The sequence below is a fragment of the Alexandromys fortis genome, unplaced genomic scaffold (genome assembly GCF_014885135.2).
Source record: "Alexandromys fortis isolate MF-2015 unplaced genomic scaffold, M_Fortis_MF-2015_v1.1 scaffold_24, whole genome shotgun sequence".
Classification (NCBI taxonomy): Eukaryota; Metazoa; Chordata; class Mammalia; order Rodentia; family Cricetidae; genus Alexandromys; species Alexandromys fortis.
Window position 1 is genome coordinate 1,669,211 of NW_026067906.1, and position 69,100 is coordinate 1,738,310.

General features: G+C 38.1%; 2 protein-coding genes across 2 annotated transcripts; one reads left to right on the forward strand and one right to left on the reverse strand.

The window, feature by feature from the left end:
- Positions 1-23,460: 23,460 nt before the first annotated feature.
- Positions 23,461-31,907, reverse strand: LOC126497491 (endogenous retrovirus group K member 19 Env polyprotein). Its single transcript, XM_050135544.1, has 3 exons — positions 31,124-31,907; positions 25,540-26,093; positions 23,461-24,166 (listed from the first exon to the last, which is right to left on the reverse strand). The coding sequence occupies exons 2-3, from the start codon at positions 26,090-26,092 to the stop codon at positions 24,132-24,134; spliced, it is 588 nt and encodes a 195-aa protein (XP_049991501.1). The 5' UTR covers position 26,093; positions 31,124-31,907; the 3' UTR covers positions 23,461-24,131.
- Positions 31,908-35,457: 3,550 nt separating this feature from the next.
- Positions 35,458-35,940, forward strand: LOC126497494 (10 kDa heat shock protein, mitochondrial-like). Its single transcript, XM_050135547.1, has one exon. The coding sequence runs from the start codon at positions 35,517-35,519 to the stop codon at positions 35,823-35,825; it is 309 nt and encodes a 102-aa protein (XP_049991504.1). The 5' UTR covers positions 35,458-35,516; the 3' UTR covers positions 35,826-35,940.
- Positions 35,941-69,100: the final 33,160 nt, after the last annotated feature.

Sequence of the window (69,100 nt, forward strand, 5' to 3'; positions counted from 1 at the left end):
AGGTGAGCATCCAAACTGCCTAGGCTCCCAAAAAACCAATAGGTGCAGTAGTATCAAAAACCCATTGCCATTGTTCTTGAGGTCTCAGTAGTCCTCATTGTCCACTATGTTCAGCGAGACCAGTTTTAACCCGGGCTTTTTCAGACCCAGGCCAGCTGGCCTTGGTGAGTTCCCGATAGAACATCCCCATAGAATTCGGGTTCTTAGAGAAGCTAAATAAGAAGGAGAACCCAAAGAAAAACATATAGGCATCCTCCTGAACATTAACCTTCATCAGGCGATGAAAGGAGACAAGAGACAGAGACCCACAGTGGAGCACCAGACTGAAATCTCAAGGTCCAAATCAGGAGCAGAAGGAGAGAGAGCACGAGCAAGAACTCAGGGTTCCATATTTTTTACCATAAGATGTGACCCCTTGGCATGTGTGGGTGGAAGTGAGGGGTATTTATAAGCCTTCCTTAGTCCTTGAACAGGACCATACAAGGAAAGAATCCCTTTCCTTCTAACTCAGCAATTCAAAATTTCCTCATGTGAGAGGTGCCCTCTGCACACAAAGAGGGGCCAGAAACACAATGCCGAGAAGAATCCTAACAAACAGACTTTGTTAGTAAACCCTTGCTTGCCCATCTATTACTAAGAGATCAAACTCCTTTGGCTATCCATCCCTGGGCTGTCCACACTCCATCAAGCTATGGAGCAAAAGTCCATAGATTCCATTGCTTATTTGTCTTGTTTTGTGTCTATTGGGGTGTGTGTGGTTGTTTGTTTTATTGTGGGGTATTTTGAGCCTTCGTTTCTGTGTTACTCATTTAAAAAAAATACGTGTTAAAATCATCATACAAATTTATGTTAAAATTATTTGTTTCCTTGTTTTTGTTTGTTTTAAGGAATATCTGCCATGAGCCAAGGAATCTAGCACTAGTAAGGAGAGTTACTTTTTGAACATTACAAAGAGCTTATGTGTCACTTTTATTTTCTGCACGGTTTGCCCACAAGTCTTAGTTTCCACATGTATTTATATTACTGAATAATAAACCCCTTTCTGTCATTTTTACTGGAGTGCAAAAGACCAAATGCATAAAACGTGGGGCTGTGTTATTGCAAGGTTAAAGACATGGCCATTGTGTGCCTGCTGTGGAGACAGGTGCCAATTTCAAGCCGAATTAAAATCGGACTCTGGTTATTGCTGTTTCCCTCGGTCTCATGTTCCAACAAGATTTATAGATTCATTGCTCATATGAGCTGCAAGAAACCCCATGAAACACTCTGGCCCAGATCCATTGTGTCTGCTTGCAGATACTTAAACCATTCCAGGCAGATGCTTGTCTAGTGGCTGGACTTTGAGTCTTTCCCAAGTTCTCTGTGTTCCATTCAGTGCTCTATTGCTACACAGTTGGGCAGGATGCTTTATTTTTCTTGACTTGTAGTACAATAAAAAATTTAAGTATCTTTTTCCTTCTATTTGCCATCTATTCTTTATGAAAAGAATGTGAGTGTGTTGTTATGATTTGATTGATACTATTAGAAATAATATAATCTCATCTTTTTCAATAAATATCATTTTTTAGAAAATCCCTTTGAATTTAAAACGGCACTGAACAAAGCCCTTGATTGTGGTGGGTAATCAGGGAGCATCAAGGACATTCACAGGGTAATAGAGAGTAAGGAAGAAAGAATTCTTTCCCACGTTAAATGAGTCTAATCTTGTGGATTTTTAGTTTCAAACTGAATCCAACTAAGTTTGGAATTTGTTACTTTCCCGCAATTGATATCCCACTTTCTCTATGAAAAAAAAAAAAAAAACAAGCTTACCACAGTCCTAATACAATCTCAGAAACATTTTAGGGGTGGTTACAATTTACTAAATAAAAATGAAACACATTTATGAGTTAAAGAGTCATAATTAGAGAGAAAGATGTTAAATTGTACATGCAAAATATGAACTTTATAAAAGGATTGCAAATTTACACTCTCACAAAACTGAGTGACATCCGGAAATGATCACTATACAGACACACTTTATAATACATTAAATTCCCAGTTTTCCATACTTATTAAAATATCCAACAAGTATAAAAAATAACCTTTTCCTAGAATTAAATGATAAACTCTATGAAGATAATGGCATATCTGTTTACATACCAATCTGTGTGAGGGATTAGCTCCAAACTTCTACTCTTCTGGGACCTCATTGCCTTTCTCTCTACTCATAAAGAATATGGATTAACATCTCTATAATATAGCATTTATTTTAATATTCACCCACAAAAGGATGAAGATGAATCCTTACCTCCTGAAAAAAGCAAAAATTAACTTAAAAATTTCAAACTCTCCAAAGTATGACCTGAAGGAATGAACCTGCCTGAAGAAAATGTAAATATGTACCTCTCTAATATTAACTAGGGCAAATGATTCTTCATAATGATATTTCATTAAAACTAAAGACTTTTATGTTCCAATCAATATTACTAAGAATGTCAAAATGAAATCACATGTATAAATACATCAAAGTTGGTAAATTATGAGTCATGTAAACCACATTAAGGCTCTATAGACCAGTTTAGAAAATTAAATAAAGTTTTATCGACATTAAATACTTTAAGATATTACTGAAAGAGTAGAGATTCTATAAAAGCATCAAAAAATATATTATGTGCCTGGATTGGAAATGTAGATTCAGTGAACCTTCAAGATAAACTTTAAAAAGTATTCCTGGTGTATTTGTTTTTATAGAAATTGGCAAACTAATTCTAAATTTCATGTGGCTCTACTGAGAAGGTGAAGCAGCAAGCACAACATTGGACAAAAGAGATATTGAAGGGGTAAAATGACCTACTTGCTATAAAGTTATGGTAATCAGGGCAGTGTCATAGCTGTATAAAGACAGAAAACATATTTCCTGACAGAAAAGAATCCAGGAATATACTCATACACTTACTGTAGAAAAAACTATAGAATATATTTATGAAGAAATTGTTGCCTTTTTAGATATGCTCAAAGAAATCAATACCAGACCTAAGAAAAATAAGAGAAGTAATTCATACAGTGTATGCTATATAAAAATTAAGCTAAATTGACAATAGATAATGATTTAAATGCATAATTAAAGGTTAGTTGTGAAAAGATAATAATGGAAATGAAATCATGCATGAAGTTGTTGATTTTGATTGTCAACTTCATGGAACTTAGAGTCATCATGATGTTGGGTCTCTGGGCAGATCTGTGGGATCTTCAGATTAGGTTAATTGAGATGGTACTACTCCACAGGCTTGGGTCCTTGAGAGAATAAGACATAGAAAGGGCCCTGAGTAAGAATATTAATCACTTACTGTTTTCTGACTGTGGACACAATGTTACCAGCTGTCTTGACCTTTACTGCTATGACTTCCGAGTAGTGATACACTTTATCCCTTGGGGCTTAATGCTGAAAAGAGGCATCATCCCTTAACATGCTTCTACTCATGAATTTTGCCATAGCAACAATGACATTAACTGATACAGTAAGTATGATTCACAAAAGGAAAAAGAACAATAGCTTGTTAAATCAGATTTTATCAACTCATAAAAGCTGTTCTTTGAAAGAGAGAGTAAAAGAATTAGAAATAACATAAGCGATGCATATGCTCAATATACATTGAGAAGTTAACATGTGAAATAATAAAATGGAACAAAATGTTATTAAGAGGCATATAATCATGAAATGGTTTCCAATGCCATTAGTTATAAGGGTAATGTGATTTAAGGCATTGGGCATATATGACCACGTACCTACTGAGGTAACCAAAATGCCAAGGATTGGAGAAAATATAGAGCAACTAAAGCTCATCACTGCTGGAGAGAGAGCAAACAGTATTTGTGGATATATCAGTATGAGAATGCATAAACAAATGGCTATACCTTTATTAAATAGAGAGCCATGCAGAAAATCAAGTAATTAGATACAAAATGAAATAATACATACAGTGGTTTGAATAACTCTCATAAGAGCATTAGTGAAAAGCAGTGTTGTAAAACAGCTTGGACCTTCACACATAGAAGATATGGTGATGACAAGGGAAGCCGAGCAAGGGACAAAATGAATGGGTTAGGAGGTAAGTATTTATTTTGTTGCCATGGAAGCAGTTGAAACTGATGGGAAGGAAGATATCATCATAAAAATGAAGCTTATGTAAGCAAAGTAGCACTAGCATAAGTTATTATCATAAGAACTTAAGAGGGCTGGAGAGAAGGTGCAGTGATTAAGGGTGCTTGCTGTACCATCATGAAGATGAATAGTTCTGATCTCATTACTCCTGGAACAAGCTGGGGCACCCCACAGAGCCTGTACCTCCAACTCCAGGGGACCCATCGCCCTTGTCCTGCTTCCATGTACTTATGTGTACACCCACACACACATAGCAAATACATGTCAGTTTTAAAAGAGGAAAAGATTTAAAAAAAAAAACTCAGTATCTAGCCAGAAGTTATGAGCTACACACAGAATCCAGCTACTCACAGGCCGAAGCAGGAGTTACATGAGCTCAACAGCAACTTTGGGAAAACCTGCATCAAAGTAAAACTAAACAAAAGAGCAGCTAATGCAGGCTCGTTGGCAAAGTCCTTGCTTAGCCTGTGCAAAGGGATGCAGTTCCTTGCATTACATCTCTACATGAAGCAAACTCTTGGGGAGAAAGCAGAAATAACCTGGAGCTGCTGAAAAGTATGTAGTCATATAGCAAGCTTATTCCACACTTCTTGCATGTTTTCTTTGCAAGAAAGGAAATAAGACAATTCTACTCAGTATTTACTCAGGGAAAATAAAATATACCGATAAGGCTTTGAATTAAAGTTGAGGTGAAGTTTTATCTTAAATAGTCAAAAGGCAGAAGAAACATAAATGTCTAGCACTAAATGGAATGTTTTTTTTTAAAAAAAAAATAGCTGTGGTCTACATATACATTGGTCAGACATCTATCAACTAGTATCAATTTAACACAGAAAGCAACCTGGATGGATAAGTTTAAATAGTCACTGGAAACAGCCACGTATAAAATGTAGACTTTCCTATGACTTCTTTCAGATGACAGTCTGAAGATAACTCACGGTGACAGGATGCATTTCAGTGATTGTACAGTGAGGAGGATGGGGGGGGGGGATTGATTGCCAAGTGACCACGGGGAAATTTCTTATGTGATGGGAACGTTGTGTGCATCTTGATCTCAGTTGTGATCACCATGCATTACACATTTGTCAAAACTAATCTTACACCAAAAATAAACACCTCGTACCAAAAGCATTTCAGATTTTGCCTCCCTAAAATTAACTAATGAAGAGGAATAGACACCTGTGCACCTCACAGTTTTCTAAGCTTGAGAATAAAGACCAGGTTTGTGTTATCTTTATAAAGCTACTATCACGAGAAAGCAGCAACACTTCCTTCCTCAGAGACTATGGAAAGGCAAGTGAGGCATGAATAGGTTGTCCAGTTCTACAAGTAATTTTCAGGTGCCTTCAATCGCCCTGGATCCCGTCAGAGAAAATGAGACATAAAGATACAAAGAACACGGTGGTCTACTGAACACAGATCTGTCAAGGGCTAACGCTCTAACATTGTGGGAGCAGTGAAACCAAAGTCATAGTTCACACAGGTGAAAATGAGGCATTCTAATTCATATTTCATAATCATATGATAAGGATACAATTGAAGGAAGAATACAGATGAACTGTAATTACAAAAGGAGCATGCTCAGTAAACTGCAATCTCAAAAACCAATAAGGCTGTAAAAGTAAATGAAGTCTGTATGGAAAAAGAAAAAAAGATATTTTTGTATTCCTCAGTGTTGGAACAAGATGAAAATAATGAGAGATGATATATAACAAGAAACACTGATTTAGAAAGACTGGAATTTCCCAGAGACTGCCAAAGAATAGGTTATCTTTGTGCTTATCACTGGACATACAGAGCTTCCCTTGGTAGATCTCGTGGGGATGCAGACACCTCACCTCAGCACCTCTTGCTTCTCTGTCCCAGTGATATCAGGAGATTGTGTTTTTGGCTCACTTACAGTATTCACTATTTGTGCTTCTAAGAACACTAAAATGCAATTGAGAAAGCTTACAAAAAGTCTATAGCCTACATTCAAGTATAAATCTGGATTTTCTTATAAATGATGACCAAGTTAATTCGAATATTAAAGCTATACATCATGATAAGCAAAGTTTATTCCAGGAATGTTGAGGACAGTTCAATGTTATGAAAGCCATTGATGCTTTTCTTGACATTAATAATTTAATGAAGAAAGAATATTTATAATAATCTTTAAGGATTCTAAAACAGCATATAATAAAATTCAAATATCATTTTTAATTTTTAAGAGCTCTTGTTGAATTAGATATTGATGTTTACATAATAATATTGCTTACAGAGTTATAACTTTATGCTGAGAAAAACTAAATTAGCTGACAAAATTCAAGAATAATAAACACTGCAGCGTCTAAGTATCTAATAAATACTCAAGTATACATATTTTCATGTATGAGAATCATTAGCTATCCTTGTACTAGCCATTACTTTTCAGAAAAATCAATTGATAGACTGCAAAGACATGTGAGCTAAGCACATATCTATTAAAAATTATATAAAACCTATATGAAAAAATAGAAAAATATGAGACACGTAAAAGATAAAGAAACAATAAAATCATTTTTTTGTCTTGAGTATTTTTCAAATGAATTAGTTTTTTTTTGAATTCTTCTGCTTAATCAGGTTTGCCTTGCTAGTTCTCAACATCATTTTTAAACCATGTTTTCTGGCTTTCCTCAAGAAAGCATTGAGAATAAGTTTCACCCCTTCTAAGACTTTTATTAAAGCACCAATTCCTATATTCTGACTCCTCCCACTTCACCAGACATCTCAGTGTGTTAATTGTTGATAAAATTGTTTTACACACCTAATACAGTCTGTTGGCATAGACTACTAAACCTAGTGCATAGTAGGTATATGCAATTAGTCAATATTTATTTCTTCATTATTGAATTTAGCACTTGATTGCACTTAAGGCTATCTGGATCATAGTAACACCTTTAATTTCTTCTGGAAATATTGAAAGTACCAAATAAATTTATGTTCCACATAGTTAAAAGAAAAATTAAATGTTTAACATTGAGTGTGTATATTTAAAAATATTATCCTATGCATGCTCGTGAGTGTGCTATGAAAATGTGTATTGGGGGGGAACTTACATACTATGATCCCTGTGGAGGTCAGAAGACAGCCTCAAGATTTCGTCCTTCACTGCCATCTTAATTGAGACAAGGTCTCTATTTTTGTTGCAGGACAGTATGCCACAGGAGTTCAAAGATTATAGATCACTGCTACTCTTCCAGGAGATTTAAGGTCCTCAAATTTGTATGGCATACTACCTCCCCAGGCTTAAATATGTAGATTTCCTAAAAAGAACATTGCAAACTTATTATCCTGTCCAAAATATACTTATCTCATCTGCATGCGGTGCCTGGATATGCATTCTGAGGTCTTCCCACCTTTTCTTGTAAATCTAAATATAAAGCCTGCTGCCACATTTAAACTTGGTTATCAATAAACTTGTATTCTTGTGTTAGTTTGAAAACTGTGAGTGATTATTTGGGGACTAGATGCAATTCAAATTCATCAGCACCAGAAGCACAATGTAGCTTCTAAGTCAACAAATAGTTAATTCTGGAGAAGCCATAACAGCGTTTAGAACCTTTTTTACTTAAAGTAGGAAGCAATGCTCTCCACTTTAATTTCATGATTCTAGTAAATAAAATTTAAAACCATTTTCCTTCTATGTGGAAGTAATAGTTGGGAAAGTCTGCTTTTTTTCCTACAATATTTTGGACTTGAGAAAAGGCTTCCATATGAGTTTTTCTCCATTATCTTGGGAAGGAGTTAAAAAAAAAAAAAACACTGTATTAAACAATCTGCTGACCATCTAAGCAGAAAAGAGGAAAAGGTGTTACCATTCCTCGTGTGTGCCTTTCCTACTTTTGTGCCTTCCTGAACGCACTCAAGGTGGGCTCATCCAAACCTGTCTGATGCCAAGGGTTCTGATCCAAGGCCACAGATAAGTCAGTGTTAGCTGGAAAATCAAAAGCTATTTCCACAGAAAAGAGGGAAATTAGCACTTTTCATTATCTTTGAACTCAGAATTTTAAAGATCAATGCCCTTGTGTTTGGACAAAATCTGTTCTTGCTGCCCCGTGCAGAATCATCCAATATGTTTGCCAATGTTGTGCTGAGGAACAAGCTATTTTCATTTGGGAGCTTACTAATGACTTCTGAAATGGGTTTGAACTAATATACATAATTTTAAAGCTACATAATTTGTATCGCCGAGGTTTCAGAGAATCAAAAAAAGAAAATTATCTCAAGCTGAAAGCTTAACTACTATGTTTCAACGAGGAGGTTCTTTTTAATCAGAAACTCTAATGGATCTTTGACAATAATGTGAAGAACAAAGTTCGTGTAACACAGGAGGGTACCAGCTGAATGAAAGAGAATGCAGCTAATTGCACAGTAATTGCTGTATATACAATACCTGAAGCGTGGTATTAGTCTTTATCGATGGTGACAGATGGGTCATGATGCCTTTGCTCACTTTAACTCTGCAACTGGCAAGCAAGATTCAATTAATTTTCACATTTCCATATGAATGCTCCCATCAATAGCATTTCATAAGCCTTTCCTTTTTTTTTTTTTTTTTGCCTTATGCTACATGTTGTTTACCTTCTGCAAATGATATATTAGTGAGCTGGAGTAACGATGAGAAAACAAAGTTTCAGCAATATTCTGGAGAATATTGTGTACTCAGGTGAATGGACAAGAAGATCATCCTGGATCAACTCCTTAAATTTCTAAGTGTCTCATGATGATCCGGTCTATTAGAAAGGATGGTTCATATCTTTTCGTTAAAATAGTTCCTACTGTTGAGCTTCGGAACCCCAGCCAAGCAGTAAACCCTTCCTAGTGAGATATTTCTACAAAAGTCAAAGAATACTGTGCTAGGTTGGACTTCATGCTCAAGTTTGTGGTGTTGCTTTCTTGTAGAACCAAAGTACAATAAGAGATAGAACATAAATAATAAATTCATGAAAATGGCTTTTTATTAGAAAGGCACTTGAATGGTTCAAAAGGTGAGTCCTCAAATATATTCCTCACAGCAACAATGAGGCCAATAAGGGAAAGAGCACCATGGTCATGTTTTCTATTTCTTTCTGACTCAGTTTTGGTATCTTGTATTTTTTTTAGAGCTTTATCCCCTTCTTCTACCCTACCCCATTTGTTAGCATACAACTGTTACTTTCTTCCCTCATATTTCTTGGAAACTTCAACATGAGTTACAATGTTTTTTTTTTATCATTTCTCACAACAGGTATTTGAATCCACTCTTTGTTGTAATTTAACTAAGACTTTCTCAGTTTTTTTGGTGCTTCCAGTAACCCCACTGAACTCTTAGATTTTTCTGTTTCTGTATGTTGTACCTAGTCACTGAAATGGTCACTATATTATTATTATTTTATTTTATATCCCAACTGCTGTTTTCCTTCTCTCTTATCCTCCCATTCCCTCTGCCCCCCCCCCCAATCCACTCCTCCTCTGTTTCTGTTCAGAAGAGGACAGTCCTCCCATGGGTATCAACAAAACAGGCATATCAAGTTGCAGGAAGACTAAAAACCTCCCTTTTTTATTAAGGCTGGGCAAGGCAATCCAGTATGAGGAATACGTTCCCAAGAGCCAGTAAGAGCATTAAGTACAGACCCGATCCTGTTTCAAGTTATACAACTGTCACATGTATGTATAGGGCTTAGGTCAGTCTCATTCAAGCTCCTTGGTTATTGGTTGAGACTTTGTGAGCTCCTATGAATCAGGTTAATTGTTTCTATAGGTTTTCTGGCTCCTTCCTTCCTTCCTTCCTTCCTTCCTTCCTTCCTTCCTTCCTTCCTTCCTTCCTTCTTTCCTTTCTTCATCAGGATTCCCTGAATTCAGTCTAATGTCTGGCTGTGGGTCTCTGTATTTGTTTCCATCAGTCACTGGATACCATTTTCTGATCCTCCTGTAAGTACAATGTAAGCCTTTGCTCATGAATTTATGTAGGATATATTTTACTATATAATAATTATTATTAAATCTTACATAAAAGATAAGGTCTTAATCTTCACAATAATACAAGTCATTTTTTTCTTATCCTAATTGTTGAAATAGGAGCGGCAGGGCTGCGTCCCCGGCACCAGGCCGCCTGCATGGCTAGCTTATGCCCGAAATAATTACACGGAAACTGTATTCTATTAAACACTGCCTGGCCCGGCTAGTTCCAGCTTCTTATTGGCTAGCTCTTACATATTGTTCTAACCCATTTCTAATATTCTGTGTAGCCCACAAGCTGGCTTACCAGGGAGGATCTTAACCTGCGTCTGTTTGGAGCGGAAGAATCATGGCAACTCCTTATTAAGTTTCTTTTTCCCAGCGTCCTGTTCTGTTTTCTCTGTCTACCTAAGGGTTGGCCTATCAAGGGGCCTAGGCAGTTTCTTTATTAATATTAAATCACTCCCACATCACCTAATGGCCATTAGAATGCTGAAGAAGAGATTTTGCAACAAAAACCACTTTGGACAATAAATATGTTTTGGAAAGCTGATTAATGACAACAGATTATTCAGTAATTTGAAGTAAAGTCACATGCTTAAGTAGCTAGCACTCCATACTAAGAAGCCAATAAGTGAAAACAATGGGAAATATAAAAGTGAAATAGTTGAAAGAAATGGCTCTGTAATGAAGAAACTTATGTCCAGGAATGATTTACTGTCTTAGTGGAAAACTTCAAAGGGAAGAGAATATTAAAAAAATAAATGCTATTCAGAGAATTTGAATTCTTAAGTCTTGATTCTATAATTGTGAATCAGACAACTAGAGAGAGCAAAACATTTTCATCTGACAATACAGCTTCTAAAAAGAAAAAGATCAACTAAATTGAGCAAATATCCTTGCATAGGGAAATCAAACCCACTGAGATGAGATGGCTGAAATGCCTGACAAGAGGATGGCTGAGGTGCCTAAAAAAAGGAGGAGGAAGAGGAGGAGGAGAATGAAGAGGAGGAGGAGGAGGAGGGGGAGGAGGAGGAGGAGGAGGAGGAGGAGGAGAAGGAGAAGGAACAAGGAGAAGAAAACAGTAGCAAATGTATTAACTGCTTTAGTCCTGGTAGAAGTATCTAGGTCTAACACCCTCTTAGAGTCCTGATAATCAACTACTACAAGGTGTCCTTTTATAATAAATAAAATTACCTAGGCCCAGATATGAGTTCCTCAAATTTAGAAATTATTTTCAAAGTTATAAATAGTATCAAATCTCCAAATTCTACTCTAGCAATTTGGAGACCTAGAAAGGGAAAGTCTCCTAAACCTACTGGAGGAGGTTTTAACAGCATATTAAGATCAGTTTAGAGATGCAGACATGACTGTTTCATCTGCTGGGATAAAATCACCAAATCTGGAGTCTTGTGGCATAAAGTTGACAGAAAGAATGAGGACCAATGTGGGTCTCTGTCTCTATCTCCATCCATCTCCAGATGAAGGTTCTATGGTGATATGCAAGATATTAATCAGTATGGCTATAGGATAGGGTCATTTCAGGTTCTCTGTCCTCAGCTGCCCCAGGAACTAACTGGGGACATCGCCCTGGGCACCTGGGAGCACCAAATCTCTTGCCAACCCTAAGATGGCTCCCTTAATTAAGATGTGTGCTTCCCTGCTCCCCTATCCGACCTTCCTTTATCCCAAACATCCCGTTTCCCAAGTTCCCCCCAACCTCCCCTTCTCACTTTTCTCTCCCCATCTCCCCTTGCCTCCCTCCCTCCCTCCCCCAAGATCCCATTTTTTGCCCGGCAATCTTGTCTACTTCCCATAATCAGGAGGATAGCTATATGTTTTTCTTTGGGATCACCTTCTTATTTAGCTTCTTTAGGAGATCAAATTATAGACTCACTGACCTTTATTTATCTCTAGAAACCAATTATGAGTGAGTACATCCCAAGTTCATCTTTTTGGGTCTGGGTTACCTCACTCAGGATAGTGTGTTCTATTTCCATCCATTTGCATGCAAAATTCGAGAAGTCATTGTTTTTTACCGCTGAGTAGTATTCTAATGTGTATATATTCCACACTTTCTTCATCCATTCTTCCATTGAAGGACATCTAGGTTGTTTCCAGGTTCTGGCTATTACAAATAATGCTGCTATGAACATAGTTGAACAAATGCCCCTGTCATATGATCGGGCCTCTCTTGGGTATATTCCCAAGAGTGGTATTGCTGGGTCCAGGGGTAGGTTGATCCCGAATTTCCTGAGAAACCGCCACACTGCTTTCCAAAGTGGTTGCACAAGTTTGCATTCTGTCTCCACAGTAACCTTTGAAGGTGATGCCCAGAAGAAAATAAGGGCAGAAATAAGTAAGAAATAAAATGTATGTGTGTGTGAGTGTGAGTGTGTGTGTGTGTGTGTGGAGAGAGAGAAAGAGAGAGAGAGAGAGAGAGAGAGAGAGAGAGAGAGGGAGATGCCTCTGTAAAACCTACTATGTAACTGTACCCTTCCATTACTCCATGTACCTTTATTATGCCCCCGTGAAAATGACTTTCTTAGTCTAATATTCTTCCTAATTTATATACTCACCCTCCCAAAAGTTAAGTTTTTTGTTGTTGTTGTTTAAGTTTCTTTTAAATGACATGTAAATTTCCTGGTGAGTCTAGCAATGAGTTAGTTAGATGCAGTATTTTTTAATAACATGAGCTGATGATAAATTGCTAAGTATATACCCCATATGCAGTCTGTCAACTCATATCTTTCGAAATTTTGCTACTGTGCCGTCTAGACACACTTATTATATAAGTGAAAGGATAAGAATTATGTTTTATGGTCCTTTGTGCAAATATAAGCTGTATGCAGCAAGCAAATATAAGGGAAGGGAGGGATTTTTTTTAATCAAATTATCTCTCTAGGGTTGGAAAGATGACTCAATGATTTAGAGCTACTGTTTCTCTTACAGAGCATCTGGGTTCAACACCAACAACTGGAAATTTACAACCACCAATAACTCCAGTACTAAGGAATGTGATGTACTCTTCTGATGGCTGTGTGTGCCCTGTGCACAGATGTCGCACAGACACGCATGAGGCAAGATACCCATACACATAAAATAATAAATTAATTTAAAAAATAAATAAATAAGGTCTCTCACAGGAGTCTTAGAGGCTTGCCTTTCAGTCATTTCATATCTGATAAAATTAGTAGCCATTAGGGAGCCTGAATTAAACCTGTGGGGCCATTGTGCTCCATTCGTATGCTTTTTTAGAGTTTGAGATCATTTCTGCCTGTAAATAAAACACTCTGGTTCTGCTAGCCTGGTTTATTTGCAATTTCCAGGGATCTTCTTGTTTGCACCTCCCCAACACTGGTACCCTCAACTGCACCTGAGTTTTTACATGAGTAACAGGGATCAAACTCGACATAGTCATCATCTTACTGACAACCACCTTGCCAGATCTAATCATTTTATTATTGTTTAAATTACAAATCTATATTTGAAAAATATCTTACTGTAATGACTACCTGATGTGGGAGTGTCATATACCAATCTGTTGATTTCATTGGCTGAGCAATAAAAGAAACTGCTTGGCTGGCCCTGATAGGTTAGAACATAGATGGGAGGAGTAAACAGAATAGAATGCTGGGCGGAAGAGGAAGTGAGGTCAGACTCTGCACTGCTTCCAGAGGGACCGGACAGCCGCCATGCTCTGCTCTCCCAGGCAGCTGCAACCCACGATGGACTTAGGCTAGAATCTTCCCGGTAAGCGCACCTTGGGGTGCTTACACACATCATTAGAAATGGGCTAGTCCAGGTGCGAGAATTAGCCTGTAAGGGCTAGAGTTCACGGGCCAAGCAGTTCTTTAAATGAATACAGTTTGTGTGCTGTTATTTCGGGCATGAGCTAGCCAAGCGGCCGGGGTGTTGGGGACGCAGCCCCGCCGCCGCTCCTATTTCAACAACTACCAATCATAACTCTAAGTTATTATGATTGGTAGTAACAAACCAAATGTACAGCCTTACAGATTGCTTTTATCTCACTCTTTTTTTTCTCAAAATGAACTATGAGGTCATAATCTAAACTACTTGGCATCAAGTCTCCATTTTACTGAAAATACTCAGACTCAACTAGGCTTTTACAAATAGAGTTGGCAGATATTGGCTTACAATTTAGATTCAAAATTCCATTGATTCTCAATCCACTACTTCTCGTAAATTTTCCATTCTGGATATTTTTACAACTCTTTGCATTTGCATTGATAAACAGTTTTCCTATACATCTCTATTTTAGTAACCCACAACCTTCAACAGAGAGCAAGAGAGATCAGTTCAGTTGACAATCTCCATAATTCTATTCACTCATTTAAACAAGTAAGAAACACTCTTAATGTCTTGCATGTAAAAGCAGTTTGTACACATTTATTATAATTTAACAACTTGTTTCATAATTATGGTTGGCCTTGGTATTTTTTGCTTGATCTCCAGTGAGCCTGAATGACACTTTTGACAAGTTCTAACTTTTCTCCTCATGCTTAAAATAGTATATGATGTATCCCTATCTTCCAAATAGTCCCTCAGAACCTTAGATGAATAACTGAAAACAAAACCCAAAATCATCAGACAAAAAGAAGCTAAGTGGGGCTGGAGAGATGTCTCAGAGATTAAGAGCATTGACTGTTCTTCCAAAGGTCCTGAGTTCAACTCCCAGCATCCACATGGTGGCTTACAACCATCTGTAATAGGGTCTGGTGCCCCTCTTCTGGCCTGCAGGCATACACACAGACAGAATATTATATACATAATAAAAAAATAAAGAAAGAAGCTAAGTACCATAACAATAACTGATAAAACTGAAGTTAAAAGAAGAATACTAAAAAAGAAATGGAAAAGGTGGTTTATAAACAATTAAATATCACTGGCAATCTCTTAGCCAAGTTGATGAATAAAACTGAGTGGAAAACTAAATTAATAAAATTGGAGACAAAAAAAGAAAGAGACATGATAAAATGTTCAATGAAATCCAAAGGATCAATGGGGAAGAATTCTTTAAAAGCCTATATTTCAAAAATATGGAAAATTTATTTATATATATATTTACATATATATATCCTAAATTAAACCAAGAAGATATAAAACAGTTTATAAGATTTTACTGAGTAATGAGGTTGATGCAGTAATAGTCTCATACAAAAATCCTAGGTATGACTGGAAACATTTCTTACCAAATTCTTTCAGTTTTTCAAAAAGAAATAACACAATTGTTTCTTAAAACATTCTATAAAGCACAAAGGAATGGTCACTATCTTACTATTTTATGAAGCCAATATTGCTCTGTTACCAAAACCAGACAAGATACAACAATTCAAAAGACTCTTCAAAAATAGTCCAGTTTTAGTGATGAAAATTGATACAAAAATTCTCAATAAGACTAAGTGTAACAACATGCAAAAAGAGTATACACCATCATCAATGAGATTTCATTACAAGGAAACAAGGAAGTTCCAACATGTGCAAAGCAAGAAGTGACTCAACACATAAACAGGATCAAAAACAGAAATCACATGATTGCCAAACATAAAAGTCTTGAACAATGTTAACATTCCTTCTCTTAAGAAGACAGTTATAGAAGAAACATGATTAACATAATAAATGCTGCATATGACAAATCTACATCTGGAAAGCTATGACATTATTAGAATTTTAGGCATTATACATACTAAAGGTCACATATATCTCCCAGGAAACAAGTTCCTTATTCCATCACATTCTCTTAATATCTCAGCTCCAGAGATCTTATTACATATTAGTCAGATCCAAAATGCCGAGAGTGAAGTAACAGAATACATTGTTACTTTGAGGATAATATGAAATTATATCTGGTATGAAACCAACACTTTACAAATAAGTGTAAGTTATTATTGTTACGTCTTCAGACCAGGAAATTCCAGACAAACACAGAGCTGACAAAACTGAGAGATAACACAGAGCAAACTACTCTAGTTATAGCTCTGTAACTGAGATGGAATGTGGAGAGCACTACATCACTCCTCATCAAACCCCAGGACCAAAACAAAACATCAAAGCCAAGCAAGCCACATGACCACAAACCAAGTCCAGAAGCAAAGGCATTAGCTCTGAAAAGATGCTGTAAAAATAAGGTCAAGTCTTAATGGGAACCTAGACCCCAAACAAGCCATCGCTGAAGATGAGAGTAGAAAAAGTAATTCGGCAAACTTGGTGTTTGGAGTTTATTTTGAGTGTGTATGACTTCACACAGCATTCCTGCATGCCAAAATGTGGCTATAAGGAATTGTGAACATTTAATGACTTTCAAATTCAGTTTCACACTCTAGACAAAGCATAACATCTATTTTGTTAAGCTGGCATGTTTTCAATTACTATCTATCACTACTTAAAAGAAACCCCTAGTGTTGCAAAGAGGGCCCACTTGTTTGTCCCAGCTGCCTGGCTAACTTAGCCCTGAAATAACCACACAGAAATTGTATTAATTAAACCACTTCTTGGCCCATTAGCTCTAACTTCTTGTTGGCTAACTCTTACATATTAATTTAACCCATTTCTGTTGACCTGTATATCGCCATGTGGCAGTGGCTTACCAGGAAAGATTCAGCATGTTGTCTCTGGTGGCTCCATGGCATTCCTCTCCCTGACTCTGCCTCCTTTCTCCCAGCATGCCATTTAGTTTTCCCTGCCTACTTAAGTCCTGCCCTATCAACAGGCCCAGAGCAGTTTCTTTATTAACCAATGAAAGCCGCACAAAGACAGAATGACCTCCTACACCACCCTAGCACTTCTCTTCTTCCTGCGCCCATGTGTATGCACCTACTCTTCTCTCAAGTAGAGGTTTAACCACGGAAAGTTCTTTGCAGTCTGGAGTCCTTCTCAAATGCATCAAGCTGCTTGTACATGAATGGTCTTGTAGGGTATTTATCTTAAAGAGAAATAATTCTGATGCCAATTTCATGTAATTTTTCAACTGTACCCTGACCTGTATTGCAGTATCTTACTGATGAAATGTAAATGACCACCTGGAATATAATCAACTAAATTGACAACCACAGTATGCCCTAGCTGTCATGTTATTCTATCAGGGTTTAGACAGGTCAGTACATCTATCCAGTGGTTTCATTTAGTGGGTAGATTTCTGTCTATCTATGTTTATTATTTTCTCTACTGTGTGGTCACGTAGCTGTACTGACTCTCAAAATGTCTCCCTTATAAAGTAGATAAAACCTGCAGTGTTGGAAATGAATGTGCTCCTGGGAGATGTAATAAGTTGCCAGATTGGTCTGCTATCTCCCAAATTCAGAAGACAATAACAAGGAAAAGCTTAATATGATATCCACAGGTGAAACTGTAAATGAAGGCTAACTACAAAATCCAACCAAACCACCCAATGTAGTAACTATAGAACAAGAAAAGAATCCAAGTGAATGAAAAGGTTTAGAGTGAAGGTGTCATTGATGATTTCAACTGTTAATTGACTAACTGGAAAGATGTCCAGAGAGGTAGCAAAGCATTTCACCTATGTTCCTATGAGGAAGGCTCCAGATGAGATTGCATCAGTTAACTCATCTGGAATCAGTTAACTCATCAGTTACCTGATCAAGGACATGAGAAGCTCAATCAGCTAGGACTCAGATGATTAGAAAAAGCAGACAGATAATCCCACCTCCCACCTCTCCTCATCATTTTTAGTTACTGACTTTGATCATCACACGAAGGGTCTTCAGTATTTGTACTCAGGGACTTGTAAAAGTGACCCTCTGGCAGATCTTATGTATTAGGCCTCAAAATAAGGAACATACAAACTCACTCTTTCAGAGGTTATAATTCTGTGCCTTGAACCAGACTGTAGTTGTTATGGGCTCTCCAGCTTGAAGAACACCATTGTAGGATGGTTTTTTCATCTCTTTAATGATCACGAGTCTTATCATATTTATAATTACACATGCACACAAATAATCATGCCCATCCATATATTACATATATTGAAAAGTGTGTAGAGAATAAAATAAAGTTAGCAAGGAAGTTCACTGGGAGATAGGGTGTTAGCTTTAACAATAGTAGTCTTAAAAGCAAGCTGGAGATATTATGGAAAGTTAAAAGAGAGAGAAAAGGACAGAGACAGAATTGAGATTCCGTTGGTTTAGTTTGTCTAGTGAAACCTCAGAACCTTAATATAGATAGGAGGGCTAAACTTCCAAAATTTCCTGGATCTTTAAGTATGATATCTGAGGACACATCTATTGAAGTTTTAAAGTTGCTCTGAAATCCATTATGGAGCTGACATCCAGAAAGATAACAAGCAATACATTTCTTAAACTTTCTAACTTGACAAAAGCCAACCCTCTGCTTCGCTGAGAAGAAACCTGCAACTCACTTTCAGTAGGTGTTTGATAGCTCTGTAAAGTAATGGAAACCCATTCAAATCAAACAGCAATTATTATGTGCATTTCGTATGGTGTATCTTAATGAAATCAGTGTTGCACATCCCTGTACCAATGTATGAGCTTGAGGAGAAGGAGGATGCTTCTGCTAGAATTGTGTCATTCAGCACATTTTGCAAACTGCAGTTGAATCATCCAGAAAGATCAAGAAAGCACTTTAAAAAAATAACGTGATTTCTAAATGTGTTACATATCTTATTAGGAAAAAACTACTCATATTCTAAGGTAAGTTTTAAAATTATTCGAGACTTAAGACTTAAATCTTCTCTATTCAAAATAGTCCTTTTATATCACTACATATAATAATTCTGTATATTTTAAAAAGCAATGAATGGAAATTGGCTTATTTATTACACATGTATATATGTGCAAATGCACACAAACATATTTAGGGGGATACTTTTGGGAAAACAGCAAGGGTTGCGTATGGCAAAGCTGAGTTAGTTCATGTGGAAAGATGTTGTTTTACACTGTTTGAATGGCCTTTAATCAATCTCTTTTTTCCTGAGACAATACATGACCTCTCCTTCATACAATGTGCTTCTGCCATGTGGCCGTCATGTTGGGATATAACCAGAAAGCCATCACCAGGAGTAGAGAAGAGGAGCTGCTGGATCTTGGATTTTCAACATGTACAACTGTGATCTCAATAAGCACATACAAGTCTTTTTTTACAAACCACCATGTAGAATAAATTAATATAGTGATATAGAAAATTACATGCACTTGTGATTACATTTTGCTATAAAGTTGTATATTATACATTGTTTTGCACACACACATACACACAAATTTTAGAATTGGTGAAATCTTAGAAGTTATCAGTATGAACTATCAGCCACTTCCAGAATATTCTGTAGTGTTTAGGTCCATGTTCAGTACACAAAATACTTAGGCTTTTCTGATTTTTTCTTTCATTCTTCCTCCCATCAATATTCTCTAATTGTTTCAGCTATGCCTTATAATAACTATTTATCTACCCTTGAAAGTCACACAAGTATGTGCACCCCATCAAACCTGCTTTAATGAACAGAGATGAAGATCTGAATCCTTTATGTTTCTAGCCATTCTGGGCTTTTGCTTTTATTTTATTTTCTTAAGTAAAACTCTCAAGTCTAAAACCTTCTGTCTTTTAATAAATTAAAATCTGACTCATGATTTTTTCCCCTCTACAGGTTGATACTTGTGTGGCTTTGCCATCTGCAGAATGAACGGATAAAGCATATTTCATCTGAATTCATCGCCTTAAGGTGATTCAGAGCATGGAAGAAACTTTATTAACTCAAATGCATTTCACCTACTTCTAAAATAACTATTTTGTAAGAAGCAATCCAACTGTACTTTTGACGATCAGATCACACTGTTCCATAAACTTGGGCAGCTATGGTCACCAGTCTACACAGAGTTCCTCAGTGTGAATCGTCCTGATACCATCCATGAAAACTGATTTAGGCAGCAGAGAGCTGTCTGGCTTGAGATTACCAAACATTCCAAGAGCTTCACCAACATTAATAGCGTTTGTATGAAGCCTTACCATAATATGATTTCTTAAAAGCAAGGAATTATTATTGTACTTGGCTTGTACAAAATTAGAATGTGCACTATGCATGGTGTGGTGTGATGGGTGAGTGTTGTGTATTTCTTCGTGTGTAAACACAAATGAGTAGATATATGTGGAGGGGAGAGACTGACATAGGATATATTCTCTGCTATCCCATCACCTCATGAACTGAGACAGGATCTCTTCTTGAAGCCAGAATTTGCTGATTCAGATCATTTAGCTAGCCAGCTTCAGTCAGGGATCTTCTGCCTCCACATCTTAAGAACTAGGATTAAAGGTGGCAAGGAACAACTTCTCAGCATTTACATGGGTTCTGGGAATCAAATCTCTAATTTTCAAGCTTAGTCAGAAAAAAAATTAAGAATTAGATACCTCTCCAACCACTCAAATGATTCTTCATAAAGTCTAAGTGAAAGAGGCTGTTGCCGTTTACTACAAATATTTAAATTGTGCTAACAGAGTAGAAGAAGTAGAAAGGATTTTTTCCCAGCTCTCTGCTTGATGTTTATTATTGAGTACAGAATAAATAGGCAATGCATGGCTCTTAATTGGAGGCCCCTTTTCACTGAAAGCTAGTGTTAAATTGTACATCATATATTTAAGAAAAACTTGACCTAAAGAATGCTCTTTACCTGGATAGGTTATTCTGAAAAGCAGCATTTTGCCAGCACTTCCTGTTGCTATCTATCTGGATCACATACCTGTCTAGAGCATTCATTGCTTGATGACTTATTTTGATCTTCATCATTTTTTTAAAGCGTCTGTGTTATATACCATATCATTGGCTAATTTTAAGCATGCCATTCTATTATAGTAAATTTACAGGCACATAGCTGTCATCACCATCTAATCGTAGAACGGTTTTATGTCTCCGCAAGGAAACCTTATGCCATTTTCTGGCATTCTCAGGTCCCACCCTCAGCTCTGGAATATTAACTGCTCGTGTCTCTAGGGAACTTGCTTTTTTTCTACAGAATTCACATGAAGAAGTGAGGCAGCATGTGGTGATTTTTATCTGGCTCTTGAGTACTTTAACCAGCAACTTTCAAATGACAGTAAAAAGCACTAATTGAGAATGACTCATGTGTCCTCTCAGTTTTTAGTTCCGCCCATTTGATTAATACACACAAAGAGCCAAATGAAGATAAAAGCATGCTTTTAGCCTAAGGATTTTATTTAGGACTCCAAAATAGATCCAGTTCTTTTTGGTTTTATTTTTATTTTTTTTTCAGCGTTACAGAATGGATTTGCTCCTCACGCCCACCCTCACCACCAGAAATGGATGTTGACCCTTTGGAGCCTCAAAGTTAAAGAATAAAAGTCTGCATCTTTCACACACCTCACTTTCCCCAAGAATAGTGTTAACTACAGCCTAAGTTCCGTGTAGTGAGCTGGTTCCATTGAGTGGAATTTTGGCTGTACAAACAATTATCTAGACCAGAGAGTTTTACTTTACTTAGATAAAGTAAAACTGTGGTCTCACCATCTATGACCGAGTCCAATGGGGATACATAGGTAACGCAAGACAAGGCAAAGATCTAAAGAAATAAAAAAAAAATTCTATTTCAGCCATATGTTTATAATATGGTGTGGTTTGAATCAGATTTGAAAGATCAGTTTGTGATACTGTCTCCAATACTCATAGCAAGGAGCCACGTTGTATGTATACCCATATACATAAATGTTTCAGATGGTAACATTCCGTCTTTATGTATTATAGATAACTCTATGGTGGTATCTTCAATCGTCAGAACTTATATGAGGTGTCTCTTTTGCCTTGCCTGAACCTCATACATGCAGAATATTGTTTAAAACTTCACTTTTGAGTCTCACATTGCTAGTCCCCAAGATGAAAGAACACTGAGCTCTGTAGAAGGGAGGTGCGGTATGAATATAACAAGACAAGCTAATCAAAAGCAAATTTTGAATGCCTTAAATTCTATTGTGTTCTGCATCTCTACCACCATTATCCTTACAAGTTGCTACAAGTTTTAGACCATGCACACAATTATGGCCACAGAGTTTCCTTCCAAAGTACTCTGAGGGAGGGCAATCGAAGTCAACAGATATAGGAGTCAGCAGGATGTAGCCTTCCTAAATTGATTAACGTAGATGTCTGTTATACAGAACTCTAAGTCCTACTTTTACGTTGATATTTGTTTTACTCTGTTTTGTGTTATTGTTAACACAATACCAAAGGTTGGACACCTTATTAACAAGAAAGATGGATTTGGATGACAATTTTGCAGGGTCAGAAATTCAGAGGAAAGGACTACTCAGCTGTAAGAGTCTTCCTGCTGTGTCATGGAAGGATTGCAAAGGGCAAAAGTGAATGCAAGAGATAGAAACCACAAGAGAAAAGGCTCGCTAACTTTAAAAAAAAGTTGCACAAGACAGATGCTAATTTTAATCCATTTGGGGAGGCTGCACTCTTGAGAGCCAATCACTTCTTACTAGATCCTAATTTCCAATGCTGTCACATCAGGGATTAAGTTTCCATTACCTAAATTTGGGGACATCCCTAAACCACAATGCACTAATAGAATCTACATATAGTGAGATCAATGAAACCTCCTGAATGCTTTGCTCTTAACACTTTACCTTCCTCAATCCTTATTTCTCTTGCATTTGAGTAGCTACCATTGTCTTTTTGTCAACCCCAAATCTCATTTCTGCATTATACCACTTACTTCCATCCAATTTTATAACTAGGATACAGCTTGATTGACAGAAATAAACTAAACACATAGGCATACTAACTATTTCTCCCTACAATTAAAGGTCCCAAAATTCATCTAGATAATTTTTAGAGAAATGAATTTCCTAGTCCAGATTAACTTTTCTAAGAGACCTCTAAAATCAAGACAGACGTCTCTATTTCTCTGAGCCTTAAACCAGATCTCATTCATTATACTGCCCTGCCCAAATCTTTCTTAACCCTTAAAAAGAATCTTCTTGATAGCACACCCTGGACTTATATCTGATTCATCCACTGTATTCTTTGAGTCTGGCTTTTAAAATCTACACATACACATTAAATCCTGCACCAGTTCTCTAAAGCCGTTATATCTAAACAGTCTTCATTTTCCCATGAGTATGAGAATTCATACTGTATTCTAGTCTAAATGATAGTCCATGTGGTGAACCATCATGTACTACGTTGGGAATCACTAACTATTCATTCATTTTTCTGCCTCAGTGGCTAATCAGCTAAAGAATTCAAATGACCACATGCCGCGGACCGTCCCTCTCGGAGACCACTATCCACGGGAGAACAGGGTGAAGGATAGGATAGCCAGGATACGACGCAAGGGAATGACAGACAGACACACTGGTAGTGAAAATCTGCTGCAATTTTACTTCTGCAAAGCTTCAGTTTATGTACAAAACAGATCAAAGAACTTGGCAGGCTCACTGCATCACCCCATTCAGGGTTCCAGACATAAATCAAGGCTAAGCATAATCAAAATAGAACTCCTTCTACGTGCTCAAGGTGTTGGCAAGGACTTTTAGTTTTGTCTCTTAGAATTCTGTCTCACACCACTAACCATATTCTACCGTGGGGGACTAGTTCTCAGAGTCCTGGGTCTAGCTTTTGTCTATATAGTCTTTTATTCTTCTGTTTTATTATTAATAAAGTTTCTAAGGCTCATGTGGCGTGGGGCATGCTTCAGTTCCTCAAGGACTGCTTAAAGAACGGTGGGGCCGAGCCAAGGACATACTTTGATTTCTTGGTGAGCGGTCAGCTGAAAACAGGAAAGATAAGAAATACAGAGAAAGATCATGCAGGGTGCCAGGAGGGCTCGCTCTCAAGGCCATTTCCAGATACGAGATCTGCCTAAGGCATCAGGTCCTATCTTGACCACTGATTGCCAGGGGACCACCTGGGGCTTCGCTCCAGGAAGCTCTAACCCCAATCCTTCAGCAGGCGAAAGCCAGCGCAGAGGCATTTTGTCACTACACGGCAGTCACTGCTGTGGACGTGGCAGGTCTCCCTTTTTTATTTTTAAAATGAAGCTCGAACACCTCCTGTTTCACTGCCTGTAATGAAGAAAATAAGCACTTTAAGAGACAGGGGAATAAAAAGATGACCAATACTATCAAGAGTATAATTACTCCAATGAATACAAAGTACTGCACCCAATCTAAGGGATTAAGGCTCTTAAGTCCACGTTCCAATTGCGAAGCCAAATCTTGCAGTCCCCCTAATTGTAAATGAGATTGACTCATAGCAGAAATATCCTTTTGTAATGCGGCTAGATCATGAGTAATATCGTTATCCCGCCACAATCCCTGTAGGTGAGCCTTAACTTTATCCCATGGCTGTGAAGTGTTATAAGGTAGTGGTGTGACACAGATTGATTTAAAATCATCGTGACAACGTGTTGATAGAGTTGTTTTTAAATTAGCAATGTCCTGACCAAGAACGAGCACTACTTCCTCTAGCACATTTAATTTTGCTTCCAACTTCTTATCTATAGCTTCTTGTTCTAATAATGCTGAAGTAATATTTTTATTCAAAGCATTCACATAATGGGCAGTATGAATTTCCTGCACCAGGGCTGTAGTAGCCACAGCAAAGGTGGTTAATATAGAAATTAATGTTGTAATTCCCAAAATTAATACTGCTACAAATCGCTTTGGCCTAATCAACTCATTTAGAGTGTTTAAAACCTGCATAGCAGAATTATCATACCAGGGATCATTCCCCAAATCTACAGGCAACATCACAAAAGGAGGGCGTCTAACAATGATCATAGTACCTAACTCTTTTTGTTCTGCCGATGTTATACAATTGGTCAATTTACAGGAATGACAAACTATTTTATACGACTTCCCTTCCTGAGAAATATTCACAAAAGTTGCCTGAGCTAACAGCAATGCATTAGGATATGCTATACAGGCTTTCAGTCCGACAGGTTCAGATTTTGTATGATTGGGCTTCTTTTCCAGAAACATATTGGCTGCAGCAACCAGTCTAAAAAGATCAGTATGTTTCCTTGTCTTATTTTCATGTTTTGCAAACCAGTAGGGTTCTACAAATCCTGGAGAAAACCATCGCCTAAGTGGCTCTCCTAATCCAGTCCACGCATAATTGTGGTACTTGTCTTTATGGGTATCAATGTAATCTTCATAAAGTCCTTTGCCATTGCTCCTTTTAACCCCTGAATTAGAATTTGAATAGTCCCATATCTCATAATCATAATCAACAGGCCTAACCCACATCGCAGAATCCGAAAAGCCACAAGCTAGCCATGTAGGAAACTTAGACAAAGAAGAGTCCCAAAATTGATTCTTGTCTCTATATTTTCCTATACAGGGATCTATAGGTAGATCATGAACTTTCGTAAAGTTGTCATGATAATTAGGATTTCCCAAGGTCTGCATCTGAATCTCCCACATCCATCTCCTACCTGCATTCTCTTTGTCTGGCCCGTCAGTGAGAAAAGTACTGTAGCGTGTACTCAGGCAACCCGAAGGCACTCTCCCTTGAAGCGAAATGCAGATCGGAAGCGAGTCTGCCCTTCCCTCAAAGGTTATAAGAGAGGACAAACCAGTTCGTGCGTCAGAATCCTGAGCACCACCCATTCTCACTGAATCATTGGTTAACACTTTCAAAGGCTCAGGATCTAACCACCCCACGGGTTGCAAGATAGGGGGATTCGGGACATACGCCCAGTAGGAAACTCCCTCCACCCTTTGGGGAGCAGAGATAATGGCCAAAAAGGCGAGGAAATACATAGACGCTGTCAGGGATTTTCCTTGTTCAGTGAGCAGCTGTTTCGCTTCTCGTGTCAGATGACGAATCTTCGTCCATGTTATTTCTGCCGTGGGCCGGCTTAGTTTCATTTTCTTCATTTGCTGCTGGAGCTGCTTTTTCTGCTTCCGCCACCGTCTTTTCCTTCTTCTGCTTTGCAACAGCAGGTCGGATGAGGCGATCTGGGATCCAGATGGGGGAGTCGGCATTCTGTGGAAACACACAAGCATACCCTCGTCCCGAGGTGATTAGAACATCCGGCCCCTTCCAGAGGCCGGAAAGGAGATCTTTCCACATTACTAGTGGCAATGGAGATTGTCTTCTATCCTTGTTCCAGTGCCTTATTGCAGCACTATTTTGTTGATCATTTATATTTAAATGATTTAATGTAAATAAACTGTGTGACAACACATGATGAGGAGTATAATACTTGTTGGCTTGCTGTAGCCTCTGTATTTGCATCTTCAAGGTTTGATGGGCCCTTTCAATAATCCCTTGTCCTTGTGGATTGTAAGGGATTCCTGTGACATGTTGAATATGCCACTGCATACAAAACTGCTCAAATGCTTTGGCAGTATATGCTGGCCCATTATCTGTCTTGATCTGTGAGGGAATACCCATTACTTGAAAACTCTGAATAAGATGCTGAATCACATCTTTTACAGCTTCCCCTGTTCGGGCTGAAGCATGTATGAAATGAGAATAAGTGTCTATGACCACATGGACATAACACAATTTTCCAAAGGATGGAACATGAGTCACATCCATTTGCCAAATAACATTAGCCTTTAAACCTCTAGGGTTCACTCCCATTTTTAAGGGATGGTAGGCAACTGGGCAATGCTGGCATTGCTTTACTATTTGCCTAGCTTGTTCTCTGGTAATATGAAACATTTGTTTCAAAGCCTTTGCATTCTGATGATGTAAGGCATGACTCTCTTGTGCTTCTTGCATTGAAAAGACACCTTGAGACCGAGTTAATAAATCAGCCATAGTATTTCCCTGTGCTAGAGGGCCTGGAAGACCTGAATGACCACGTATGTGGCCTATGAAAAACTTCTCTTTCCTTTGGTGTACAAGCATTTGTAATCTTTGTAACAAAGGTAATATAGGTGATTTCCCTGACAAAAGGGCAGTTTCCAATGCTGGAAACAAATTAACTACATATTTAGAATCTGTGTATAAATTAAAAGGCTGCTGAAATGTCATGAAGGCTAAAATTACTGCTCTTATTTCAGTCTGCTGGGCAGAAGTCTGCTCTCCTTCTTCCCAGTATGAGCCATGATGATATGTATAAACTGCAGCCCTTCCAGTGGAAGAACCATCTGTGAAGATTAATATCGCTTGATCTAGAGGTTCTGATGAATACCAGATAGGAAACACAATTTCCACGGTCTTAGCAAATTCTATGAGAGGATGTTTGGGGTAGTGATATTCTATCTGACCTGTATAATTTTGTAAAGCCAAAATCCAATCTTCATTATTTTGTAATAATAAGTCTACTTGAGCCTTCTTATAAGGAGTTATTATAAAATGTGGCTCTCGTCCAAATAGTTCTCTAGATCTAATTCTACCTTTTATAATTAAAAGGGAGCACAAATAAGGAAAGTCAGCCAACATTTTTGCCTGAGTATGTGGTAAATGTAACCATTCCAATACTCCGTGTTGCCACAAACAGGCAGTGGGAGTATAAGCGGTTGGAAACACCAGCAGGCCCCATCTATCTTGATAATTTATTTGGTGAACCCTGGCACAGGCAATGGCTTCCTCAACAATATGTAATGCATTTAATGCTTCTTGGGTTAATTGCCTAGGCGACTTAGGATTTGCGTCCCCATGAAGTATAGAATAAAGAGGGCTTAAAGTCCCAGTGGTAATTTTTAAATAAGGTCTTAGCCAATTGATATCTCCTAACAGCCTTTGAAAATCATTTAATGTTTTCAATTTATCTCTTCGAATTGACAATTTTTGTGAACTAATATAATTAGTGCCTATAGTTTGTCCTAAGTAGCTCAATGGTCTGTCACGCTGAACTTTATCAGGGGCAATAACAAGTCCATACTGGGTTAATTTATAAATGGCTTGTGTTAAAATTTTTTCAACTGTCCTTTGTTCTGGATGAGCCAGAAGGATATCATCCATGTAATGCATTATATAGGCTTCCTTAAATTCCTGCCTGACCTCCTGCAGGGCCTGAGCTACGAATTTCTGACACAATGTTGGAGAATTCTTCATCCCTTGAGGCAAGGTGACCCATTGATATCTTTTAAAAGGCTGCCTAAAATTCACTGAAGGTACACTAAAGGCAAAACGTTCACTATCTTCAGGATGCAAGGAAATGGTAAAAAAGCAATCCTGCAAATCTATAATAATAATCTTCCATTCTTGAGGTATGGCTACTGGTGATGGAAGCCCAGGTTGCAAGGGCCCCATATCCTTCATGACTGCATTTACGGCTCGGAGATCCTGTAACAATCTCCATTTTCCCGACTTTTTCTTTATAACAAATACAGGAGTATTCCAGGGACTGTTGGATTCTACTATATGACCCTTGTTTAGTTGTTCTTGCACCAGCTGCTCAAGAGCCTGTATTTTTTCTTCTGTTAGGGGCCACTGACTCACCCAAACCGGCTCTTGAGTCAGCCATTCTATTTTATCTGCATATAATTTTTCCGCAGTGGCCCCTATGTAAAATACTGCTCATTAAGGTTATCTGAAGTAACCAGTTTAACATTCATGGAATCCAGCAAATCTCTCCCCCAGAGTGTGAATGGTAAGGAGGGTAAAACATATGGTTGGATATGTCCTGTTTTTCCTTCATCTTCCCACTTAAGAATCATGGAACTTTGCATAACTCCTGAGGCTGATCCCAATCCAAGCAAAGATGATCCCGTCTTATGTATCGGCCAAGAGTTTGGCCAGTCCCTGCTAGAAATACATGTCCTGTCAGCCCCAGTATCCATGAGACCCCTTATCTTTTTACCATTTATTTTAATAGTTTTAAATGGTCTCTCATTGAGTTCCTTAACCCAGAAGATCCCTTCAGTAGATCCAAACTGCCCTTCACCTCTTTGTTCTTTTAATATTTTATTGGGTAAATTAATGTATGGTAATAGCAATAACTGTGCTATACGTTGTCCTTTGTGTATTTGTATAGTTTCAGCCAAGGGCCGAAGCATCACTTTAATGTCATTTTGGGTATCTGCATCAATTATTCCTGGAAGAACCTCAAAGTTCTTCTGGTAGTTAGAGCTTCGCCCTATGATTAGTCCCACTGTCTGAGGGAGGAGTGTCCCAGAAACCTTAGTAGGAACTAAGGCCACTCCATCCCATTTGGAGAGGAGCAAGTCCTCTGAGCTTGCTAGATCTAGTCCAGCACTTCCTGGAGTAGCTCTAGGCAAATCATGAATAGTGAATTCTGATGCCTCAGGGTTTAACATGCCCTGGGACGGAGAACCTTCTTCTCCCTTGGGTGTCGGGTTAGGAGAACACCCCTGTTCTAGTTTTTTGACTCTTTAGGTTCTTCCTCTCCTTCTTTAGTGAGAGGTGAACCATCTTTATGATATTTTGAGTTACACTCATTACTCCAATGTTTTCCCTTTTTGCACCGAGGACATATGCCCGGTAAACTTTTTCGTCCTGAGCTTTTGGATTTCTTGCAATCCCTTTGAATGTGCCCAGGTTTTCCACAATTATAACAAGTAGGAGTGGTGATGCCTTTTGCACCCCCTCCATATGTCTTTTTTACATAGGCGCTAAATCTTTGTCCTTTCATTGCAGCTGCATAGGCCATTCCTTGAACGACCGCTGGTGAGGCATCCATACATGCTTTGATATAATCACTTAATGTCCCTGTCTGTCTTAGAGGTCGAATAAGATCTTGACAAAGAGCATTGGCATTTTCCCATGCTAATTGTTTCAATAGCATATCTGTTCCTTCCGAAGGAGGCAGCATTCTGGTGACTGCCTCCTCTAACCTGGAAATAAAGTCCTGATAGGATTCTTCATTCTTTTGCCTAATGCTAGCCAATGCTCCACCCTTGGTTCCGGGAGGTGGGAGCTTGCGCCATGCCAAAACGGCATTACCAGTTATTATTGTCAATATATCACGTGGGATTTTTACCTGATCTTGGGGAAGAGCATAGTCATCTGTGCCCATCAACATGGACATTGTTGGCTTAGGGCCTCTCTTCTTTATAGATTGAACTATAGAATCTTTACATTTATCTTCATATTCAGTACGCCAGAGAATGTAATCTCCTGGACTTAATGTGGCTTTGGCAGTTTGCATCCAGTCATGAGGAGTGAGCCAAAGGCTTGCGACCATATCCAAAACCTGTAAGGTATAGGGGGCAGAAGGCCCCAGACTTTTAACAGCACTTTGCAATTCTTTAAGAGTTTTAAGGGGCATAGGCTCCCATATGGGCTCATCGTTATCTCCAATTTCTGTAACAGGAAATATCCCCAAGGAAGTATCACCTGTTTTACGTGCCTCAGCCAGCGCTCCCTGAAAACCTACAGGAGGTAGGGGGCGGCTGCGTGGCTTTGGAACAGGTTTTCCTTTTGTGATATTCCCAATTGCTGCCCTTACTGGAGGATCAGTGTGGTCTCTAAAATCATCCTCCCATTCTGTTTCCTCCTGCTGATCATCCAGACCCCAGTCGCCATCAAGATCATTCCTTGCTAAGGGCTGATGAGATGAGGCGAAGGGGGGAGCAGAAGGTTTTAATGGTCTCTTTTCTTCCACGTCCCCCTCCTCTTCCCCAACTTCACTATAGATAGGAGAAGCAGCTCCCGTTTCAGAGGCAGTGTCACGACACAAGCCTTCAAAGGGGGAAATTTCCGACAGCAGTTCTCGGATCTGAAACCATATTTGATAAGCATAGGTAGGTAAAGTTTTTTCCCCATTCTCACGCACATAGCGCCTCATTTCCTTACCCACACGCTTCCATTCATCTAGCGATAAGGTCCCTTCCTCCGTGAACCAAGGGCTGACCTTTTTCAGGAACTTGGTAAAAGTTACCATGTCGTCTTCTGCGACCTGAAATCCTGCTTTGGCTAACTGTCGCCGCAGCATAATTACCATCATTTTATCGCTCTTAGTCATATGTTGCCCCATGGTTCCCTTATACTTAGATTACTCACACTTAACCGGTGATCCTTTACCGGCGAACCTGCAGCGTCCTGGTGAGAGTCGTTCCTGACTATTGGAAAGAAAAAGAGAAGGGGGAAAAGCTTACCTATCCTTCACGTCCCTGTTCCGAGCGCCACCTGCCGCGGACCGTCCCTCTTGGAGACCACTATCCACGGGAGAACAGGGTGAAGGATAGGATAGCCAGGATACGACGCAAGGGAATGACAGACAGACACACTGGTAGTGAAAATCTGCTGCAATTTTACTTCTGCAAAGCTTCAGTTTATGTACAAAACAGATCAAAGAACTTGGCAGGCTCACTGCATCACCCCATTCAGGGTTCCAGACATAAATCAAGGCTAAGCATAATCAAAATAGAACTCCTTCTACGTGCTCAAGGTGTTGGCAAGGACTTTTAGTTTTGTCTCTTAGAATTCTGTCTCACACCACTAACCATATTCTACCGTGGGGGACTAGTTCTCAGAGTCCTGGGTCTAGCTTTTGTCTATATAGTCTTTTATTCTTCTGTTTTATTATTAATAAAGTTTCCAAGGCTCATGTGGCGTGGGGCATGCTTCAGTTCCTCAAGGACTGCTTAAAGAACGGTGGGGCCGAGCCAAGGACATACTTTGATTTCTTGGTGAGCAGTCAGCTGAAAACAGGAAAGATAAGAAATACAGAGAAAGATCATGCAGGGTGCCAGGAGGGCTCGCTCTCAAGGCCATTTCCAGATACAAGATCTGCCTAAGGCATCAGGTCCTATCTTGACCACTGATTGCCAGGGGACCACCTGGGGCTTCGCTCCAGGAAGCTCTAACCCCAATCCTTCAGCAGGCGAAAGCCAGCGCAGAGGCATTTTGTCACTACACGGCAGTCACTGCTGTGGACGTGGCAACCACAGTGGGTACATTTGTTATACATACAAATGTTATATGGGTATAAGTTATATGACTGCTACTGAGAAAACTGAGTTGAAAATATGGTGGAGACAATTTTGTTGTTGTTGTTCTTTCCAAGACAGGGTTTCTTTGTGTAGCCATGACTGTCCTAGAACTAACTCTATAAACCAGCCTGGCTTGGAACTGACAGATACCTGCCTGTTTCTGCCTCCCAAAGGCTGAGATTAAAGGTGTATGGCACCATTGCCCAGTTGGTGAAGACAATATTGAGCATTAGATGGGATTTGTTTACAGCAGACATTCATGTTTAGATACTCTGCCAATCTGCCTTGGCTCCGTGGTAGATTACAGAGTAAAGAGAACAAACCTTTTCACACAATAGATCCAAGTCCAGTTTTTGCATTGCTTCATGGAAAGAGGAAGTACCATAAACCTCCTCCTAGTCACAAAGAAAACCAACAGTACAAAGAAAGCAGGAAGACCTTACATAGAAGCCTTAATCAGTAACAGATACATCTTGATAAGTACTCTGTCCTAGGAAGAACAAGAACAAAACTACAGAAAAAGTTCCACATAAACAACCAAATTTTCTAAACTGCCCGAAAATACCTCGGGATTTGTATTTTCTTCATAAGTCAAAGTAAAAACCTTAAGAGGAAAAGGCTCTTTCTAAGAGTCTAAACATATTCTATGGGATAACCCCCTGTCATTCATCTTGATTTGTGGAATAATGAATGAACTGGGCGTTTTAGAAGAATGTGCTGAAAGTTACATGCACACATTATTTATGTTATTGGATATCTATTTCTAGTTACTATCCGAAAAGTCTCGGGAAAACCAGTTTAACCCCTTTAAACTTCACTTCTTTCTCAAAAAATAGAATGATAGTAGCTATTCTATAGCTGGCCTCTTTTTATAGGCACTTAACAAAATATGTAAAGTACAGCTATAATAATTGTTACCATATGTAATAGATATCTATAATAGTGTGCAATAATATCAATGATTATACCCTTATTATGAAGGAATCAATACTGCTTTGGCCGTATTTGTCATCTATGAAAAAGTTTTTAGTTTTACAAGACGGTCTTCATAGCTGACTGGTAGCTGTTGTTCTCATCTTCACTTGGCCCCACCATTACAGAGAATGCTTGCATCTCCAAATGTCACAGAATCTCTCTTCTGAAGTTGCCTAGAAATAGATTTGCAGCTCTTTCCACTTCTTGGAAAGTTTCTATATTTCAACTCCACTATGGTGCCAAGCAGAGTTTTCATAGCCATGAGCCTTTTGTCAGGAAAAATAGCTTCCAGATTACTACCCTTGAGGAAAGGATTCCCAGTGGGGAGAGTCAGGGTTTCCATGATTCTTCTGCATGCTACGATCAAAAAAATATCTTCTCTAGTAACATAGGTTTTTGTACTTAACTCATTCATGTCTGCTATGAAAGCAAATAGCTTCCAACTCTCTGTGTGGTCAGCCACCTGGAAACCACCTGAAAGAAAAGGTTTCTAAAATTGTAGATGTCAAATCCTTAGGTTTAAACACCCAAAATCATCGAGAGTATAGGAAAGAGGTGAATGCATGTGTGTTTAAGTTAAAGTATTCTACCAACATCCAAACTGGAAATGATTTGGGCAAAGCATGTAAGTACGACTAATTTCTTTTATTATGCTTGAGCTGTTACAAAAATACATTAAAAAAATCTAACGAAGGAAAAATGGACCGTATATATAACAGCTGGCATACACATGTGCACATATACAAATGGCCACTAAATATAAACAGAGTGGCAAAAACGCAAGTATAATTAAAGAAAGAAACTCAATTAGAATAAAAACAAGATACTAATATCCATAATCAAGGGTAAAGCAGAATGTTACCTCTGTATATAGATACCTGGCAAAAAGTAGCCATTTCTCTTGCGGGATACACCAAATTGATGAAAAAAAAATGGAAACCAGTATCAATATCAAAAATGTAAATGTATATGTCTTTGGAATGAACTCTCTGCCTATGGAAATATTCCATCTGAATGTCTTTAGGAAAACCTAGAATATGTAAAAATATATAAAATATATCTCAATATACATAAGTATTTGCATGTATATCAGAGTTGACCACTCCAGCTTACTTTGTAAAGCACAAATGAATACAAATTTACTCCCAGCACTTAAGCCAAATGTAGACTTAGTTAATATACTATATATCATAAATTGACATAAGAAGAGTCACCAAAAAGAGGTAAGATTTATGATAATAACAGCTATCTTCAAACTATTGTTAAACAAAGCAATGAAATTACAAAGCAAATGTTAATTGGGTCTAATAAGTGATATGTATCTCAGGACACCCTTCTAGCTACTATATTTGTTACCATGCAAATACTTAGTTTAGTGTGGCTTTTATATTGTGAGAAACTCTCCTGGTGATCTTGAGACATTGCCAGGTTTGGAAATTACTATTATGCTATCTAGCTTGATTAAATACTACATTGTTCTAGTTAATCACATGACGTTAACATGGAATCAAAGTAATGAGACTCTGATTCCTTCAACAAAGCATGAGACACAAAATGAGGACCAACTCACCATTTTTTTTAAAGATAATCATGAGTAAGTACAATTAAGCAGTGAGACTTTTAATCCTTAGAGTATAACTTTAAACAAAACTGGAGAAGAGTTGTGTCTCAGGACAGACATTTGTATGACAAAACCAATGTGTATGACGAGCCCTGGTTCGTTTACTAACACTGTTTAAAAATTTGCAGAACTTTATGAAATACCGTAGAGAGGAATAGATCCTGAGAACGTCAGGTCCTGAAATTATGTAAGTACATGCTGCAAAAGGATGAAGGCATGCCAGCTTGGTTTTTTAAGGACTGACGGAAGCCTGTACATTTGGTTAATACAGACACAGAGGTGACATTTATGGGGGAAGGTATTGATTGCTTAGACTGCTGGTTATATTAATGTATGACTGAAGATTCCAGGTAGACTCCTATACCACAAAAGAGTATATTTTCCTTGACTTGGTGATAGTCATTACCTCTGAAAGTTCAAATATGCACTGTCTTACTGATTTGGCATAGGGATGGTGTGAGTGTATGTGAGAAAGGTCTAAACTCTATCCATTCATGATTCTTTGCCACACTCAAAGGTTACATCCATACGATTTATTAGTAATCCACATTTCAGCCTGTGAAACTAGACAGGGATAGAAAATTACTTTCCCTTTAAGAGATCATTCAAATGTATAAATAACCTCTGTATGCATTTTATTTTATTGAACTTAGTTACAGGACAACACCCAGCTGTGAGGGAAGCTATGATGTAGCGTAGCTCGTTTGTCATGTGACCAACTAAAATTTCAGTTATTGGAGAAGATGATATGAAGAAACAATCTATACTATTTTCACAACTTCAAATATTATTTTCAGCATGAAACAGATACCCCTGAGCCAGGAGATTGGGTGATTTATGCAACAACTGTGAAAAGTGAACATTCCGTAGATTAAAAAAAAAAAAAAAAAAAATAGGGGACTCTCCTTGCAGCGGCGGCCTGAGCGCAGAGTCCGAGCGGCGGAGGCGGCGGCGCGAGTCATGGCTGGACAGGCGTTCCGAAAGTTCCTCCCGCTCTTTGACAGAGTCTTGGTTGAAAGGAGTGCCGCCGAAACGGTGACCAAAGGTGGCATCATGCTTCCAGAAAAGTCGCAAGGGAAAGTACTGCAAGGAACGGTAGTGGCCGTGGGATCAGGCGCGAAAGGAAAGGGCGGAGAGATTCAACCCGTCAGCGTGAAGGTTGGAGACAAAGTTCTCCTCCCAGAGTACGGAGGCACCAAAGTCGTTCTAGACGACAAGGATTATTTCTTATTTAGAGACGGTGACATTCTTGGAAAGTACGTGGACTGATCGCTGTTGAAATGGTGTCACGTGAAGCTGCCCATTCCGCCGACGTTCTGAGCTCTTCATCATGTAAATAATTTCTGTGCCTCCTTTTATAATAAACTGATGATGCCTGCACCGATGACATCGTCTGCAGTTCAGTGTCGCTGTGCTGTTGTGGTCCTTTCCAAATAAAGTTATATAAACGAAAAAAAATAATAAAAAAAAACTGATCCTCAGAAGAATTAAATGACTCTCCAAAGTTTTCATAGAAGTTACATGACAATGCATCAAATGATATTCCATCTAAATCTAAATAAATTATGCTCTTGTCACAGAATGCGACAGTCAAATGTGGGAGGGCTAATCTGCTTGGTGAGTTTCACTTTACACATACTTCCTGCCTCTTGTGATATTTGATATTTAAGAATTAAAAAGGGAATTTGAGAGGTGTGATTTTCTTACCACTGGAGGCAAAAATTATGCTATTATTATTTTTATGTATTTTTAAATCACTTTGAGATGATGTCCATGATGAAAACAACGTGCATTTAGCTCCTTTATCACCTGAGTATAAATTATCATACCGAATGCCATTCAGGTAAGCACTGTCCACTCTTTGCAACCTTGCAAATGAAGTCTGTGATGATGACTTTGCTTATCTCTGTGAATGTTGTCTACATGGAGGTGAATTATGTCTTCATGGAAGAAGGTGTGAGCTTGATCATGGAGTCTTTAAGGGAAAACCTTTTTCCTAATCATATCCACACCTAAAATGTCCTGCACACCTCACTCTTAATCATGACATAATATAAATTTCTTGGAAAAGAGACAGGATCTTAGACAGCTGAGGCAAAGAATATATTTGCTTCTCCAAATTATAAAGAAAGTAACCTTTTATTGGTATTTTCCTGACAGCTATGAAAAATGTATTCCATTTTTTAAAAATAAAACTATCACTGCTTTTAAAGTTTACCAAAAATCAGTGAAGTTCATTCTCACCCATTTGGTATGTATCTTATAGGTTTGAATTTCCGATATCTTTTTGTTTATTTAAGTTGGAGCTTAAGTTTCCAGAGTTTGTTTCTATATAGGGAGTTAGCCCTTTGTTTCTTTGTCAATGACATGAACAACATACATTTTCCCATGTGTTTTTAATTTTTTAATTTGGTGAAATTTTTTTCAGAAATAAAATATTAAATCATGGTTAACTTTTGAGAAAGAATAAAATCACAAAATATAGTTTTTATTTTTAAGAAGATATAAAATACCTAAAGAAGACATAATAGCATATGATGTTCATTTTTATATAAGACTATTGCCTTTCCCACATAGGATGCATCCTAAGACTTCTAGTGTATGACAAAACTTCAGGGAATATCAAACCCTTTGTACATCCTGATTTTTCCTACATATACATCCCTTTGAGAAAGATGAGCTTATAAATTAGGAACAATAAGAGTTACTATATTTATTAATAATATGATAAAATAACTATAACACTAAACTGTAATAAAGGTCTTATGTGTTTATCTTCTCTCAATATCCAATTGTACTTAAAGAAAGTACCTTAAACCTATTCTTTGAGGTATTATAAGCATAAATACCCATGTATTGTGAGACAATTATTAAGTGAAATATTGATTAATCAAATACAAGTATTTTGATACAGTGGTCGTTAATATAATAACCACCTATCAAGTAATTCATGGGTAGGTAGAATATACAACATAAGTGCAGTGAACAAAGGGATGATACCTGTCCCAAATGATACAGAGAAAACTAAAAGATTTCATCACAATACTCAAAAGAGTATCCAATTTAAAATTTGTTGATTGTTTATTGCTGTATGAAATTCTACAGCCATTAAGTTATCTGCCCACTGGGGCGTGGCCTCTGATACTATTTTTGCCCACGTAAAGTGTGCGTCCAGCCTCCTTACTGCCTGCAGGATTTAGTTGCTGTTCTTCGTTCCAGCAGAGGATAATGATTTGTGACTCTACCCCTAAATAAATAACCATCTAATATTCTCAAATCTGAGCTAGTGTGGGATTTCTTTTAAGCATCCTTTTTCAGTTTACCTCTGTAATTTCCCTTTTAAGATCTTGTGATCATGTTTCATGAAACCACAGGAATCTTAACCATGGCTAACATGACACTGCACCTTATAGGAGTGCTTTCATGCTCACCATATGTCTTAGAGTTTCTATTGCTGTGAAAAGACACCATGACTATGGCAACTCTTATAGAGGAAGACATTTAGTTCTGCTGACTCATTTATAGTTCAGAGGTTTATTCCATTATCATCGTGGTGGGGAGCATGGTGACTAAGAGTACGACTGCATGTGGACAGACACGGTGCTTGAGAGGGAGCTGAGAGTTTTTACATCTTGACTCAACAAGCAACAGGAAGTAGTCTAAGAAGCTGGGTGGTGCCTTGAGCTTAAGAGACCTCAAAGTCCACCCACACAGTGATACACTTCCTCCAACAAGCCACACCTACTCAAACAAAGCCATACTTATAATAGTGACACTCTCTTTGGGGGGCATTTTCTTCCAAGCCAGCACAGCATAAATTTAATTATTCATTTAATTGAAAGAAAAGGAACTCAAAGCTATGCTCCTGACTTTTATGGCCATCTCTGAAAAAAAAATCATTTTCAGTATATTTTTGGTTAGTCACATAAGTTGGAATGTTTCCTTATTAATAGGTATTATAATACTTTTCTATTAGTGTATAGCAAATTATGGCATACACCATACAAATGTTAGTTCACAAATTCCATAAATGAAGCATTTTGTGAATGTTTCTTTACATATTCTGCTCATTATTTCACCACAGTTAAAAGGGAAAAACTATAATGGCTTGGATAGCATTCTCATCTGTAGGCTTAACTACACAAAAAATCTGCTTACAAGCTCGTACTGGTGGTCATAACTGTATGACTGGGGAACCTAGCTCCCAATTGGCAATTAGCTAACAGTCATTCTCGAATGCTGCCTATAATTCCCTGCAATGTAAACCTCTTCACTAGCAATTCACAACGGGACTAAATATAAGCATAGATGTACAGCCAATCGCCTTTGTCATTGACTTGGCTAGAATAAAGTCTCATGTTGGATCTCATTAGATGAAAATGGACTCGTGAAGGATTTTTCTCACCAGGATCACTTGTGGATGTATTTAACACAAGGTTATTGACCTACATAACCTTTCATTTGTCATACATTTGTCAGTCATGAATATTAAACAGCAATGCGAATCATTTTAATTTCAGCTTCAATTGTGAGCTCTCAGGGTTCAGAAAGGTCTATGAGGTCTTACCAATTTAGAACTGATAAAGTCCCAGTATTTATCATCTTCCATGGTGAGAAATATGAGCAAAGAACCCCTGCTCTGGAGTCAGGGATGTAAAGAGGAAAAGGACCAGACAGACAAAGATATCACAAAGCAAAATGAGATTGAGCCTTGAAGATATTAGAAAGATTATAAAAAACAGTAACTAGATAAATGGAAGTTATAAGGAATAAAATGAAGTTGAGAAATGATGAAATACAAAACAAGGAGGGCAGTAAGGACAAGGGTTCTAAAGTGAGGTTACAGTATTATCAGTTTATAACTTTGCCTTCCTGTCACAATTACCAGTAAAAGCTTCCAGATGCGTTTCCCAAACCATACCTCAGTCAAAGCGAGTCAGGAATCTCTGAGGAGTGACTCTAACCTCAATACCTCAATAGTCTTTAATCTTCTCTGAATAGCTAAATGTGAGGCTAGCTGAGAATCAACTGCTGATTCCCAGAACTCTGTTTGGTGTAAGGATCAAGCAACAACATTAGCATCACCTGGTTAGGAATGGCCAGGGTAATTCCAACTCCACACCTACAGGACCTGAACTAATACTCTTTTAAGATCCTCACTGGATTCCCTTGTGATTGCCTAGGATTCACCTGTGTGATTGCCTCGGCCAGAGCTCACAGTCTCACTTCACATTCACCGTGTAATTGTTTCTGCACAACCATGAACCTTCGTGGAGCTCTCTGGACATCTATTGACAAGGGAAGTGAATGATGAGTAGGTGCACAGCTAAAACAGAATGTATTGCAAAGATGTGGGGAAGATAGGAAGTCGACATCTTACTTCTTTTCTTCATTAATAGAACGTGGATTTTACAAGTGTGTTTAAAACTCAGTAAACAAGCACCCACTTTTCTTCTGCCCACATAATCGATCGGTGGTAGCTGGCTAGGAAAAAAAATGCTATTTTAAGATTGCTTTCCCTAGGAAGAGACTGCTGAAACAGATTAACTATGTTTCAGGAACATGACAGTTGACCTGCATATTTGCAAACCTGCTCTGAAATTTCTTACTCAAGATGAACTCTCATAACAGAGGGAACCCATTCATAAATTAGATGGCAGAGACTAAGGGTACCTTGCTCCAACACACTCATTATATTAACTCGTTCATTCTTGCACACACTCATTCACTTATTACCTCAAGTATCAGTTTTATGCCCCCAGATTCTCATTATGCTGGATGCCGGGCTCCTATGTAATAAAGGGCCTTACCTTTCAAAATAAACATGCCACGGGCTCCAAGAACAAAGTTGCTTCACATCAGCACATCACCATCAACCGTGCTCAGGACTCATGAGGGAACTGATGTCGCCAGAAGGTTTTGATTATCCTACACTGCAGAGCGATACGTAGCAGGAACGCAGGGGATGATGGTTCAGTTCAAACAGATTCTTGCTGAATTGAAAGAGGCTGCAGAATGAAAACAGCTTCCTTGATACCTTCGTAAAACCATGTGCAAGAAAATTTAGCTTGAGCACAGTTTAGAAAGAGTTAACTCACTTGAGAACCCTAACTTACTAGGCTGCTTTACCATAAAACTACCATAACTCTTACAAGAGAAAACCTATTTAAAGGATTATGGTTTCCTTCTTTTTCACACTAAAAAAGAAAAATTCTGTAGGTGGCTATCATTGAAGTCCCGAGTGAGGAAGATTTTCCACTTATATTCCTTTCAGTAATAAAGCGCTGCTGGAAACACTGTGGAGATGTTGTTTGTTAGTGATTGTGCCAATATACTTGGGCTTTATTTCAAGCAGTGAGTGACTCCTTTGACTGTGTTTTCAGCCAAAAATAGAGTTACTCATAAATTGCATGAATACCTTCCAGCTCATAATTGCCAGGTTCCGGTCTTAGGTTTTAGTCATCAAGCTTAAGTTCTTTTGTTTTCTCTGAAACTCAAATTGATGTAACCTTCTTATTCTTCCTCTCCGGAATCAACCAGCTCTCCTTCATTTATCACCCTTGGGACACACATGCAAACAGGAAGAGAGGGTGGGGAGGGAGGGAGAGAAAGAGGTAGACAACAGAGACACAGAGAAAGAGACAGGGAGAGAGAAGGCACTGTCTATCATACTGTGTTACACATAAAGGTGTCTTACAATGACACACTGATGAGCCATTGCTGATCATAAAGCTTCAATTTGAATGAAATGCTTCCAGGCCACATCAAAAGATCTGTTTATTTCTTAAAACAGTGGTAAGTTCGGAATTGCTATTACAGAAAAATAGCCTTACGTTCAAGGCAAATACATGTAAACTGACAAGAAATGAAGTAATCATCTTTCAGGTTACTTTTCAAATATCTGAGGAAGATGTTTTAGGGTAATTACTTTTGGTAAACAGCAAAACTTCATTAGCATTTCTTCCTGCCATTCTACTTAACACTTCCAGCTTTTTTGAAATAAACATATAATGCATTCATTCAATATTGAAAGCTAAAAGAGAAAATTGCATTTATTTTATGCATAATTTGTGCAAAATAACAAACCACATAGACTAGATGAAATCTTTGAAAAAAATAGTAAAGCTTATAACTTGTGTGATGCATCAGGAAGTAAAGAAGCTTGCCACCAAGGTGGAAAACCTAAATTTGATTTCTGGAAGCCACATACAGCAAGAGTGGAACTGAGGCAAGCAAGCTTTCTCTGACGTACACATGCATTATAGAACATGTGTGTGCTCACATGGACAAACACACACATGTAAGTAAGTTAAAATCTTTAAAAATAATAAAATGTATCTCATCTGGAATAATAAGATTCCATCAATGGTTTCCATAGTGGATAGGCTGGACTTTTTTTTTCTCTGAAAGAAAAGCATTCAATAGAAACTCAATATGTTTCTGTTTTATCAACAGACGACCGGTATGTATGCAAATAGAAAATGTATGCAAGACCTTGACTACTTATGAAACTGCAAAATCTTCCCTGACTTTAGCCTCAAATTTACATGGATTGAAAAGTTGGAGGAATTTCTATGGGAAATGGTGACCTATTCAGAATACCAAGAAGATAATGGGGGTAGAACTAGTCTTATTTTTATTATGTTAGCAAAATCCCGACAGAAACTATTTTTTAAAAAGAAAACAACGTTAAAAGATTTACTTCAGCTCACGATTTCACAGGTTCCAGCCTATAGATGGCTGGATACATTGCTATGGTCTTACAGCAAGGCCACACATCATGAAAGTTGGATGTCGTAAAAAAAAAATGCTTATTTCATTGTAGTCTGGGAAGTAAGGCAAGAGGGAGAAAGGGAACAAGATCCACACCTTTAAAGAAATGCCCTCAGTGGCCCTTTTCCACCAAGATCCCACCTTTTCATAGATTCCACTTTTGAAGAGCACATCCAGCTTAAACTTACTAATGAATTCTTCATTTACAAAGTTAGAGTCTAATGACCCATTTCCATTTCAATGGCCCCACCATTTGGGAACCAAACTTTTAACATTTATTATTTCTTTGGGATAATTAATATCCAAATGATAACTAACTACTAACTTGAAATGTCACAGTTATACAGCTTGATCTGATAGTTTTCTAACCAATCTATAAGAATTACTTTATAAGAAAGTAATTAATAAATTACTTTCTGGTGACTCTTTAATACCATGTACAATGAAATGGAAACATTCCAGATACACCACTCTTGGGCAAATTTCTAAAAGACTAAATTCTACTTCAGAGATAGATATTGTGTATGTTCTTTGCTGCTGGATTCACAATAGGCAAGGAGTAGAGATGCCCCAGATGCCCATCAGTTGATGAATGGATGATAAAACTATGGCACACTTACATGATTCACTATTACTCAGTTACTAAGAAAATGAAATTAAGAAATTTTCAGGCAAATGGATGGAACTGGGAACAATCATTATAATTGAGGTAACTCAGATCCAAAAAGAAAAATGTTGCAAGTTTTCGCTCATTTGTAGAATGAGCTTTTAACCTTTAGATATGTTTGATTCATTTCACATACCCACAGAAGCCAGAAATTAGCAAGGGGCCATGGGGATGAAAGATCATCAAGGGAAGGAAGACAGAGTAAGGAGGTGCAAGTTGGGAGAGAAGAGTATATGAGGAAAGAGAGGGAGAGGTGACTAACAATAACAATAAAGAACTTAAAGAAACACATATGATGAAAACTACCATTGTAGAGCTTCCTAAAATATAAACATATACCTACATAAAATATAATACATACATACCTAAATATATACATACATAAGATGAGCTTATGTGTAGTTCTCCTATAAAGAATGAACAATGCCCCCGTTATACACTATAGGCTAACAAAGAAAAAGGCCAATGCTAGTAATAGGTTCCCTCTATTGGAGTTGCCAACAGGGAAGGTCCCCCAAAACCTCAACTATTTCAGGGAATTGTTATGGCTCTTGTTTATCCTCAAGAAATTAATGCTGAGACCCTACTGTTGAAGACATCATATTCTCGCATCATAGAGCATGGGGAAATGGTGTTGGGATGCATGTGGAAGTTTCACCTCTACTGGGTAGCATTCATAGAGCTAAAAGGTGCTATGCATTTTATCAGAGTAGAAAAATAATCATTAATCACAGCAGAGAATCTACTACTATTCATTACTTTTCTAATGAGACAGAGTATTAACCTGACAAAGACTTCTTATGATACCCATTGACTAGTGCATCTTACAAACATTATCAGAGAAACTCCTTTTAGCAGCAGACAATGATTAACAAAGACTCAAAACTGATCAAGGGGCAGACAATAAGTGACTGCAGAGTGCTCAGCCCTAAAGGACATTGAGATATAACACACCCCTTCTCCCAAAACCCAGGGATAGTTGCAAAAGGGGCAGAATAACAATGGAAGCCAGAGATGGTGGATGACTACAAGAAAGCGGTGTTTTCAGCATGTATCAGGTGATGCACATATGAACTCACAGTACGTGTGAAAGACTGCATAAACCTAAGAAATTTCAAGTCATACAAAAGTGTTGAGTGGGCACAGAGGCATGAAGTACTACCCTTAAAGGAGGAGCTATTGGCAACTGATAGCCATCGAGAGAGGAAGAGTTAATTTGCTATAAGTATGTGGACACAGGTAGGTCTATCATGTTCATGTGGATAGCCACATACAGCTTTTGTGTTATGAGATAGATTTTAAAAATGTAAAGTCACAAAGTTGGTGGGTGTAGAAAGAATATAGGATCTGGGAGATACTGGGGAGGATGAGGAAAATGTTCAAGGCACAATTCAGTGGATTGAGGTTGAATTCAGTTGACTTCAATCTATAGTGGAGTAAGTTTGAAAGCTAACCCATACCTAGATAACTAAGTCCTTAGATCTTAAAGAATTCAGAATGATTGAGTCTTGTGATGATGGCATCTGATCTGACCACTTGGGAATACTGCTCTGGTGTAGATAATTTCGTAAAGGACAAAATAATTGCAAAAACAATTGAGCAAAAGCACTAATTGAAGTAGAACTGTTTTCTAAGGGTAATTGTTTGTTTTATTGTGTATAGAAAACTCAATGTAGATTTTACTCTTTGGTGGTGGCAAGTTCTTTTATCTTTACCGTTTCTAGCTTGGCAATGGCCAGAGGAGGTTTTGGACCAAGGTTATAGCCCTTTGTTCCCTCTCTTGTCATCAATCCTGAAGGACTCCCACCAACTTAAACGGAGCTCCTTAGCCTGCATGAAGGCAGCAGTGGTGGGCGTCTTCCTGTGAGCCAGCATCTAGCCTGGCTTTCATCTTAATAATGCAATCGAGGACCCCCATCCTACCACACAGGGCAAGAAGGAAGATGGCCAGACTAATGGAATCTACATCAAGACTGCAGCCAGATGTAATGAGTCCATTTGACAAAGTAGATGAGGTCTCCTAAAGGCTGCATAGCCTTTCCAAGATCAAAATTCTCAGGCCTTTCTCAAACAAAGTATATACCATATTTTTGACCTCCTGCTTCTTCAGGAACACCAGGGCTGCAGCCACTTTCTTTCCTTCACTTGCCCCTTTTTTATTTCAGCATGATTAGGAAGAGTAGGAGAGAGAAAACTTTGAAAGAACTTTTAATAACATTCAGGAACAATTATTTCGAATAGGGTTCTTGTGGTTATTAGCAGAGAGAGAATAATTTTGAATAATCTTTACTTTAATACAATGCTCCACGCCAATTCTTTTTAGTGACTGATTTTATTTTCTCTAGCTCCTATGTATCCAGTGGCCAAATACTAATTTAATCAGCATCAAAATTTTTTTCACTGTGTCATAAAATGGTGAAGTAAAAGGATGTGCCAAAATGATTAGTACACTAATCAGGCTTTTAAATTCTTGTTTTGAAATAATGAATTTGGCATGGCACAGTCATTACCGCAAGTCCCCATAGCTTTTAAACACTCCATTTAATAATCCCGATGGATTTAAAAAAAAAAAACTTTTACAAATGCCATAGTTAGCCAGCAAAAGCAAGGAATTGACACCAACCACAAAGCAGGAACTACAAACTCTCTGTAGCACATCATTAATGCTTCCCTGAGATTAAAGAAAAGGATTAATGTCTCAAGAAGACTTGCTAATATAAAAAAAAAAACAATGTCAGGTAGCAAAACAGCAGAATTTTGGCTGTATTCCATTTGTTACAAGATTTAAAAGAAAGACAGGGAATTTGAAATATATGAATTTCGAAGATTTCAATTTTTTTCTGGGAATAACTGAAGGAAGATTTCATTCTACACAAAATTTTATATTAATATTCTATGTTCTAAACTGACAACAATAATCAAAGATAAGTTTATTCTATAATTTCCCTTCAAGGACTCCTATAATGAGCATATATACCTCTTGCTGTACTGAATACTGCTGGAGAGGAAATGAGTTTAAAGGAAAGACAAAATGGATACCAATGTGCGGTCCTACAAAAAGTTTCACCGTGGAAATAAAGGTTTAAACTGAGTCTGAAGAATCAGACATTTAGTCCTACCAAGGCAGAAGTGGAGCTCAGCTAGTTCAAAGCCAGACTGGCTGAGCTTGGCTGATACATTTAGTTCCAGGCCAATATTAACTACATAGTGACTCATATTCATTCTCATTCTCTCTCTTCCCCCCTCTCTCCCTCCCTCCCCGTCTCCCCTCCTCCCCAAACAAACATAAAAACATCCAAAAAGAAAAAGTAAAAATCAAAACACCCTCCCCACCACAAAGGCAAAGAAAGATCAACAAGACAAAAAGCGCCAAGCAAAAGGAAACAAAGAAGCACAAAACCATCAACATGGAGTCTGCTTCCTGTTGGCCAACAGCTCCTGGATGTGGGTCCTGCCCTAGAGCATGGTAGACAGACCTATTGATATTACATTGGAGAAAACTGGTTTCAACTTTGCCAGTGGTATTGATTACAAATTGCTTCTCAGCTTAGAGGTGAGACTTTGTGTCCACCACCTCTTCTTAGCACTGAGAGTTTATCTAGCTGGAACCTGTGTAGGCCTCATTCATTCTTTTACAGTATCTGTGAGTTTCTGTGTGTGTGAGTCCTGTGGTGTCCGGATGATCCTGCTTCCTTGCAGCTGTGCATCACCTCTGGCCTTTATAACCTTCATGCCTCTTTTCCACATAGATCCCTGAGCCCTGAAGAAAGACGTTTGTTAAAGACTTTCCATTTAAGGCTCAGTGCTCCCAAGTCTCTTTGCTGTCTGTTGGTCAACTGTGGATCTCTGTGTTAGTTCCCATTTACTGCAAAAAAGAAAAAAAAAAAAAGCTTCTCTGATTCTCTGATACAAAGGAGCCAAGCAATGAATGTATTGATCTATGTGTATAGCAATGTTGTTGTGAGATATTTTTCTCTTTTGGCTCTTTGAGGGGCCTACCACTAAGCTCACAATTAAATCATACATGGAGACTTATTCTTAGTTATGAATGCCCGGCTTTAATGTGGCTTGTTTCCTGCCAGCTTTTCTTATCTTAAATTATTCAGACTACCTTTTGCCTGTGGGCTTTTATCTTTCTTCATTCTGTATATCTTACTTTCTTAGTCCGTGACTGGCCCCTGAAGTCCTCCTCTCTTTGTTCTCTTGTTCCTCTCCTTCCAGATTTCTACTTCTATTCATACTCTTTGCCTGCCTTGCTACTGCCTTGCTATTGGCTGTTCATCCCTTTATTGGGACGCGTAGGCATTTTAGACAGGCACAGTAACACAGCTTCCCAGAGTTAAATAAATGCGGTGTAAACAAAAGTTACACACCTGAAGACAATATCCCCAACACACTATGTCACTAGAAATAATTTTATTTCTATCTTCCTTTAGCAAAATTATACAATATTTTTCCCTAGAGTCAACCATCTATCTATTCTCAGCTTCTTGGGTGTTTTAGTACTGTTATACATTAAATCCTAGCAAGAAGTGTTTGGTGACCCCTACAATATTTTGCTCTTATTGTATTAGTATATCTTGCAGACAGTTGCTTTTGTAGGTCTCAAGGTTTCTAACTGGTTGAAACTTATGATTAATTTTTTCTCTCTTTCCAGCACCACAAACGCTAACTAGTAGGTGTTCCTTCCATCTGCATACCATATCTGTGGAATAGTAAGTTGCATCTTCAGCAACAGGGCCTTCATCTATCAAAAAATAGAATTAAATTAAGTGACCATAAAAACTCAGGAGCAACAGAATAGATATAAAAAGAGATGCTTTGTGTTCCATTAGCTACAGAGAAAGTTGTAAATCCTAGTCCTTAGAGTTAGAAGTCTGGTGAGAAATCTCCTTTAGCAAACTGTTTTGTTGCATTCTTTGCAAAGGCGCTTTTGATGGCAAGACTCTGGAGAGAGCTGAAAATGTTTCAAGAGAAGGATAATTTTATTTTGCTAGATGAAGGTCCCATTCATGTGGCAGCTCTAATTCCTTGACACCAAGTATTTATTGACCCACCCCTCCGCATGTTCCTTGCTTAAGTGCTACACAAGATGATATCCTAGCTCTTCATCTTTGAATTGCTCTTAGAGTTCCAGAGAGTGGTTATCACTGACGTGCTTAAGTGTGGGTAGGTGGAATATATGTGAACTGTACGCTTATATTATATGATACTCTACTTTCAAAAGAGACCCAAAGAAAAATCTTAGTGCCTACATAAGCTATTTTCCCAAAATTTTATTACAAATTCAAATTTATGACCTATAGATTAATCAGTAAGTATTTTCAGTTTTTATAAAATACATTATTTTTTGAGAGTTTCATAAAATATTTTTTTAACATCTTCATCCTTCTCCAATTCTTCTGGTATCCATATCCCTCCTCCCTAAACATCAAACTTTCTATCCTTTTGTCTTTTTTTTTTAACAGCTCATCAGGATCATTTTGTGATGCCCAAACATTTTTGGATGTGTGGTCCTCCACTGGAGCAATGGTAGATTCACCAAGGGCTCTATGCTTAGAGAAAACTCCCTCTTGCAGCAACTAATGATAAGCAGGAACTTCACAGCAAAGGGTAAGATTTAATGCCTAATTCTATCTCCATGCTGGAATTTTGTCTGGCTTGAGCTTGCATACATTTTGTGCATGCTGTCCCAACTACATTATGAAAAGTAACCAATAGGGATGCAGCTTCTATGTCCTTATAGGCTTCATTGCTCTACATGCTATGTCTCAAGTATATGATGTCTTCAGCAATAGGATGCCACTATCAAGTTATGGAGGGTGGCCACTAGCAATGCTAATAACCTGTAAAGGGTGGGAGTCTATGGAAATCTCATGGTCAAGAACAACAAATGATGTAACCCACTCCTAGCACTGAGCACATTTTTAGTCTGTACAGTCTAGCAGCTACTTTTTAAAATTTGTTATAGGGTGACTACATTTTAAGAGATATTTTTATTTATGTGTGTATATGTATATGTGTATATGTGCACAAGGATATAGGTATATGAAAGTTTCTACAATAATATGGTTCTAATGAGAGCATTTGGGCTCCAGTCCCAAGTGTCTCTTCAGGGTTCAAAAAAGAATATACAACCACTGGAAGGCTCCGGATCTGAGGGTAAAAGTAATCTCTCACTCTGTACTTTGTGCTAGTATCTTTATTGTTCTGCTTCTATCCCTTAGAGTAGATATTTCCTATCTATTCTATTCTATTCTATTCTATTCTATTCTATTCTCCTACTTTTAACTTCTCCTAGCAGCTTCTCTCTCATGCCTAAAAACTCTTTTTCCTGGGAGCTTTGAAGCGATAAAGTAATTACAAGAGTTGCTTCCCATTGGTCAAAAGCACATTCTTAGAGGAAGCGATAAAGAGTTGAGTCATTGCCATAGCAACTCAAGGGGTTTATGTTTTAGGAGTAAAACTGTAACCAGGCAGGGGGTGGTGCTGTGGGACAATGCTTTTACTCTATAAACATTTGTTTCTTGTACTTGTTTAATAAAATGCTGATTGGCCAGTAGCCAGGCAGGGAGTATAGGTGGGGCAATCATGCAGGAAGTAGAGGTGGGACAATGAGAACAGGAGAATTCTGGGAAGATGATTCTGCCGTCTACAGTCATGACCAAGCTGCAAAGGAAGCAAGATGTGACTACCTTGTACTGAGCCACATGGCTAACTCTGACAAGAATTGTGGGCTAATGTAAGTTATAAGAACTGGTAAATAAGAAGCCTGAGCTAATCGGCCAATCGGTTTATAACAAATGGTAGACCTCTGTGTGATTCTTTGGGACTTAATGGCTGCAGGACTGGGTGGGACAGAAAACCTCAGTCAACAGGGTAGAACACAGTGCCCAGTGACAAACTGAGATATAGGTCTAATGTCAAAACTTGGCAAACAAATAATTGGCATGCTTTTCTTGGGGTTTTGTGGACATTTTTGACTCTGATCTTGAGCATAGCTGTAAATTCGAAACTTTTACAAAATGTCTATTTTAAATATGCTTTGAGGTGAAAGTGAGATAATTGTGTGCAGTGCAGTTAGTCTGAGCAAAAGAAAGAGGCAGGCTTTTAAGTGCCCACAGTACTTGTCGGGCAAATAGATCTAGTTATGAAGCATGTCCCAGTATATAGTCTTTATATAAACCTACATAGCTATATCAAAAGTCATCTTGCTAACCACCCACAGATATATGTGCCCATAAGACTGAGATATATATTCATGAGATTACATATACACATCACATGAGAATACACATTACAACGTAGGTATTAGAAAGACAACAAGTTGCTTTAGTGAAAGTGAGCAACAATTTCCAGAGTTGATGGTCCTGCAGGCTTTGTCTGGACAGGATTAACCTCCATCAAATAATCATTCCTCTGGTGGGTGGACATCTGAACATTAGTTGTCACCTGAAGTAATTATCATGGCTCCTGACATGTTTCTCTATCGTTTTTAAGTCATTAGTTTTATTTATCCCCCTTCATACTCTACTCTATCCTTTACCCTAACTTCCCTCCACTCTTCAACCCCAATCTAATCATTCCTGTTCCATTGTTCTATTTTAAAACATCATACCAGTTCATGCATGGTTTCTCTCATCTGTAGATGCTAACTTAGAATCTTTAAGATACATGTGTCTCATCTGTAGTACTAACTGAAGTCAGAGAATTATTAAGAGGCATGGGGAAGGACTTTAAAAGGATGGAAGAATGTGCTTGGGAATATCTTTGACATCACACAGTCAGTTTACCCTAGAGGAAACACCACCCACATAACAAATGCATCATTTTGCTGATTCAGAACAGAAAGATTTAGCCTTAGGAAGACAGAAAATTGCTATAAGGTCCTCAGATGTGCCTCTACACATAACAGCTTCCAAGTGTGTCATCCAAAATAAATAAACACCATATATATGTTAAGTTTGAATTACTGAGCTATCAAAAAATCAATATATCAAGGATTGGCTGTGTCCATCTGATCAGAAGAGCCTGAAAAGCAAACACTACTAAAATAACTTCAAAAGAGAAAGTTTTGATGTAAAGAGAAGCATTGTGTTTTTCCAACATCACAACACATTCTCCTCTTCTCCAATGTTCAAAGCGCCCATTGGCAGACAACTGCATCTCAAACTTCAAAATCATTACTGCAGAAAGAAATAAACAAAAATGCAGGCAACCGGGTATATTTCAAGCTGTTATTTGGTTTGTTACATGCTTTTGATAAATCATTTTTGAAATGCTTTTGTAAGTGTCTGTATGATTTTCTCAATCTTGTCTTTTCACTTATTTTTCTAATACTAGGTTAAATGACATGGGAAAGAAGAATCTAATTCAAGATAGAAAAAAATTACAGTATTTCTAAATTCTCAGTAAATTTTGTAGGCACAGATCAATGCTAAACTCAAGTTATAATCCCATGAAAGAAATTATGTATACATTTCTCTCAGGTTCTTCCACAAATGTTTTCATGTATCAGTTTCTTAATGACTCCCTCCCCTCAAATTTCTAGCAAACTAAAATTTTAAAAAGTAAATAGTAAATTAATTTCTTTTTAAAACCTTACTATTTTGTGTATGAGTATTTTGCTTGCATGTATGTCTGTGCACCATTTGCATGCCTGGTACCAATGGAGACCAGAAGTGAGAGTCAGATCCCCTGGGACTGGAATTACAGAGAGTTGTGAGCCACCATATAATGCCGGTAGTTTAACATGGGAACTGAAAGAATAACACATGGTTTTATAATGAGACCCAGAACACTGACATAAAAACACAGAACAACCATTCACCAAAGGTAGCATTATTTTTAAGGACCTAAGAATAAATTTAAGGAACCCAGGCTGTGAAGAGAAACACAGAACATAGAAAACTAGGTCAGTTGTCTTTCTTTACCCACTGATTAAACCAGCTGCAGGTCAGAAATATTAGGGGAAAATTGCATCAGTACCAAACATATACACCTCTATCACTATTCCCAAAGCAATGCAATATAACCATTGTTTCCATACCATTCATATTTAGGAAATTAAATAAGTGATCTACAGATAACTTAAAGAATACACACACACACACACACACACATATGAATTTACAAATATTTTCTCATGGGCATGATGAAGCATTTTTTGACTTTGATGAAGAAGTGGATTCTCAGAAGAGTCCCCACTGCTCATGAACAGTGTTCATAAATAATATTTGTGTCTTTAATCCCAATATGACTTTAAAACATTTAAAAAGCAGACAAGTTCTTGATTTAGATAATCACCTCAGGTAATTCTCCAACAAAAAGGTCTTTGAATCAGCCAGTAACTTTTTTATCAAATGTTCTCAAAGTGGGTATACTATATTAAAGGAAGTAAAACCTGGTTCTTCATGAGTGAAAAATATATTCTTTTTCTTACATACAAAGCATATATGTATATATCATATTATATATATTGCATATATATTGTGACATTAGCATGTTATTTGATAATGGTATGAATTGACTGTAAAATATCTTGGACATGTATTGAGTGTTCCTATATAAGGACCAGGATGCAAATTGATAGTTAGAGGGTAGGGGTGTCTATTATATATTAAAGGTCTAAATTTTTGGTTGTTGTTGTTTCTTAATCTCTTTTTAAAGTTTTTTCATTCATTTTACATACCAAACACAGTTTTCCTTTCTCCTCTACTCCTGCTCCCCCCTTTCTCCCTCCCACTCCACCCCTATTTAGTCCTCAAAAAGGGTAAGACCTCCCATGGGAAGTCAACAAAGCCTGGCAGGACCAAGCCCCTCCCTGCTGCATCAACGTTGAGCAAGGCACCTCTACACTTAATCAATGTGAAAATCCTTTGATGGATTCTAACATGAAGTCATCACTAGAATAGAGGAAGGTGGGAAATGGCACTCAGGAGGAAGAACTTCTGGCATCCCCTACAGAGATGTACCTGGTGTTCTTCTCTTACTCTACTTCCTGTCCACTGTACATTAAAGCACTTTGTTCAACTACGTGCCTCTCACCATGATACGCAGCTTCACAAAGGAGGAGTATTTGTGGAGTGTCCTTAAACCTCTATACCATGATCAATATCTTTGCTCCCTTATATTGTTTTCAGGTATTGTGATAATTATTGTATAGCCGAACTAACGCAAGTAGAGATGATTATGAAAAATAAGCCAAAGAAAACCTATTCGAAGGATTAAATCCTAGATCTACAAGGTGAAAAGAGAATATTGACATTGAGTCAATATTTATTTGTGTACCCACAAATCAATCCCCCTCTCTCTCCAAGTTATTAAGTTGCTGTTGTTGTTGCTTTAATTTTTTCAGGTCTTTCTAGAAAAAAAAATCTTGCTAGACCCTGACAACAGGTTAATTAGAGGGATTTCACCTATAAATTTGTTGAATAAATATATAATACATGTATATAGAGTTGCATACAATCAGCTGGAAGTGCTGGAAACAAATTGAAAGAAAGTAGATAATTTTGAATATCCTTTCATTAAAGCAAGGATTGAGAATTGGAGTTACCTTTTAAGATCCTTATTGTAGGTAGGTTGTTAAAGATAAAGATTGGTTTGTCTCTTTACACGACTTCATTAGATTGAATAAGTGGTACGATTTATACAGAAACGACATTTCATACTAGATCAAGGAAGAGAAATCACAATGCTTTTATTCCTCTTTTAATTGCCTATTCTCACTAGTCTTCTAAAAGCCCAGAATCAGTAAGAAGGTAAGCTGTGTGATGGCAAGCTATGAATGGATGCTGATACCAGTTTCCAATAAACTTCTCTTTGTCCATCACCCAGTGGACTTTCTAATTTGAATATCTTATGTCAGCTGTCTTAGTTAGCATTTATTTTTTAAACAAAATTTTATTGAGTCTTTATGAGTTTTATATCATGCACCCAGTCCCACTCATCTCCCCATCCCTCTTTATCTGATCTTCACCCTTGCAACCCCCTCCCCAAAAGAAAACAAACAAACAAGCAAAAGAACACACTGTTGTGTGTCCCAGTGTGTACCCAGTATATCCTTTGGGCATAACAGCTTTATTTGCAAATGTCCATTGCAATGAATTATTGGTCTGGCTCGAGGCCTCTTGCTTTGGCTACTCTATAAATACTGAATCCTCACCAGGAGGCTTCTAGGGTATCCTCTTGTTCCCTTCCGTAACAGCGATCCTACATCTTTGGTTCTGTAGGACCAGCCTATTCATATACTCTAGAAGTTCATGGATGGGGTAGATGTTGGGGTAGACTAACTCAAAGCCCTGAATCTGTGCCTGAGTGGTAGATGTGTAGGTCAGTCCATCTGCTCTCCTGCACAGGTGACACCAGGTCCATCTCTCCCACACTGCCAGGGTGAGGAGCAGAGATAACTCCCCCACTCTCATACCCTCAAGGCCAGCTCTTCCACCCCCATGCCACCGGGCCCAGCTATACTGTGTTGCCCAAGAGAGGTGCCATGCCCACTCTCTCCAGTGATGCAGTCAGTGAGGGACAGGACCAGTTTACCCGCTCTCACATCTTTTGGGGCAACTCCCCCACACTGCACAGGAGAGGGCCTAGTCCAGCTAAGCAAAGTGTTCCAATATCAAGGTGGCTTCAGACAGCAGTCCAAACCACAGACACTCACTTGGCCTTCAGTGGTAACACAACATAGACATCAACATAGACCCTCGCTGCAAAAGGTCCGTGGACCCAAACATGGCACTCTGTGGCAGTCCAGACCTGGACATCCTCATGGCCTCATGTGGCAGCTCAGGCTCTCATCCAGGCCTGTTTCTCACCACCATCACATCTCCAGTACCATCTCTCTCCACAGCACAAGAACACTCTGCTTCTCTTCTCTCCCATCTCTCCATAACATACTGTCTTTCCCTTTCCTCTCTTACGTATTTGTTTATCATAGTAGAACCCCCTACCCCAGCCTGTGGGAGCCAGGGTGGGTACTTGAGTTAGGGCTTCGGTTGCTGGGATGAAACACCATTGATGTTGGGGAGGAAAGGTTTTTTTAAACTTACACTTTATTATTCCTGTTTATCATTTGAGGAATTCAGGACAGGAACTCAAACAGGGCAGGAACCTAAAGGCAGGAACTGATGCAGAGGCCATGGAGGGGTGCTACTTACTGGTTTGCTGACTAGTTTCCTCAGCCTGCTCTCCTATAGAATCCAGGACCATTAGTCCAGGAATAGTATAGCACCACCCAAAATGGGCTGGGCCCTCCCGCACTAGTCACTAATAAAGAAAATGCCTTATACCTTGATTTTGTTTGATTATGTTTGTTTCTTTTTTCAAGACAAGGTTTCTTGTAGCATGAACTCTAATTGGTCTCAATAATAAAAACCTGGAGTCCGATACTAGGGGATGAAAGCTGAAAGATCAGGGAAGCAGAGCGGCAGCCACTAGTTCTTACCTCTATGAAATCCTCAGATCGAATGGGGTGTCCTGTCTCTACAAGTCCTCAAGAATGAATGCTGTCTCTGGGAAATCTCAGACTTAATCCTGGGCTCCTGTCTCCTACTACCTCTCTCTGCCCAGCCATATCACTTCCGTCTCCACCTCTCTCGTGCTGGGATTAAAGGTGTGAGCCACCACCACTTGACTCTGTTTCCTTTTTAGACTCATTCTCACGTAGCCAGGGTGGCCTTGAACCCACAAAGATCTGGCTGCCTCTGTCTCCCAAGTTGCTGGAATTAAAGGTATGTGCTACCACTCCCTGGCCTCTATAGCTAACTAGTGTGGCTAACTCTGATCTTCAGGCAAGCTTTATTTGTTATAGCACAAACAACCTCACCACAGTTTGTCTGTGTAGCACTGGAGCCTGTTCTGGAATGCTGGAACTTGCTTTGTAGACCAGGCTGGCCTCAAACTCAAAAAGATCTGCCTGCCTTTGCCTCCTGAGTGCTGGGATGAAAGGTATCCACCACCAACTTCCTGGCTTTCAGCTGAACCTTACGGAAGCATTTTCTCAATTGGGGTTCTCTGCTTTCAGATAACTCTAGCTTGTGCCAAGTTCACATAAGACTAGCCAGCACATCAGCCAAAATTGATTTCATTAATGAGAAGCTCACAAAAAGATTAAAGATCAATCATCTTGTTAATTAAAAGAATAAGAGATCAATAATGATGATATTTAGGTTATCTTTATTTACCAGGAATTTCCATTCCAAATAAAACCATCACTGTGAGACATAACATGAATGGTTATGATGGATTGTTCCTTTGTCTTACACAACAAGAAAAAAAGGAAGTGGGGGAAAATAAGAAAGCAGGAAAAAAGGAGTACAGTTTCTATAAAATGGCTATAATCTGATGGCTCTGAATAACTAAAAACTAATCGTTAGGAAGTTCCTTAAATGAACTGAAGAACAACTTCAATAACTCTATAGTTGGAAAATAAATTTGATTCAAACCACAAGATTAAAAAAGCCTTCAATTTTTCCTATTTGTGATGTATTCTTATCTTAGAATTCCCTACTATTAATTACTAAATTACATGCTAAACGTGATGGAGACTCAAGAATGAAATAATGAAAAGGCCTCTGGGCTGAAGCTGCAACTTGGTTTGATTTTCAGCACTGACAAAAAATAACAACACAAGAAACACAGAAACAAAAAAATTGCACAGTCTAGACTTCAATTAACTTAAAGAATAATGTCAATATGAAAACTTAGTGTTATGCGGAACTTACACTTTTTCTCCTAACTCTGCATAAAAAGAGCTTTCTTAAGTGAAGATACTTGTCCCAGAGTCATTACCACAAATGACTTAGCTATTTTTAAACAGAAGCCAAACAGAAAATAACCAATTTAGGGAAAGTGGGTGTGTAGAGGGGGGAGACAGCTCAGCTCAGAGTTCTTCTGAGGTTGCCTTTTCCAGTATATTAAGTTTGGTGACCACAAAATAACACAGGGACCACATCAAACTTGCTTAACCAAGAATTCTAAGTCAAAGTTAGCTATTTTAGAGAATTTGTTTCGTGAGATTTATTTTGGAAGGACATTTTGCCAGCTCCTCACATCTCCAAGTTCCCACACATAGCACTGGTCTTAAAGGGAGAGCAAAAAGGTCGACCAAAAATTTCAAACGGAGTTGGCAAGATTTCTGTCACTTGTTTTCAATGAGGAAGACAGGAAGAAAAGTGAAAAAGAAAAAGAGGCAAATAGCTTATGCTTATCCCAAGAATTGCTATGAATTGCAGAAAGATCAAACTGGTTTGAATCATGAGGGAAATTGGAATTATTTATGGAGTACATGAACAATACGTTATGTACATGTATGTATGTATATGTATGTACGTATGCTGCTCTAAAATTTTTCCCTCTCGTCTCACTTAGCCTGGCATCCCTCTGATCTGGAGCACTGTGATAAGAGTCTTCAGCGATTTCAACATTCCCCAGTCTTGTATTTGGGGGATTTTATTCACTTTGCAGCCTCTTGTCATTTGTGTTATTATCAGAGTACAAAATTTCTAAATGTCTTTCTGTATAGTTCCTGTCTGGTAAAAATTAAGATATCATTATATCATCCAACTTTCCCTTCTTCCCTGAAACCTCTCCCATATACTCCCATGATCTCTCTATATTTCAAGGCCTCATTTTCTTTAATCATGTATGTGTGTGTGCGCATGCGTGCATGCACAGGTGCATACATTTCTGCATGTGTATTTATAAAAAACACAAATACAATCTTCCCAGCCTGTATAATGCTACTTGTATGTATATGATTTCAGGCCAAGCACTTGGTATCAGATAACCAATCAGGACCTCTTTCCCCAGCAAGACTATTTCTCCTGCATTAAGCATTTCTTTAGTTAGCTGTAAGTCTTTGTCTAGGACTGGGAGTCCTCTGAGATTTCCCCTTCCATGTTAGCATTACTATTACTGTTTTCTTTGTTTAAGTTATGTTTTGGCATTCATTGTGTTGAGACTTCTTGGGTATAACTTTGCTGAAATTTTTAGAAGATGCAGTATCACAGCAGATTTCCTATTCTTGTGACTCTTTTAACATCTCTGTTCACTTTTCTGCTATGCTCCAGAGCCTTGCGTGTACGAATTGTGTTGTAGATATATCCACTGGGTCTGGGCACCATAAAATTGCTTGTTCCCTACATGCTAATTAGTTGCTTGTTGTAATGGTCTCTGCCTGTTGCCAAGAGGAGTTTCTTTGATGAGAGATGAGAGCTACACTTATCTGTGGATATTAGGATAAATAGTTCACGGCGATAATACATGATCCCAGATCCATGGCTTTACTAGCCCACAGGTAGCTGGATAGGTTTCCAGAATAAGCACGATTTCCCTCTTGTTAAGCAGGACTTAAGTTAGTGACAACACAGATATGTGTGCTGCTATTGCGCCTTCAGGTTTGTCATGCCGTGTTAGTCATTGTTGTAGTCCTTAGGCATCATAACTAGATAGGACTCCTGGCTGCTTCCATCCCTTTGATGCTTCTGTGACATCATCTGATACCATGATAGCTAGTCCTCAGGGAAGAAGCTTTCAGGCCAGGTCTAGCTTGCAGCCTCTCAGTCCTATGTCCAAAGTATATGGTCAATAATGGGGACATACCTTCAACATCTGGGAGGCAATAAAGGGCACCAACTATAGCTTGTAATATTTTGGGAGTCTCTTAGACAACTCTAACCAATAAATCTTAAGGATATTACAGATGTCTGATCTTGGGGGTTTCATCAGGTAGTCTATGGTTCTTGTGTGGAGCATTGCCAGTCCATCTTGGAAAATTTTATCTAAACTATATATTTCAGTTTGGGTTTTTATTGCTATAAAGAGATACCATGACCAAAGCAACTCATAGAAGGAAAACATTTAACTGAGGGGGTGGCACTTACAGTTTCAGAGGTTCAGTCCATTATCATCATGGTTTGGAACATGGTGGCAATGCGGGCAGACATGGTGCTAAGAGTTGAGAGTTCTAATATTGCAAGCTACAGGAAGTTGACTAACAGTCATACTGAGGGAAGCTTGAGCAAAAGAGACCTCAAAGCCTACCTCTAAATTGACCATATATCCTAATAATGTCACCCCCTTGTATCCATATAAATTTTGTACAAGTTATATATAACTTAAAATAAAAGCACAATAATCTTATTTCTTACTAATTTTACAGATATTCTTACTGTTAATTTATCCTTTGCCCCCCATCTTCTTTATTAGCCTGCCTCTTCACTCCATAATTAAATCTTTCCACCAGTTTTTCCCTTCACTGAAGCCAAATTAGAGCCAGCAGCCCATATCAAAGGTTCCCTGCCTAGCAATAACAGAGTTATTCATGAAATACATGGTAACCAGCTTCAGCAATATTAGTGAAAAATCATTCATTATTGCATATGGGCAACAAACCTTTGTAATATACTTGCTTCATTAATAAACAGAAAAAATAAAAAGAGTTAAGATACATTGACAGTTTGCATTAAGGAGAAGAATGCAATAGCTTAAAACTCACCATAAATGTATTGGATTTTTTTATATAATTTTTCCACATTTCCAATGTGATTAAAAGTAGAAGATATGTTAAATACTATGATATATAAATGCTATTTAGAAATTAAATATGTACCTGCTGCATTTAAAAGGATTCATGAATAACATAAGCAACATTATCACACTTCTTACCATTCAAACATACACAGATGACTGCAATTATCTCTAATCATTTTCCCATTAATAGCAATTACTTTGACAAGTTTTGGGTTTGTGTCATATATTATATATCTCTATGTAATACAGAATATATAAATGCATATATTTATAGAATACATAAATGCATGTATTTGTGTATATTTTAAATATACATCTACGTGAATCTCATACAGATCCTTAAAATATGAAAGCCTATTTTAAACAAAAAGATAAATAATAGGAGTCTATAAAATGTTAAATAGTCTGGTCTTTCCCTAAAGAATGATTACTCTGAAGAGAAGTGTGTGGATTCAGGCAGACCAGAGTGAATTGGCCTTTTTCTATGAACACTGTAGCCTGGTTCCTTTCCAAATCTGAAGTTCAAACATCAGTCTGGGTTATGGCAAGAAGTGATGAGCCACTGAGGATGCAGCTTTCAGTCACTGCCACAATTCAATAAATGTACTTAACCACAAATGTTCTGTGCACTATAAATAAACCAAATCCAGCCAGTAGACAGAGCTAAGCAGAATAATGATGGGGTAATTTTTCCTCTTTAGCTTAATACAAGGGGTGCACGAGGGGCAAGAATTCAGAAATGGATTTCCCACAGTTGTCCGAGTCCCCATTCTCTTTTGTAAAGGTCTCTGTAGTGTACATATTTATAAGTGTGTCTTTCATTGAGAATAAAACATCAGTGCAGACACCATATGTTCCCTCACTTCTTTAAAAGAAACAAATGATATTAATAGTCAAGAAAAATTAATTACATGCAGTGCAGGACAGGAAAATCCTTATTGATAATAAATCTATTCTCTTAATAATTTCCTTAAAAACTGGCAGCTTACATTTTACCCAGTTATAGCACATATTGTATTAAGTTTATGAAATCTGGACAATATACAGAGCAGGAATCTTTATCTGAAAATTCTTTGAATGAGATTCTCACTGTATAATGCATTCTATAGAAGTCATGTGCCAACCTTCTAGTTCAGTAATACTGGGAGCTGTTGTGGGGGCCTCCTTTTGCTTTTGAACTTCCCTTAAGCATGTGGGAGCCTTCTGGAAGTTGTTTTTGCACTCCAGATTCCGAATACTATGCCACAGCTGCTGAACCAAAGCCTAAGCTGGATCTGTTTTTCTTTCATGAATATGAAACTGGAGGCTGAAGGAGACTTGGATCTTCCAGCAAGGATTAATTTGAATTTGGAGGCTGGGGGAGTCTGGACTACAACCCATCATGTTGTGAGGAAGACAAAGGCAAAGGGGGTAGGATAAAGCAAGCACACAGAGAGAGCTAGAGATGAGGTTTGCGGTTTCCATGAAAGACAGAAACAGGGTTCTCTGTGGTCTAGTTTCTGCTCTTGCTTCCAGGACTTCGTCAATGACACTTACTATATTTCCAAATGATGAGTCCCTTGGGTACAACTGATTCCTTACAAAATATCCCCCCTTTGTTTCTTAAGCTAATTTGAGGTTGTGGTTAACAATTACAGAAGCTAAAACAACAAAAGCTAGCAAAACAGCACTAACCAACTCTTAAGGATCTCTAATAAATGTCAGGGGCCATTAAAAAATTATCCTCACAATGCCCTCATGTGACAGGTAATGATCTACTCAAGCTGGCATTTGGAAAAACCAGGACATAAGCCAACTTGCAGCTGTTGATAACAACCTAACACATAATTAACTGCAGGATGTATACAAAACTTCCAAAAGTATGGCATTACACTGTCAACATCAAAATCACCAGGATCTTCAAAAAAATAATGATTAAGCAACAAAAAAAATCAAATGTTAGACCCAAACATGACCAAAGAATAACTGTAATTGGATAATGGAGATTTAGCCAGTCATTCCCAAGTAATTGGAATATATATTTTGAAAACCACTACATAATGACTTAATCAGAAGGTCAAAATGAGAAACGTTGCAAGGCTAATAACATCAATATCAGGGCATTTGTTTGTAATTTCTCTGTGTGTGAGAGCACGGGTGTGTGTGCTGTGTATAACGTATGTGTGTGCTATGTGTGTGAATGTGTTTTGTGGGTGTGTTGCAGATTGCGTTTTCTGTGTATGTATTGTGTTTATGTGTTGTGTTTATATGTGATGCTGCATGTGTTGCATGTATGAATGTTTAGTTTGTATGCATCATGTATGTATTGCGGTGTGAATGTGTATGAGTTTTGTATAAGTATGCGTGTTGGGAATGAAGGAAAGGAAGCAACGCTACGTGGAGGATTTGCATTGCTGTCTTCTATCTGCCACCACTGTTGATCTTGCCAAGACAGTATAGTTTTCTGGGATTCAAAGTCTAGGAAAGAAGTGGGCTCTTCGATGGAAGGATTTTATATTGTCCTCGGAGCTAAAATTGGCCATGTAAATTTTCATTCCCGATTAGAAACATAGATTTTTTATTTTGATACCTTAATCTTACAAAACAGGAGCTACTGGAATAATGATTTCCTTACCCGTGGCATTTCCTCCTGTGCCCGGATGGCATGCACATTGCCTTTCCTGTGCAGAAGTATATAATTGTGTTTTTATTCTTCCTTCAACCACAGGGATTTTCCAGCATGCTATCATTTGTGCAGATGGAAACACTGCATTTCTAAGGAGTGGGAAGTCTTTCCTGTCATATTTTATTGGTTCTTCTGGTCATTAAATTTGACAGACTATAAATCCCCTGTTTACCATTAAGCAGATTGTGAATGACAGGATAGCATTAAGGATGTTTGGCACACAGATTGCAGTTGAGCAATCAATAGCACCGCCATTCTAGGGAAATCTTTGCCTTAATTGAAGGGGATACGATCATCAAGGGGACTTGCCTATTCTCTTTATATGTAGGCCTGGTAAAAACTAAAAGTTAAAAATAAAAACTAGGGCAGTTCACAGTCGCCATCATTCTGGTTAATAATAATAATGAAAGAAGGCAAAAATAAATGGATGTGAAAGATGGCTCTCTGTTTGCTGTCTCCCTGGCAGCATACAGCATGGGATATGAAAAGCCATTACCCAAATGTTGTGTCTTGACAATCTCACAGCCATGTGCACCAACTATTCATTAATGTTTTTAAATCAGCCATTGCTTTTCCCTATTAATAAGTTGAATGTATTTTTAGAGGTCATACAAAGTGCAGACACTGATGTCACTAAACTTTGGATCTGCGAAGGAAGTCTATTGCACACAAAGTTGCCTCCTTCCTTGGCTTTGAGCCACTAGACGGCTTGTTCTCTTCTTCCCCACCCACCTCTCCACTCCCCTCTCCACAGACACTTCAAATCATAGGGAAAATATGTTTTCAAAGTCTGAATCTACTGCATCCATCAATTACTAAATTAGGTTTCTACCATATGATTTTAATGTCTTTCTATTCTCTCTTTCATCATCCCTCTTATGGCTATAATGAAAAAATTATTTATAATTATCAGCTCCACAGTTGTGTCCTCTGTGCAACATAAGATTCATGGGAACAAGAATTTTGGTTGCTTTTTTTTTCTTTCCTGCCTGAGCCCTAAAACTCTGAGCACCATGAACAATGCTGGGCATAAGGAAACTGTTAGTGCATGCTGTGTATGTGTGTGCATGAGCACAAGTACATATACACATATGTATATATAATCACGTTATATATCACATACATGGGACAGGATATCCCTGTCCCATGTATGTGATCTATAACACTCAAATTTGGGCAAGGTGAGATTCAAGCATATTCATCAGCATGTTGGAAAGGTTCTGAGAAATGATCAAAACTGTGAGGACTGGCTCACAATGAAGAAGGAAAAGTCAGTCAAAAATATATATCTTTCTGCATGATTGAATCATGAGATTCAAGGCTTTTCCAAAAAAAATTAGAAGCCATGATATACTTGTAATAGAGAAATGGCTATAGCCACATGGTTCTTGTGGATAAGAACAAAAGTGATAACATCTTTTGTTATGTGTGGTGACTGGTTTCATGACCTTTCTCAGGACCTATACTCAAAGCTGCTCAAATCTCACAGTGGCTCAGCATCTGTGCAGAGTCTGTCCCACGGCAGAGATGAAGATGTTGTGAATATCTTCTTTGCTTTTAGTATGGATGGTTGAATGGACACTATCATAAATTACCAAGAAGAACGAAATACCAGGAAACAGTTCTGAGAGAAAGATTATTGCTCTGCTTATCAAATAAAGACATAGCATACTCAAATGAAGATGTTGAAATGAGTACAGAGATTAAATATAAGAGAAGTCTTGGATGAGGTCCTGAAGTCAGATATGTGGCTAGCACATAAATTACTTTATATGCATTTATTGTATTTCTAGATCAGAAGATCATACACTTCAAATCAGTGGGAAGTACTATTAATTAAAATTAGGTAACTTACTATAGTTTCCTAAAAGCTGGAGTTATATTACCTAATATACTCTTTCTCCAATCCAAATGAGGCAATTAGGAGACTATCTTTGATGGTTCCTTCTCCTCGCAATCTATTGTCTCATTGATACCTTGCAAAAATAATCACAAAATCCACAATTTACTAAGCTCATAGTTGTCCCAGACAGTCTTGTACTGTCTAATTTCTATGTGTGTCAACATTTCCGAAGGATTAGTTCAACAACTTTGTCAGTGCATGAACTAAGAATAGCTACCTACCTACACGGTAGGCTACCCTTCCATAAGACTGGATTTTGACTTTATCCCAAGAAGTATCATTTGAAACATCAGGTTTCAAAGTGTTTTTGCAAGAGAAAAATAATCCCCATTTTTTTCTGTCTAACTTTTTACCTTCCTGACCTGGAACTCTGAAAATTAGAAGGATAGGAGAAAAACAGCAGGGGTGTCTAAGATGCTCGGTGCTGAGCAATCCAAGGTGGGGGGAGGGGATAGAAGCTGGACATATAATCCTTCTTAGCAAATGTCAACAACCTCAGATTAGAGACAACAGAAAAGGAGGTTATAAGGCTTCTGAGAATGACACGTTGAGGGGAGGTAAATAGATGGCGAAGGAGGGGGCAAGTTTACTCATTCACGTTCATCTCCTTATAGGATATTTGTCACCTTCAGGACCACAAAACATTCCCAAGAAAAGGAATTGAATGAATTTACCTTTTCGGACTTGAATTAGTAAGGGGATCTCTGAGACAGCATATTTCTATATACATTGCTTCCTTATACAATTGCTCCTCATGAAAAATGCTGCCCCCTGCATCTTTGAGGTGTATTAGCATCAACTCTTTCAAAATCAACCCCAATTACTGCATATAAATCTTCCATAAGTGTTTTAGTTAAGAACTGCATTTAGAGAGGAGACATGTATGATGCTTAGCACTCAAATATGGGGCTAGATTGTATATCTGTGTCTTTAATTTTTATAAGAGAACTCAACAATAGACGCTACATTTCATCACTTTTTATACTAATAAGTCAAAGTAGGTCTGAAAAGTCCATTTGTTTTCATAAAGCTCTCAGTAGGATGTTAATTTGGAGTAACCATGATGAATGATAATTTAACTTCTATGAGAACAGCTCTGTCCATCGTAAGATAGCCAGGTCATGATTCAACGCTTACCCTGCCAAGAAATTCACTCATTAATGAGATGGAAGGAAGGATAGAAAGAAACCCTGCTGAGACCTCATTTCAACTTTCTTCTGTCTATATCCCAGTGGTTGAAACTTTTCTCCTCCAAGTTTTACTGTTTTAGATTCTGCTCATTTTGTGCAAGTGACAAAACTTAAGATAAGTAGAATCTTTTCTTACTAAATCATTTCTTCCAGAACAAGATCCCAATTAAGGATGTGAACTCTGTATTTTAAAACGATTCTAAATAATGAGAATACAAATGGAACTATCTGCATGTCTTAGTCATATTATCTTCATTTTTAAATATATTTCTCACAATTTACACGGTACAAATAGGTCTTCAAGATACTGTTTTTTAATATTTTCCACTTACATAATTGTTTAAAAAATAAAACTAAGAGCAAAATCCTTTTGTTTTCTCAACATAAAAATTATTAACTTGAGAAACAAAGACTTTTTTATTTTTACATAATATTTTTATTGACTACTTAGGAATTTCACATTATGAACCCAATCACACTCACTTTCCAGTCCTTCCAGGTCTACCCCCACCATTATGATCTCTCACCAAAATAAATAAATAAATAAGGAATTAAAAGAAAAAAAGGTCAAGTTTGACCTACCTATATACTCACTGAAGCATGATCAAACCCCCAGTAGCCTGCCCCTTACAGAAAATTGAGTCCTTCCCCACCCAAACCACTCCCAGAAGCCGTCAGTTGTGGAGAGCTACACTTCAGCATCCACGTCACAATTTGTAACAGCTGTCTTCCTTAGATGGCTTTCTGTCTAGGCTGGTACTTTGTGCTGGGGAGGCTGAGAGTGGCTGTGACAGAAGCTTTCTGTGTTTCTCTTTCTCAGCTGTGAGTCTGCAGTCACCAATACCATGGCAGAAGTAACTTCTTTGGCCTTTACAATAAGCAGGAGTGTAGATCATGGACTGCCATGTGGTTTCTGGCAACAACACAGACCAAGGAATCCATATGGCCTCCAGTGTCAGCATGTGCCAAGGACCTCAGCGTGGTCTCCAGTGGCTTGAAACAACTAGTTTTTAAATGACATTAGAAACATTTTCAAGGCTCTTTTCATTTTTAAAGCAATTGTAAGATTTATACCTTTGTGTTTTCAGTAGCCTGTTGTTTTGACTTTGTCGCAGTGGTTGCACCTTTATCTACTGCTATTTCAGTCAGCATTTGCAGTGCTGCAGTTGCCAGTCTGCTTCTTTAGCAGTGGCCTGGCCACTCAGGCCACAGCCTGAAGGGAATTCTGTTCCTGCAGGTATGGGCTCCGTTGCTGCCTCTAAATATATCTTTAGGTAAGTCTCTATCATTCTATGTATAAATAAGACTCAAGGTTCAAAGGCTGGGGTGAAAACCTGCTAGCTAAGAGAGGCTGGGTAGCAACTAGCTAGCCAGACCTGCGCTTCTGATTCACCAAATAAGAAAAAGCTGCACCACTCCATATCCCTCCCTACTACTTCCTGTGTCTCTTTATCTCTCCTGGATGTCCTCTGATGCTATATCATCTCTCTATCAACTAGTTGCTAACGCGGCTTCCTGAGTCAATGTTAATTTTATTTGATTAACATAAACGAAAACTCAGGGTTCAGAGTGTGATTGCATATTCCCCAATAACAGCCTACTTTGATGTTTTTTGGCTTGTGTAATATACTGCAAAATATTACAATATATTTAATTATAATATAATTATAATAATGGTAACAACTAGCACATCAGTGTTTCCACGCACTGAAACAGCGACTCCCAGAGAATAATTAGAAGTGACGCAGACTCCCAAAACTCTGCCCCAAACTGTTGACACGGCAGTGGCCTCTCCTCCTCTTCCATTTCAAATGAGTATCTCTTGCTGGCAGATTTACATGGAACTGTCCAGGGGAGGAAATTCTGAGCAATGTCTTTCTGTGCGACTACAGACAAGAGCTGTGAGGTGCCAGGTTCACAAGTGAACACATTCTCCTTTAGAAACACTGGCGGGGCTAAAGATCCTGACGTTGCAGCTTAAGCATACTCACTGAAAACCCATTCATATTTTATTTCAGTCAGGCTTCTCTGGAGGAACAAACCCAAGGGGATAAATTAGGACCAGAATTTATTTGTACAAATTTAATTAAATAAGTCATTTTTAAAATAGTAACAACAAAGGAATCACACCTGAGAGCTAAGAAACCAGTCCTTGAGAGTGAGTGCCCAAACAGTCCAAGTTAGGGATCCATGGCAGCTGTCTCTCATCACTGAGTGGGTGACAACCAGTATTAATTCAGTCCACATGGCACATTGCTTCCATAGTCTCAGACTCAAGCCCAAAGGTAGTCGCTAGTCCATAATGAAAGTTTGGAAACTCTGGTCCTACAATTAACTAAAGAATCAGCAACAACTCAAAGGCAGGAAGGTAAGCCAAGGAATGGAAGACAAGATGGCCTTCCTTCTGCCATGTTCTTTTTAAATCTCATTTGCTACCAGAAGGAGCCAAGGACAATCGGATGGGTTTTTCCACACCAATTAAGGCAATCAGGACAGTTCTTGCTAGGAGTAGCAAACTGACATTAACACCAACCATAATATATTTCATTCTATAACATCAAGTGATTTCTAAAGTTCATAGGAAACTAAATTTACCTTAGTCATGCAATTAAATATTAAGTGTCCCTGGGTCACATTTTATTATCCATTTGTTTTGTTGTCTGAATTTCCTGCCTATGTTTCCTAATGAAGATTTGTGACTTGAATTATCATATCTACAATGGCAGCTTCAAAATCTCTATTTCCAGTCCATCCGTGTTCCTGTCTAACTTGGAAATATTTCCAGTATCTAAACAACCAATCTTCATGCCTTTCCTACCCTTTAATCAAAGATGTACATAATTGGCTTCCTGCTTGAAATAGCAAGCATACGTATGCTTATTAGCTCTCACAGAGCCGGCCAGATACATAGGTCATCCCTTCAAACAACCCAACTTTACAATGGTCAACCTCAAGTCTTCTCTGTTTTAAACAATCTCATTTAAACGAGCTTCCATTCTCACTTAATCTAAAAGCCAGGCGTCATAAGGTCCTTGGACAGGTGCCCGTCCGTCTGTCTGACCTTTCTGCTGTGGTTCCTCCAGACCTACTTCACTGGAACCATCTTACAGTTTCTCTTCAAGTGTAGTCCTCTATCAGTGATGGCGCCTGCTCCTCTCTCTTCCTCAAGGAACCCACTTCATTTGAGGTTCTGATCAAATGTCACTTTCAGAGGGAAGCCTACCGTGAGCTCTGTATAAAATCGTATCTTCTCCGAACATTGTCTTCCATTTTCTTGGTGATTTAAACTACCCTTTGTCATGTGTCAATAGTGTCATTTATATATTTTGTTTTACTGACCCAACTATATTTTATTTTACATGAGAACTTTATTCACTGCTATATCCACAGAACAGGTAAGCGATTTCAATTTTTATACACACTGTTTATTAACTGGTGAGTGACTTCAAGACAGAACGCACAAGTCGTGTAAGAAAACTAGACAGGTATGATAGAGAAGAAAATATCTGAGTTTAATCATAATAAATAACTGTATTACAATAATGAGGAAAAAATGGTCTACCCCATAGTGAAGCTCATTTATCTAAAGGGGGTATCAACATCTCTAATTTGCCATATGGCAGGTGGTTTCTGTTTTATTTAACTATACATTAATCTAAAATATTGACAGGCTGTGGACTCACTCTGCTTTACGACAATATAGCTCTGAAGTCTTGTTAAAACTTCCCACATATTCTCATATTCTCTCTCTCTCTCTCTCTCTCTCTCTCTCTCTCTCTCTCTCTCTCTCTCTCTCTCTCTCTCTCT

Excerpts from the sequence above, each read along its gene's own strand:
- LOC126497491 (XM_050135544.1), bottom strand. The coding sequence starts at position 26,092 with ATGCCGACTCCCCCATCTGGATCCCAGATCGCCTCATCCGACCTGCTG. Across the intron at positions 24,167-25,539 it reads GCCAGACAAAGAGAATGCAG|GCAGTGAAACAGGAGGTGTT; the intron begins GTAGGAGATGGA and ends TCTTCATTACAG.
- LOC126497494 (XM_050135547.1), top strand. The coding sequence starts at position 35,517 with ATGGCTGGACAGGCGTTCCGAAAGTTCCTCCCGCTCTTTGACAGAGTC.